The sequence below is a fragment of the Pantherophis guttatus genome, chromosome 5, assembly GCF_059756535.1.
Source record: "Pantherophis guttatus breed Tessera chromosome 5, ASM5975653v1, whole genome shotgun sequence".
Classification (NCBI taxonomy): domain Eukaryota; kingdom Metazoa; phylum Chordata; class Lepidosauria; order Squamata; family Colubridae; genus Pantherophis; species Pantherophis guttatus.
The window spans coordinates 104,059,826-104,130,542 of NC_142067.1; the positions used below are offsets into that span (position 1 = coordinate 104,059,826).

General features: G+C 37.9%; 1 protein-coding gene and 1 long non-coding RNA gene across 2 annotated transcripts; both read left to right on the forward strand.

Annotated features, from left to right (window-relative positions):
- The first annotated feature begins 15,233 nt into the window (after positions 1-15,233).
- LOC148113545 (uncharacterized) lies at positions 15,234-30,867 on the forward strand. Its single transcript, XR_015728318.1, has 3 exons — positions 15,234-15,279; positions 18,591-18,629; positions 30,844-30,867. It is a non-coding gene; the product is annotated as an uncharacterized LOC148113545 (long non-coding RNA).
- Positions 30,868-43,263: 12,396 nt separating this feature from the next.
- On the forward strand, positions 43,264-59,996 carry SLC10A2 (solute carrier family 10 member 2). The gene is made up of 6 exons (XM_034420395.2): positions 43,264-43,777; positions 47,998-48,116; positions 55,987-56,075; positions 56,916-57,091; positions 58,319-58,476; positions 59,585-59,996. The coding sequence occupies exons 1-6, from the start codon at positions 43,338-43,340 to the stop codon at positions 59,755-59,757; spliced, it is 1,155 nt and encodes a 384-aa protein (XP_034276286.1). The 5' UTR covers positions 43,264-43,337; the 3' UTR covers positions 59,758-59,996.
- Positions 59,997-70,717: the final 10,721 nt, after the last annotated feature.

The window sequence follows — 70,717 nt, forward strand, 5'->3', positions numbered from 1 at the left end:
ATTTTTAGAGGCCAGATAAAGCATTCATTTATATCTTTACAGTCTTTAATATTTTATATCAATGTGACTTGCTAGCAAGGATTTTATGAATTTTAACGTTGCTGCTTTTAGTTATACTTCATAATATTCTGCTGTTCTATAGTTGTAATTATATCTCTCTTTTTTTTGATTGAATTGTTTTATTTACCATTTTGGAAATATTCCACCCAGGCACCACTAAAAGAACTCCATTATTGCCTATATTTCTCTAATTGTAGGAAAGAAAACAATTTTATAATGAAAACATACTGGAATAACATGTACATTTTTAAAAGTTGCATGCATAAAAGCACGCTTTTGTTACAAAAAGAACTTTCATCTAGGAAATGTAAATTTAGGAACATCAGTCCCATTCTTTCTTTAACTAATTTTAAAAAATTCTTGAAGATCTTACATGAAGTACTACGTTCATTAGAAAAGTTCCATTAAAAATTATGCTAGGGAATAATACAAATCAATTATTTTAATGATTTTAAAAAACTTCTAAAAATGCCAATGGATCAGATTACTAAAATGGACATTTACAAAAAGAGAAAAAGAGAGCCGTATATTGATCTATAAGTTGTCAGGCAAATACATTTTTTCCTAAAAGTTGTCATAAAATTGCTGAAAGAGAACTTGAAGGAAAATTTCAGGAATTGTACAGAGTCTGGTATTAGGAGAAGAGGTGTTCACAGAACATCGCATTTCAATGTTGCATTTTAATCTATAGTATAACTATCTACCAGCTAAGCTATAGCAATAGCATTTAGACTTATATATTGCTTTACAATGCTTTACAGCCCTCCCTAAATGGTTTACAGAGTCAGCATATTGCCCCCAACAATTTGAGTCCACATTTTACCCACCTTGGAAGGATGGAAGACTGAGTCAACCTTGAGCCTAGTGAGATGTGAACTGCCAAATTGCAGGCAGTCAGCAGAAGTAGCCTGCAGTACTGCACTCTAACCACTGCGCCATCGCAGCTCAACTGAACTAAGTAATCAAAAGGGAAGTGCTGATACCATTTTTTTCGCCGTTGTAGTGTCACTTTATGACATTTTGCTGCTAAAGCACAACCCAAACAAAATGCCTTTTTAATACCACTTTAAAGATTGTTGTATCAAGCAGATGCCAATTTCTCCTCTTTGTTATGCCTTCAACCTCTTTCTCTCCCCAGTGGTTACCAGCAGGAGCAAATCACTTTATCCTGTTGCACTAGTTCTAATCAACCACTTCCTTTTCAAATACACTGTAGGCAAAAGAATACTGTAAACAAGTTCCTTTTAAAGGCACCAATGTTTTTAATTGAACATAATATGAAAGGATCATTTCCACTTGACTCTGTGTAACCCAGGATATTGTTCAATAAAGCTGTCAAATGACTGAGACCTAAGTGAATGCTGTTAATGATGCTTATCAACCCAGGGGATATTAACAACCATACTTTTCTTCCAAAACATAAATAGATCAAAAAGAAACAACATGAGACACCCTGCCCCTAGCCATTCTTACATTTAATCTGACTTCAATCGTTGTGTGCTACCTAATAGATGATTGCAGAATGACAATCAGCACAGAAACACACATGGAAAGAAAGACAGGTGGCAAGTTGACTAAGTAAAAGAGCTGGAAGGTAGAAACAGGATGATCACAAGAGAAGCAAGAGATCAGAGATCTGTGACAAGGTCAATTATATCATTGTGGTGGATGTCCCATTTTTGCACTGAATTCTTCAGCTACGCTATAAGTAACAGCAATATATCAGAGAGCAAAAATAAATGTCAGTAAAACAAATTCATCAGAGTTGCAGATTAAGCAGTAAACAGGTATAGAACATCTGTAAAACAGGAAATAAGAAATCTAGCGATAGCACTTACATTTATATACCGTTTTACAATGCTTTACAGCCCTCTCTAAGTGGTTTACAGAGTCAGCATTTTGCCCAACAATCTGAGCCCTCATTTTACCCACTTCAGAAGGATGGAAGGCTGAGTCAATTTTGAGCCTGGTGAGATTTATTTATTTATTTATTTATTTATTTATTTATTTATTTATTTATTTATTTGTCGCATTTCTATGCCGCCCAACTCCCAAGGGACTCTGGGCGGCTTACAACAGAGAATAAAACAATGCAACAATATCCCATACAAAAGTTAAAAGAAGACATTAAAATATTAAAACATTAAAACGTTGAAACACATACACTCCAATTTGTGGCCGGGTCTCACAAGATCACTATAACGAGATCAATGGCCCCAGGCCTGTCAGAAGAGCCAGGTCTTCACCGCTTTCCAGAAGGCCAATAGGGTGGGGGCGGTCCAGACTTCAGGAGGTAATTGGTTCCAGAGAGCCGGGGCAGCCACAGAGAAGGCCCTCCCCCATGGGCCCGCCAGCCAACATTGTTTAGCTGACGGGACCCAGAGGAGACCGATCCTGTGGGATCTTACCAGTCGCTGGGAGCTATGTAGTAGAAGGCAGTCTCGAAGGTAGCCTGGTCCTGAGCCATGTAGGGTTGTAGAGCCAAATAGCCATACAATTTGAACTGCCAAATTGCAGGCAGCCGGCAGGCAGCAGAAGTAGCCTGCAGTACTGCACGCTAACCACTGCACCACTGTGGCTCATCAATCTGATGGCAATTAAACATGATAAACATATATTGTTTTCATGATATCCAAAAATGTTAAAGTGCAGAATCAACCTGACTGCACTAAAGAAAAAAGTCAATGTAGCATAGTGATTACAGCTGGACTAAGGCAGAGAAGACTGACATGGGATGACTTTTGGTGGGTCACTCTCAACCCAAACTACCTCAAGGGTTACCTTTGTGAGTGGCAATAAGATGAAGGCAGAATTGCATATCTTGAGCTCTTGAAGAAAAATACACGACATAAATCTGATCAAGAAATATAAACCAATAGCAAAGAAGGTACATGGACAGATTTCCACTCTCTGTTCCACTCTACACTCTGATGACAGTGTAGTCATCAAACTTTTAGAAATAATAGCTGATGAAAACTCTTAAGATCAGAATTAGGATGCATGAGAAAAATCTTTGCTGTTTGCTGAGGGGGGGGTTGTTTTAGTAGCTCGCACCTTAACCACTGTATCACATGACTTTCTGCATCAGACCTTCCTCACAGGTATTTCCTCAGCAAAGGAGAAATATACCTCATGGGATATCATGGGATTCAGGGAGTTATTACCATGTTTCTTGTAACAACTCCCCAAATCCCATGATATCCCACGAGGTATATTTCTCCTTTGGGTAGGAAAGCAATCACCTGATCTCTTGTTGAATCTAATCTAATTTCTTCTCCATTCCATCTCCCTGTTGATTCTTACTGGGTAGTTTGTTACACCAATACTCTGTCACAATTCCCAATCCAGCCATGAAATAATGTGACTAATAACCAAACCTGTTACTCAGCTGTACATGCCTCACAGGGTTACTAAGGATATAAATAGGTGGGAGAAATAGTGCATACTGCCTTAGGTTTCTTGGATGAAATGTAGGATATCAATCCATTAAATAAAATATACATAATAGTTTTTAAACTGTGAAGATGTAGAACTCTATTGTTCAATCTATTTTGGTCTTTTGCCTGACTCCAAGATCTGCTGCTCTTAATGTGAAATCATCAGGACCAACAGATGCTACTTAGAGTAATTTTCAAGCTTCTTCAGGAGGGCAACACAGCATTATTCTGAGTGCCTGTCAATGTGATTATTGCTAAAGCAGATGCAACTGGGTATATAGGAAAGGCAACTTTGCCTTATGACTGCCCCCTCTTACAACCACTACTTCCTTCAAAGCATATCTAAAGCATCTACTCACCATGGCCAACTCGTCATGGGACAACTCGCTGCAGGAGAATTCAACAACTCAATTTAATTATTTAAAGTAATTTTTAAAAAATATTTTAATTTTTTTCATTCACATTTCATTTTGTCCATCCTTTGGCATCCTTTCTCTAATGATTCTATTCCACTATTTTTTTGATATTAGTGTAACTCTTGTCCTGTGGTGAGTTGTCCTGTGGTGACTTGGCCATGGCAAGTTGTCCCGCAACAAGTTGGCCGTGGCGAGATTATAGGGGAAAACTGCTTTAGACTTAAAAGACTTGAGTTCACCTATAGTTACCTAGCAGCATCAGTTACTCTTTTCTCTACTGAATAACAGAAAAAAGAAAACATGAGAGAATATCTTTGCTCTTCTGGACCTTCATCTAAATGTTTTCCTATCACCATCTGTGGGGGATACCTAAGATCAACTTCCCATTTAACTATGGAGCTCATCAGTTGTCCTGGGGCTAGTTACTTTTTCTCAGCTTAACTCAATTTTTTTGAGAATTCTTCTGGGTATAAAATGAAAGAGAAAGCCATGATTTCCTCTATAAGCTTGGTTAAGGCACAAATAAATCTGAACTAAATAAATAAAATATACTTTCCAAAAGTCACACTCTTAGGCTATCAGTTATATTAACTTATGAAGTGGATCTTGGAGCTTCAGGATAGAGAAATTTCACAGAAACATATACCTCCAGTTATTAGTGTTACTCTCCATTCCTAAAAATATACATTCATTACAAGGCCTTTTTCTCAAATGCTCTTCAATTACTAAAATCCTGGAAAAATGACTCGAGACAGGCTTTTGACTTCGATAATTTACAGCACACTGGGCTTTCAAACATCTTATCATGAATATGTAGAACCATAATTATGAGAGTTCAGTGGATATTCTAATTACTATTGTTTCAATCATAGGCTCTTCAGTCAGTTTGATGCATTTGTTTATACATTACTTGAACCATATAAGTGAGTGACATTAGCATGTGTTGGCCCTGGCACTAACAATCAGTGTTGTATCCCATTTGGTTTTTTAGGAAAGGGGCTTTTAAAAGTGGTAACAGGTGTTTATTGTAATGCAAATTGTCAATAGATACTGTTGGTCAACACATAAATTAATTCCATTTTTACCCAGCCAGATGGTTAATTGTGGAGTAGCAGCATGAGTAAATTTAATAAGCAGTCTCGCCATAGAATGTAAGATTGTCACGTTTCTCATTCCAGCTCCCTTTTGGTTCTCCTCTGCAGCTGCTAGAGTTCTCCTACAACAACAAATTTACCCCATCTCTTCTTTGCCCAAGGAACTATCCAGAAAACCAGGTAACATCAATTTATAAGCCAGTTTCATAGGCTGAAAGATTCTACAGTTCTTTCTTTTGAATAAATGATATGCATTTTTAAAAAATGTCCTTCTAGGCTACGATCCATCCTTTCTACCATAATTCTATAGAGTTATGGTGGTGGAGTGGTTAGAAAACAGGCTAATTCTGCCGACTGCCAGGAGTTTGATTCTGACCAGCTCAAGGTTGACTCAGCCTTCCATCCTTCCAAGGTCGGTAAAATGAGGGCCCAGATTGTTGGGGGCAATATGGTGACACTGTAAACCACTTAGAAAGGGCTGTAAAGCACTTTGAAGAGGCATATAAGTCTAAGTGCTATTGCTATTCTCCCCACATTTAAGCAAATCATCTTCATTCACTGATGAAACGAGGAAAGTGATCTCATGGAATGCACCTTGTAGAGTAAAAAAATTATAATTTCTGGTGCATAATCATTATGCTATCAAAAAGCTCATTATGTTCCTTCTAGTCCTAGATTGGCTACAGATCCTTGCTTTTGAAAAAAAAATGTGCTGAAAACCTTGAAGTCTGCAAAAGAAAATGTACATAAAGAAGAAATTCATGTGAATGTCAGATTTATGTTCTTATGCTTCTAGAGACAACCTGTTCTGTGATCTTATTTTTTGTTGTCTTTTTTCAAGACAACTGGTGTGTACATGTGAATATCCAATTGACTATAAATAGCTACAAGCAGCTAGTCTTTGTATGAATAAAATATGAATTTTTTCATAGCAAATCCCAAAAGTGTTTGGATTACTAATGATATATACAGTGTATATCCTTAACCATTTATTCTTAATGATTATAAAAGAAGCTATAGTTTCTTTTAAACATACTTGCTTGAGTAAGCATAAGAACCTAGGTCACACATAAGAGAAAGTAATAAAATCAGAAGGGCACAATTTGGTACTGACTTCATTCCAAAAAGTATTGAGTGGTAATAAGAATAAAAACTAAGATAGATTAACTTCATTTGCATAATTAAGCTTCTGCCATTAAATGTTGCTTATGGTACCACTTAAATCACCATACAGATAGTCTTTCCTTAACAATTGGGATGGGATTTCTATCGGTAAGTTTAATTAAAATTTCAGTAATTGTTGTCATTATTTCAGAGTTGTATAACATTTGGAACTGCATGTATGGCTGCTAAAATAAATTAATTTAAAAAATGTAACATGTTTTAAAGGTCTCTGGGGATAATAACCCAGATGCTAAGTTCATAGGCAAAAGTAAGTAAGCCATAGAGGTAGTCTTTATTTAAATCATTCAAATTTAGGACAGGACAGTACGTGTGGTATTTAAAACCAGTCTTAGCATTTATGTTGGTAGCAGTATTCCCACTGTCATGTGACTGAAGTCTGGGTTCTCGGTGCCCAGCTCACAATTACATCACAGAGTCCGTTGGTCACATGACCACCATTTGCAACGCTCACTGCCATCTTCCCACAAGCAAAGTCAATCAGAAAGCTGGCAGGAGGCTCTCAAATGGTGATCACATAATGTAGTATCTCATAATGTGAGATTCACTTTGTAGAGTGATGGTATTGTAGCCAATGAGGTTTATCTGAGGTGAGACTCTTGCTAATTGAAGACAACAATAAAAAATGCTGAAAGTACTATCACTAAGGAGTACAGTCACATGACATAGCAAGCTGTGGTGGCAGAGTGGTTAGAATGCAGTATTGCAGACTAATTCTGCCAAGTGCCAGCAGTTCAATTCTTACCTGCTCAAGATTGACTCAGGTTTCCACCCTTCCAAGGTCAGTAAAATGAGGACCCAGATTGTTGGGGGCAATATGGTGACACTGTAAACCACTTAGACAGGGCTGTGAAGCACTATGAAGTGGTATATAAGTCTAAGTGCTATTACTCCCGCATTGGCCACCACTGCCATCCCTTCTGCCATCTCCCCAGCGCTCCCCTACCTTCTGGCAGGCCATCCAGGAACCCTTCAGGCAAGCAATCCAAACAGGAGGGGAAAAAACTCAAAAGAGCGCTAACTTCCTCTCAAAGGTCCAAGCTCCAGACATAAACAGCAATTAGGACGCTACTCGCTCCAAGTTCCAAATGCTTTATTAAGCCACATTCTCAGCACACAGTGAGTTCCGTGATCAAGAAATAAGGAATAAAGTTAGGGCTGGGAGCCCCCACCTCCCAGCACCTTTTGAAGGCTGGAGACGTGCCCTTCCACCGCCAGAACAACCGTCCACCTGGCAGGCCCAATCAGCTGATTGTCGGGCTGCCGACAGACTCAATCAGCTGCTCATCAGCCGGCTTGCAGGCAACCACAATCAGCTGATCGTCAGCCATCTCGCATTCAGTTGGGATCAGCTGTTTGTCGGCGCCGCATTGCTCACCACTTGTAGCCTCCAACAGAATTTGGGCCAGTCTTCTCACCACCACCTCCTGTGCTGGGGACCCTCTGCCAGGTACAGCAAACCCCTATCCAGGGTTTGACATTGCTATTGCTTTATGAATGCATCACTTATTGATAGAAATTCCAGTCCCAATTGTTAAATAAAGACTACCTGTATGGTGATTTAAGTGGTACTATAAGCAACATTTAATGGCAGAAGCTTAATTATTGAAGAGAGAAGAGCCATACAGGAAAAGCCATGGTTGCAAGGAGGGAGAAGCATATCAGTAATACATGTAGATCAGGAATTTTTAGGATTTAGAGGAAAGCATTTTATTTATTTTTTTCCAACTGTTTTAAGCCTAATAATCCTAGAACTCAAACTACGATGTTTTTAATGCTATAAATGGCAGTCATGCTATAAATCATGCTGTTCATAATTACAAATCTAAGATTTGTAACTGCAGGAGGCATCCATACTATTCTGGAGCTGCAGAATGTATCTTCATATAATGCCTGAAGCCAACTTGTGTAGTTTCTTTTCTTCGTTACAAAAATTACACAATTAACTCCCAGAATAGTTTAACCATAGTCTAAGCCTCAAAAAATCTGGATAACCATAAAGGAAAACCAGGAATCTGATTTTTTTTCCCTGTAACTCTTTATTGCCATGTGGCCATGAATTGTTCAATTCTTCTTTAAATTATACTTTCTGATAACCAGGCTAAGGACTTTTGCTTGACATATAATTTTGAAGAGCTGAATGCCTTTCCTGATCAATCAATCACTTCAGCACAACTTTTCTATAAATCCATTGAAAAGGATGCCCAGTTTAAGCAGTCAGAAATGTTTTATTTATACTTCTAATGAAGATAGATGGGAGGCTTCTTAGAAGTTGAATTCTCCTGTCTTTATCCTTTAAACAAAGCAGCTGCTACTGCTTGTTAAGCAAACTTTACATTCAAATCAAATGTGTCTAGTCTAAGTTTTCATAGGTTATAATGCAGATTGATTTCTCTATAAGAATTAGGTCTATTTCTCCATACTTAAATTTAATTCAGGCAGTCACTATAATATACTTGATAAATATATGGGGGGAGCCTCCTTGATGTATTCTGCCTAGTGTGAGAATAACTATTTGCAAGTGTCTGTTTACATGAATAATGAAAACTGCCGTTTATTTTGTGAAAGTCACCTCAGTTTTTTATTTTATTTTTATGCTAATTTCAGATCTGCAAATGCAGATGTGCCTAAATTAATATGCCAAAAAAAATTCACATTAGGAGTTTTACATTACCCCAATGAAGGCTCCATTACAGCTACTGTATCTGAGCTGCAAAAATGCAGATAATAGCCAATAGAGGACAGCAAAAAGTTTTTGCTCTCTCTTTGCTTCCATCTAGTGGTCAAACTGAGCTTGCAGTCTATCTATTTCTGTACAGATAATCCTTCCTTAATGACCATGATCAGGACCAGCAACTCCATTGCTAAGCAACATGGTCACTAAGTGAAACATCACATTATTACAATGGACTTATGACATCACTTCCCATTCAGCTATTAAGCAAGCCATCATTGGTTGTTAAGCAAGACAACACATGACTGTGGTTTGCAATTTTACCACCAGTTTCTCCATTGACTCTTCTTGTTGCCAGTTGTAAATGGTAATCACATGACCATGGGACACTGTGATGGCCATAAATACCTGCCTTGCAAATACCTACCTTGCAAAGTGCTTGAATGTTGAATTTTACCTCAAGGTAGACTTGAATAAAGGATATCCAGTCTTATTTGCTTTATCTATTTTACCACAATGCTCTACATTAGAGGTGTCCAACTTTGGCAACTTTAAAACTTAGCTCACTGAGGAGTTCTGGTAGTTGAAGTCCACAGGTCCACTGGACTTTTTGGTTTTTCTTTGAAGATGTTTCACTTCTCATCGAAGAAGTTTCTTCAGGTCTGACTGGATGGTGGGGAATGGAAGGATTTATACTCCTTGCAGACAGTTGGTCATTTGCATTCTTTTAATGAATTGTTAAGGTCACCTGGAAGTTTAGCTGTGTCATCAGGGTCACCTGTATGGTGCAAATACATGTGGAGACTTCTTGGAACTGTTGAAAGGACTGTGTTGTAGATTGGAGATAGATGATGTATTCTTCAAAACCAAGAATACACTAAGGCAGAAGCTTGTCCACCCCAAAGATAAAACACCCAGCCAGAAACTGAGCAATGTGGTATATGTAGTAAAATGCAGCAAGCCATGTGCAGATCCGTACACTGGGGAAACAAAACAACCCCTTCATAAGCACATGGCACAATATAGGAAAAAAACCACATCAGGACAGATTCAGCAGTCCATCTGCATTTAAAAAACACAGGCCACTCTTTTGAAGACAGCAAAGTCCAAATTTTGGACAGAGAGGACTGCTGGCTTGAAAGAGGGGTCAAAGAAGCCATCAGTGTCAAAACTGAGCAGCCCTCTCTCAAAAGAGGGGGAGGGATACAACATCATCATTGGGTGCACAAGGGGAACATGCTACATGCGCAGGCCAAGGGCAAGAGCCACAGGGAGAGAAGATGACTGGCAGTGACCTGCTTTCCAACTGCAAGCAAAAACAGACAGTGGAACAGAGTAAGTATGGTCCACATCACGTGCCTCCCCCACCTGCTGCTGATACCACCACTGTGCCTGTTGCTTGGATGGCCAGCCTGGTGGAATGGGCCTTGGAGCCACAGAGTGCGCCAACAGAGGGACTGGTAGGCTGCAGCTGCTGCCAGAAACCATCAGCCCCCGCACACAAAGGTTGGTAAGTGTGCAGTGGCTGACGGTTTCCAGCAGCAGCTGCCCAACCCCCTGCCTCACCTCACCTCATTTCATGGGACGAGCCTCCCACCCATTGCCCCACCCACCGGAGACCCCTGGATTCCCTCCCCAACCCCATCCTTTCTCCACAGGTGCCACCCTCATACAAGAGGTGTTGAGATGACCATGCCCCCTGGGCCAGGGCCAGTCAGCTGCTTCACCCAGTCACTCCAAAGTTCCTTCCAACTCTATCATTTTGTTATACTGTTATCCAGCAGAGGTGCATTTTTCATATACTTGGTTGAAAATTTGAGAGTTGTCTTATCTGTGGAGTATGTACAGTATATGAAACAGAAAACATCAAAAGCTCTAGGCAGTTCATAAAAAGCAAGAGTTGAGATTGGTTAATCGTAGAAAGCCAATTCCAAGATAATAAAACTGTGAATTTATTTATTTATTTATTTATTTATTTATTTATTTATTTATTTATTTATTTGTCATATTTCTATCCCGCCCACTCTCCGAAGACTCTGGGCGGCTTACACCAAAGACAGTATACCAAATAGCATATTGCCTCCTAACAATCTGGGTCCTCATTTTACCCACCTTGGAAGGATGGAAGGCTGAGTCAACCTTGAGCCGGTGAGATTTGATCCGCTGATCTGCTGAACTAGCAGTCAGCTGAAGTAGCTGCAGTACTGCACTCTAATCACTGCGCTACCTCGGCTCAGAATTCTGGTATTAATGTCCTGATTAGAGCACATGATAATCTCTTGTCATTTCCAAAAGTTTGAAGCTGACAAGAAGTTCCTGGTGACTGGATATTAATATACTAATCATTAGGGAAATTCAAAATATTCTGTTCCAAAGTTAGAATACTCTAGGACAGTGATGACTAACCTTTTTGCCATCGCGTGCCAGGAGAGGGTGTGGGGGAGGGTCGCACGTGCATGTGCCCACGCGCATGTGTGCGCAACCCCCTCCCCCTCCCCCCCCTGCTCCTGGCACATGATGGCCTGGTAGGCCCGTTTTTCTTTCTTACCTGGTTCCAGATCCTCTCTGTGTATCTGGGAACGGTGAAAACAGCCTTTCCCACTCCCTTGGAAGCCCTACGGAGGGTGAAAAAGCCCATCTCCCAACTCCCGGTGGGACAGGAAGTGACATTTTTTGCTGTCCCCAGCCTCCAGAACCTCTCTAGGAGTCTCTAGGAGCCTCTCTAGGAGTCTCTGGTGGCTGGGGCAGGAAAAAATGTCACTTCCTATCCCACCGGGAGTGGGGAAATGGGCCCTTTGAGCCTCCATAGGGCCTCCAAGGAAGTGGGAAAGGCTGTTTTTGCCGTTCCCAGATACACAGAGAGGATCTGGAGCCAGGTAAGAAAAAAAAACGGGCCTTCCCCACCCCCCACAGGCCCTCCAGACGCAGGAAACAGCCTGTTTCCCTATTTCTAGTGGGCCCAGAAGGCCCGAAAATCAGCTGGCCGACGCGCGCATGCGCCCCAGAGCTGAGCTGGCGTGCCCACTAATATGGCTCCACGTGCCACCTGTGGCACACGTGCCATAGGTTTGCCATCACGGCTCTAGGGAGTCCATAATAGACTGTTTTTCTTCTGAACTGCAACAACCAAGAGCCTTGGTGGCACAGCAGACTAAAGTGCTGTTAAGTAGCACCAGCTGCCTGCAATTACTGCAAATTCAAATCTCACCAGGCTCAAGGTTGACTCAGCCTTCCATCCTTTCGAAGTAGGTAAAATGAGGACCCGGATTGTGGGGGCAATAAACTGACTTTGTATAAAAAGAACACCGCTTGGGGGGGGGCGAAAGCCCTACTAAGCAGGTATATACAAAAGTATGAAGGCTATTACTTAACACATTGTAAGCCCCCCTGAGTCTCCGGAGAAGGGCGGCATATAAATCGAACCAATAAATAAATAAATAAATAAATAAATAAATAAATAAATAAATAAATAAATAAATAAATAAATCTGCATCTACTAGCTTTCTGGAAATAAATAGTAAGGAAAAATCAAGTAGGCTTGCCTGGCTCTAGATATAGCTTGGCTAACAAGTACTTCTGAATCAATGTATGACTTTACTGACCTTGAGTTGAACAACGATTGAAAATATAAATCATCTTTGGAGATATCATGCTGGGGAACAAGCAACCCATAATAAACCAAGAATTTAACTGCCATATGTCAAGCCAGTTATTATAAAGGAATAATGAAAAGGATACAACATAACCTATGGATTACTTAAAAGTTTTATCCTAGGAAAGCTGGCTCCTATTCTTCAGTTAACTAGGCTATACACAGTCAGATATTTGTAGCTCCTATAAGGCTGTCACTTAAGATAAATGATTCTTGGTTTCTTTGTGTTTGAAATACTTCTTATGGGAAAAAAATCAATAAACAAAACATCAAGCTTATAATATATGCAGGTACAATTTGCAAAGTACCAGGCCATCGCCCATGTAAAACAATTCAACAAACCTTAGAAAGTTCTGTAGGAAGAAACTTGAAAATTGGAGCATGGGGCTGATAAACTACTTCGATTTGGGGGCTTATAAAAAGCACAGTCTTAAAAGCAAAAGACAACTGTGTTCGTATAAAAAGTGTTTGCCTTTTATGGTAGTTACCTTTTAATCTGCTAACCTCCAGTGAAGCTCAGTTTCTGCAACTAATTAACTAATGGTTGTTTGGTTCAGCAAATCAATACAGTCAGACATAAAGCTACAGGTAAGAATGTTGTCATACAATACCCTTTATGTATATGATTAATTGCACAAGACAGTGACATATTAGATCTTGACTTCATTACAACTTAAACAGAGCTGGACGCTGCTATTCATATTCACAATATGATGGATATACTTAATCAGTAGTACTAGTGGTCTAATTAATTTCTCATTAAACTTTATAACCTTGGGAAGTCCATTAAACACTAATGAATACATTCTTTCTTCACAGTATATGCAAATCATATTTAAGCTTTGTGTGCATTTATGTCCACCTGGCAAAAAAAAAAACTTTTGAGGACTTTTGCAGACTTCTTACAAACAAAACAAAACCTCAGAGCTCTAGGAATATTCTCCATGAGAAAACAAATTGGCAATATGTCTTAGGCACTGCTAAATACACTCTACTGTATTACATTTCCAAATGACATGTTTCTGAGCCAATTGTTCCTCAGGTTTCCTTACATTGGAGATTCGAGTTTTTGCCCTCCGTTTAAGAGCAGAGATTATGATAGTAATAGTGAAAACATTTTAGTCAGCTTCAAAAAAGTACTTAATTGAAAAAGCAGTATTTGCCCTTGGTTATACAATGTATATTTAGGAGTAGAGAAAGGCAGATGTATTTTCTTTTGAGTTAAGCCTTTATTTCTGGAAGAAAAAAGAATTTGACCTGTGGACCTTCTATTTCCTTCACAAGTATCATAAATGTTTTCATGAATAACCTAGATGTTAAGGATTGGAATGGGTTTGAACAAAGCTCTCTATAGAACTCAAAAAAAAAAAACTTTAGGTTTTGGATTTTTAGCAGAGGGCACCCAGTGCTATTAAAAGAATATTTGTAATATCTAAAAAATTTAAAAATCTATTATCCTTTTCAACAAATATCAGCAGTAATATATTAACAATCAGGAGCAAGCTGCCTTTCCTTCACAAAATGCCCCTTAAAGCCTCTTTACACTGAAAGAGTGCATGTAACAGATCCAGAACTTCCCCACACACACATGCACCCCATGGAATTTGCCTATATATGGGCTTCTAATCAGTGGTGAAATCTAATTTTTTTTACTACCGGTTCTGTGGGCATGACTTGGTGGGTGTGGTGTGGCTTGGTGGGCGTGACTTGGTGGGCATGGCAGGGGAAGGATACTGCAAAATCCCCATTCCCACCCCACTCTGGGGCCAGCCAGAGATGGTATTTGCCAGTTCTCCGAACTGTTCAAAATTTCCGCTACTGGTTCTCCAGAACCTGTCAGAACCTGCTGGATTTCACCCCTACTTCTAATCCAAAAATAGATTCCTTGACAGAATTCTTATGTTGTCAGTTAGACTATTTCATCTTAAATCATAATAAGCTATTCCTGAAAAAAACAGTTTCCAGTCCAAACTGTTACTAAGGAAAACTGACAGTATCTGCAGTCTTTTGCATTTACTGAAAATTCACTTGCTAGATATGGATCTAAGATGGTTCCATTGACCTATAAATCTCAGCTGCTTGAGATGGATGGATGGATGGATGGACGGATGGATGGACAGACAGACGGACAGAAAGACAGACAGACAAAGACCACTCCTATTTGATGCCATTGCATTGATAAATAAACCATTTTATTGATAGAGGTTGTAAGAAAAGCTATCTCAGTTAATCACATTTGTACAAAATAAGGGAGGTGACTGACATAAATATGTAAGGGCCATTACCTAGGCAAAGGAGTCTGAAATATCCTTGAGTTCATGAGAAACAAACGAAATATTCAAAAGTACCTTTAGCCGACACCTCCCTGAGTCACTGAAATACGCTGAATTACACTGATTTACTACACAGCACCTCTTCCTCCTTACAAGATTTATAAGATTCTCTTTTTATAATGAATCTCAGAAAACCTGACCTGAAGTTGATTTTCTGACTAATGGGATGAACATGCATCAGTTCAAGTATGTGCTACATCTAATGTAAAAGTAGGATAATATCACAACAAATGTTGAACGTCAGCCACAACTTGTGCAGACTTGCATCACAATGTATGTGATCTTGCATTAGAAGAATATGCCAGGAAAGAGCCATTTCATATCTCTCTCTCCTCCTCCTCCCTCCCTCCCTCCCTCCCTCCCTTCCCCCTCTCTCTCTGTAACAGATTATTATGGCGGCCTTCAGAGTTGAACATGACCCTTGGAATAAGGTACTTTAATAATAGCTAAAAGGAAATTAATATGACACAGGGGAAGCATACGTAGGTTAATTTGCACGCAGGACATGATTTTCTCATTGCAGAAACAATGTAGTCCTTGCTCTAGTGAAGCTACTCCAACCATATCAACTGTATGTTCTTCAGTTGACTGGCTAACAGATTAAACATGATAGAGTTGAAACGGTGGGAGTGTGTTTTTTTTAACTAGGCTCGACAAAGTTAATGTTACACATTTTAATCTCTATGAAGCATATAATTAGCTATCACACAGTAAGCAGTTTAAATTAAGCAACAGGTTGCCTGTCAAAACAGACAGCTGGTAATCAGAAATCATCACTGCTTCTCTCATATGGGTACGTTCCTGTCATTTTACTAGTTTATATTCATTACCAACCGCTTGCTTTTAAATTTTTCTTCTTGGCTTTAAACTAGAAACAATGTTTTGGATTGTTCGGTGGCACAGTGGTTAGAGTGCAGTACTGCAGGCTACTTCTGCTGACTGCCAGCTGACTGCAATTTGGCAGTTCAAATCCCACCAGGCTCTCGGTGACTCAGCCTTCCATCCTTCTGAGGTGGGTAAAATGAGGACCCAAATTGTTGGGGGCAATATGCTGACTCTGTAAACCGCTTAGAGTGGGCTGTAAAGCACTGTGAAGTGGAATATAAGTCTAAGTGCTATTGCTATTGTGCTTCTGCATTCAGAAATATAAAAGAATTCTTCCATAAAGAAATTCCATTTTACTAGAAATGAATCCACATCCATTTTCATTGAACTTTACAGGAGTTTGAAAGCTAGTAGCATTAGTCAATTCCATCAAAAATGAGAAGGTGCAAATTAGGTAGCCCATCTCTTTTATGATATATCACATTCTTCTCATTGTTCAACATAACTACACCAAACAAGTGTTTATTGTGTCAGAACAAAAATTACTTTAATCCAGTTCTATTCATAGAAGAGATAGGATATCTAGGGCCTTATTGGTCCTGCAGAATTCTATCCAACAATTGTTACAAATTCAGCCAACCAGGGGCCCCTGAGAAGCCAATTCTGATGGCAAGATTACTATTCTTTTACTTTGTTTTTAAATTAGTTTCCATCGTTCCAGATAAATACCTGGATGGGTATGATTATCGGGATTTTTCATTAGGTTCAACTGGGTGTCACATCCAAAAGTGTCACATCTCAGATTGTTGCCCCCTGCATGTTATTTGCTAAAGACATATAAAGAACACAGGGATGTGGTGGCTCAGTGGCTAAGACGCTGAGCTTGTCGATCGAAAGGTCGGCAGTTCAGTGGTTCAAATCCCTAGTGCCGCGTAACAGGGTGAGCTCCCGTTACTTGTCCCAGCTTCTTCCAACGTAACAGTTCAAAAGCACGTAAAAAATGGAAGTAGAAAAATAGGGACTACCTTTGGTGGGAAGGTAACAGCGTTCCGTGCCCCTTTGGCATTTAGTCGTGCCGGCAACATGACCACGGAGACGTCTTCGGACAGCGCTGGCTCTTCGGCTTTGAAACGGAGATGAGCACTGCCCCTTAGAGTCGGGAACAACTAGCACATATGTGCAAGGGGAACCTTTACCTTTACCTATATAAAGAACGATCTTCAAAGAAGATGTGAAGGATACTTTGTATTCACAGAAGGACACACACCCTCCTATTTTACTTTGATAACTGATATTACCTTAATGCTTCAGGTGATAATGGGCTCCCAATTAAGAAAGTAATATTAATAAAGGCACAAATTATAGCTGGAGTTCTACTGAATATTTTATCGGTGAAGGTTGTATAGAGAGGTATCTATAAGTTCCAGGGCAATAATTCAAGTACCTCCATCCCTTTTGCATATGCAGACAACACATGTGCAAAAGTTGTGGGTGTTATGTCATAATGGCAAGGTGCTTTTTTTAACATTTCACACACTCATACATGCCCGCACACCATGTGTATACACTATGCATATCGAGAAACATTCCCTTGAAAATAAATGCAATTTTCTTGCTAAAATAATTTGACAAGTTCAATAATAAGGAAATGCTTCAACATTGACATAGATTGGATTCAGACTGATCTACACATCCCTAATGAGGACTGAACATCCCCAACATCTCATAACAATCAGAGAATGTAAACATTTCATTCTTCAGACATTCTTAGATAAATGAGGGAAATAAAACCACTGGCAGGAAATGCCATATCCATGGCATTCTCAAAAGCCCATCCGCATACTAGTATCTTGTTTCACAAATGAAGCACCGAGAGATTACAGTGGTGCATCTTCACTTAGAAATGGGAAACGCCAAAACAAATCAAGCAGTGAATCCATATTAGACAATGATAAATTGATTCTGAAATCATGATTTGTTTGTTTGTTTATTTGTTTGTTTGTTTTACAATTGGTTATTGCTACAGTGATTGATAGCTTCAAATTTCCATTTGGATTCCAGATCTTAGATCCACCCTGATAAGAATAGGAAATCCATTTCAATACAGATTCAGGTTTATATACTGCCCCATAGCGCTTTGCAAAACTCTATGGTTTACAATATAAGCATTATTTGCATATTGCCCCTAACAATCTGGGTTTCACTTTACTGACCTCAGAAAGATGGAACGCTGAGTTAACCTAGCACCCAATCAGGATCGAACTCCAGACTATGGGCAAAATTTGCTTGCAATACTGCACTTTAACCACTGCGCCACCAAGAGACAGAGATGAGGAGAGGAAGAGAGAGAGGAAGAAAGAGAGAGAGAGAGAGATGAGAGGGAGAGAGAGAGAGAGATGAGAGAAAGAATGAGAGAGAGAGAGATGAGAGAGAGAGAGAGAGAGAGAGAGATGAAAGAGCAGAGACAAAGAGAGAGAGAGATGAGAGAGAGAAAGAGAAAGAGATGAGAGAGAGAGAAAGAGAGAGAGAGAGAAAGAGAGAGAGATGAGACAGAGATAAGAGGGGGAGAGAAATAGAGATACTAGTTTCCCACAGAAAACACTGGGAGCCACAAAACCTGGTAGGTGTGGCTGGGGGTGTCATGTGACTGGGTGGGAGTGTGTGATGTTCAGTTGGCCACGCCCACCCAGGTTTTGTGGCTCTTGGTGTTTTCTTTTCTGTGGGAAATGGGTCCAAATGGCTCTTTGAGTGTTCAAGGTTGCAGATCCCAGCTTTATACCTTTCCCTTTATGTTTCTAAGGAAAGTTCAACTCACTTTATGCTATTATCTGTGGGTGTGAGTGTGAGAGAGAAAATTTCAAAAGCAAGAATGACATTATGTATTTATATCACTGTATTTTATTTTGATTCTTTAAAGATTGAATGAAAGTTACTACAGACATACCTCAGAGATATTGTGAGTTTGATTCCAAATCACTGCAATAAAATGAATAACGGAATAAAGTGAGCCACATGAATTTTTGGGTTTCCCGGGGGCATATAAAAGTTATATTTATACTATGTTGTGTCCATTAAATGTGCAATAGCATTATGTCTAAAAAAAAAACCAATGTGCCTACCTTAATTAAAAAATACTTTATTGCTAAAAAATATGCTAATCATCCTCTGAGCCTTCAGCAAGTCATAATTTTTTGCTGTTGGAGAGTCTTATAAAAAAATGCAATATGCAAAGCACAATAAAGCAGAAAGCAATAAAACAAGGTATGCCTGTATTGAGAACTTTTGTGAATTACATTCTCCAAATGTTACAGAATTGTTAGCATGAATTTTTTTTCAGATTATTATTGTTTGCTGTATATTGCTTAATAAATGGATTGAAAATACAGCTATTAAACTATGGGGTGTTTTTTTTTACAGAATACAAAAGCAATAAGCTATTTGTCATGCCCATAATTTTATATACAGTATATGTTGGGGGAGCCTGGAAGAAGGCAATCTTTTTTTATGCAGTTTAATAGAATAAAATAAATCCAATAAAAATGAGAGATTCAAGCCAGGCAAACCAGAAAATACTTGTACGTAATGCATAGTATAACTTTGGAATTCACCATCGTGGAATATGTTGCTGACTATCAGCTCGGCTGGCTTCAAAAAAGGGTCAGTCAAATTTATGGAAGTCATGGAAATCAAACGCTATTCATCAGTAGTGGGTTTCACTTACCTTTGCTACCAATTTGGAACTGTGAGTATGCGTGTGCTCACATAAGCGAAGCGAGCATGCGCAGAGCATCTGTGATGATGTCCAGGCGGGTGGGCAGACCAAACCGGGGCAATCCGGTAGAAATCCATCACTGCTATTCATGCAGGAGCCATGAATTGAGCCCTCTTCAATTTAGTTTCCAAAAACAAATACTCGCATTATGACTGTAATTGAGCCCTTCAGTTATGGTTATAAGTCATGACAATCATAAAAGTGGATCACCACGGGACCGGATCCAGTTTTACAACCTTTTTTGCAACAGTTGTAAAGCGAGTGCTGTGGTTGTTAAGCAATCCCATTGTTCACTGTGGGGTGTGTTTTGCCAGAAACCAAAAGTAAACACTGGTTTCCAGTAAAAATGTCTTAAATCATGATCATGTGACTAGGAGGTGCTGCAAATGGTGGTGGATGCGGGCTGGTTGCCAAGCACTCAAAATGTGGTCACATGATCACAGGAGCACCCGGACATCAGAACTTTGAACCAATGATGGGATTCAAAAAATTTTACTACCATTTTTGTGGGTGTGGCTTAGTGGGCATGGCATGGATTGGTGGGTGTGGCTTGGTGGGCATGGCAGGGAAAGGTTACTGCAAAATCCCCATTTCCTCCCAATCAGTTGGGACTCAGGAGGCAGAGAATAGATGGGGGCGGGGCCAGTCAGAGGTGGTATTTACCAATTCTTCAAACTACTCAAAATTTCCGCTACCAGTTCTCCAGAACTGGTCAGTACCTGCTAAATACCACCTCTGCTTTGAACCCAGGTCATAAGTCCATTTTTCAAGGTCCATCCCCAAGCAAGCAGTCATAAATTGAATGCTTTAAAGACATGGCTCTTCAGCCAGACATTTGTAGACGAAAAGCCATTCTAGAAGAGAAGGTCTTTAAATCCACTACTATTTTTCCATACTGTTTTAAAATTTAAATTTAATGTTATAGTTATTGTTTTTAAGAAGTGATGTCTTCATCGTGATTGCTTTATTTCAGATTTTTTTTATGTTCTCTTGCACATTGCTCTAGGCTATTCTGGAAAGAAAGTATAGAAAAAAATACATTTATTGTTAAGAGAAAAAATAATCAAGTTACTTGGACATTTCTAGGTCAAATTATGAATTTTTTAATTGGGTGCACTTGCTTTCAAAAGCCTTAAGTCAGCATTTCTCAACCTTGGAAACTTTAAGATATGTGGACTACAACTCCCAGAATTGCCCAGCCAGCATAGCATTCTGGGAGTTAAAACCTGTATATTTTAAAGTACCTAAAGCTGAAACACATTGCCTTAAGATTTATCTTGAATGTAATATTACCTTTCCAAATTTACATTTTAAAAAATCTATAGTAGAACTTACTTAAAGCATCCTCTTTACTCCAGAGCAAATTTCGCCAGAATGTGTACATTTCATAGATTTAGAACTATAACATATTCATTTGTAAAGAGAATATCTACAGATTGTGCAGGCTAGTGCTTTTACAGTTTGTAATCCAATACGTCTAGAGTATGACAAGTCAAAAATTCTGTTGAGATCTTTCCCAAAATATCTAATGCATTGAACCAACTAAAAAGCAAAACAAGTGCTAAATATTTTGTACAGCCAATCTTGTACTAGGATGATTCATGCAGTCCCAGGATATATCTTGAGCTACTAATAGACAGGAATTTGAAAAATTGCAAATTGTAACTGTAGATGTTTTGTTATGCTGTTCTTGTGCTGATTTTTAAAAATTGTGATAGGTTTTATTTGACTATATCCAAGAGCCCTTATGATTATATTTTTATGCTATCCAGTCAAACTTTCTTTTTTCAGCAAAAGATATATATATATATATCTTTTTAATTGTATTTTAATGTTTGTAGTTTATGTTTTTACTTTGGCTGTACACCGCCCTGAGTCCTCAGGGAGAAGGGCGGTATATAAATTTGATATAAAATAAATAAATAAAATAAATAAAATAAATCTCTCCATCAATCATGTTCCAGTCAGCTGTAAAATATAGCACATTTGATTTTTAGACTGTGAGGAATGTAACAGCAAGTATGTGTTACCTTACCAGTCTTATAGACACAGAGCTATAGCAAGCTAGGAAAGGACCTTTGTTTTGCCAGGAATTAAGGCAGTGTTGAAGATTCCATATTTATCTTCTGAAAAAAAATTTATGAATGCACCAGAGTAATGGCTTTTCGATAGCATATTTTGATTTATATATGTTCATAAACAGTGACTGTGTTCCAAAAGAGAAAAAGGCATGCAATTACAGGTAGTTGTTGACTTACAATCATTTGTGTAGCAATCATTCGAAGTTACAATGGCATTGAAAACAGTGACTTGTGACCAGTCCTCACTCTTACAACTGTTGCAGTAGTCCCAGGGTCATGTGATCAAAATTTGGTTCCTTGGCAACCGGCACGTATTTACGATGATTGCAGGATCCCAGGATCATGCGATCACCACTTGCGACCTTCCCAGTAGTTTCCAACAAGCAAAGTCAATGGGAAAAGCCAAATTTGCTTAAGGACCTCTTGATTCATTTAACAACTGCAGTGATTCACTTTTTAAAAAAAAACATAGCAAAAAAGTCATGAAATTGTGTGTGGCTCACTTAACAACCGCATTGCTTAGCAACAGAAATTCTGCTCTCAATTGTGGACGTAAGTCGAGGACTACCTGTATGACATTCCAGGTTACAACCTTGAAGAGTGAAAAGTGTTTTTGTCAACCAGGATCTCATTTGAAATGTGCCATGTGTGTACACAAAAGAGACAAAGAACAATATTGAGTGGGCCATGCACTTTAGTATTGTGCATCATTTTTACATTATTTATATATTTTAAACATTTCCAACAAGGCCCTTAACAGATTCTACAGCAATGCTCAAGCTCTTATAAAATTTAAATACCATCATTAAGAGCAATAACATTACAAAATAAGAGGTTTCTACAACTACCCATCAAATTAATTTAAAAAGGAAACATCTAACATAACCTGATATAAACCCCCTAAGAAAAAGGCTAGGAAATAACCAACTAGATCTCTAATTTTTTATATTTATTTATCTATCTATCTATCTATCTATATCTATATATCTATATCTATATCTATATCTATATCTATATCTATATCTATATCTATATCTATCTATCTATCTATCTATCTCTCTCTCTATCTATCTATATATATATATATATATGTTTTCTCAGGTTTTCGCGGGTGTTTGTATGTAGGTCTTTGGTTATTCGGGTCTTCTCCCACGTAAAATTGGAAGTGTCTTGGCGACGTTTCAACGAAGTCTCATTCGTCATCTTCAGGCTGGTGTTCTCGGCTTTGTGCTTCCAGGAGCAATGTGAGATCGCAGCTGTCTCTTCCTTTTAACTACTAGTGGGGGTGTGAGCTGATTGGGTGGGAACTTGGCTGTGTTCTGATTGGGTGGAGGTGTGTTCTGATTGGTTAGGGGCTTGGCTGTGCTCTGATTGGCTGGGGGTGTTTTCTGTTTGGGTGGGGGCTTGGTTGTGCTCAGCTTAGTCTGAGTTGCAGGGGGATTTGAGCTGGTGAGCTGCGTTGTTGTTGTTTGGCTTCGTGTTTGTGGCCGTGCGAGCTCTTCATGGTGGGTGTCAGTCTGCTTCATGTATGGATTGGAGGGGTTTAAAGTGGCTAATGATGCAGCTGCGGTCTGGCTTCTGGTCCTTGGTCGTGGCTCATTATCAGTGTGGGTTTGAGTCTGCTTTCTGCGTGGATGTGTGGTGGTGACATCAGGTGTGGCACTCGTGAGTGTGGGTCTGGTGTCATTTGTCGTGTTAGGGACTCGTTTGTCAATGAGGGCGGGTTTCCAAATGGCTGGTAGGCGGGAGGTATCATCTCGTTTGTTCATGCTGACCCAAGCTCTAGAAAAACCCAAGCTCTAGAAAAATCCGATCACAAACCCAAACTCTGGCTCAGATATGTGGACGACACCTTCATAATCTGGCCACATGGGAAAGAAAAACTGGACAACTTCCTCACACACCTCAACAGCCTACACCCCAAAATACAGTTCACCATGGAAACAGAAGTGAACAACCAACTTCCCTTCCTGGATGTCTTAGTCTACAGAAAATCCAATGGCTCCCTAGGACACACTATATACCAGAAGTAAACACACACAAACCGCTATCTGCACGCACTCTCACACCACCACCCTGCCCAGATCAACTCTGTAGCCAAGACACTCATTTCCAGAACAAAACGCTTAGCTGACGAACAACACCTAAAAACCGAACTACACACCCTCACTAACGTACTCACATCCAATGGATTCCAAAGAAATAAGATCACCAACCGAATCCAAAAAGAAACCCACACTAAAATCCAAGACAGAGAACAAGAAAACGGCAAGGCCCTCCTCCCATACATAAAAGGCACCACAGACAGAATAAGCAAAATCCTCCACAAACATAACATCAAGACAGCATTCTGCACAAACCGAAAAATATCCACCATCCTAAGGAACCCCAAAGACAAAATTGAGTTAGAAAATCAAGGAGTATATGAAATCCCATGCACCGCCTGCCCCACCACATACATCGGACAAACCAACAGACGAATAAGTGCACGCATAGAAGAACACAAGAACTCAGTCAGAAAAGAGGAACCAACTTCTTCCCTGGTCCAACACCTTAAAGCCACAGGACATGATATTGACTTTAAAAAGACCAGAACTATCGCCAAAACTGAACGCTTTAACAACAGAATAATCAGAGAAGCCATCGAGATAGAAAAACGCCCACACAGCATGAACAAACGAGACGATACCTCCCGCCTACCAGCCATTTGGAAACCCGCCCTCATTGACAAACGAGTCCCTAACACGACAAATGACACCAGACCCACACTCACGAGTGCCACACCTGATGTCACCACCACACATCCACGCAGAAAGCAGACTCAAACCCACACTGATAATGAGCCACGACCAAGGACCAGAAGCCAGACCGCAGCTGCATCATTAGCCACTTTAAACCCCTCCAATCCATACATGAAGCAGACTGACACCCACCATGAAGAGCTCGCACGGCCACAAACACGAAGCCAAACAACAACAACGCAGCTCACCAGCTCAAATCCCCCTGCAACTCAGACTAAGCTGAGCACAACCAAGCCCCCACCCAAACAGAAAACACCCCCAGCCAATCAGAGCACAGCCAAGCCCCTAACCAATCAGAACACACCTCCACCCAATCAGAACACAGCCAAGTTCCCACCCAATCAGCTCACACCCCCACTAGTAGTTAAAAGGAAGAGACAGCTGCGATCTCACATTGCTCCTGGAAGCACGAAGCCGAGAACACCAGCCTGAAGATGACGAATGAGACTTCGTTGAAACGTCGCCAAGACACTTCCAATTTTACGTGGGAGAAGACCCGAATAACCAAAGACCTACATATATATATATATATTAACACTTCATGTGAAGTGAAGTGTTCTTTTATAATGCCTTGGTAAGGCCACACTTGGAATACTGCATCCAATTTTGGTCACCACGATGTAAAAAAGATGTTGAGACTCTAGAAAGAGTGTAGAGAAGAGCAACAAAGATGATTAGGGGACTGGAGGCTAAAACATATGAAGAACGGTTGCAGTAACTAGGTATGTCTAGTCCTATGAAAAGAAGGACCAGGAGTGACATGATAACAGTGTTCCGATATCTTGTGGCGATTCTTTGCCACAAAGAAGAAGGAGTCAAACTATTCTCCAAAGTACCTGAGGGTAGAACAAGAAGCAATGGGTAGAAACTAATCAAGGAGAGAAGCAACTTAGAACTAAGGAGAAATTTCCTGACAGAACAATTAATCAGTGGAACAACTTGCCTCCAGAAGTTGTAAATGCTCCAATACTGGACGTTTTTAAGAAGAGATTAGACAACCATTTGTCTGAAGTGGTGTAGGGTTTCCTGCCTAAGCAGGGGGTTGGACTAGAAGACCTCCAGGGTCCCTTCCAACTCTGTTATTCTATTCTATTCTATTATAGTCTAGTCTAGTCTAGTCTAGTCTAGTCTAGTCTAGTCTAGTCTAGTCTAATCTATCGATAGGTTTTTCAAAACCTGCTAATTTTCTTTGGCTTTTAACAGAATTGTTTTTAATCATGTATGAAACATTTAATTATTTATGCTGTTTCCGTTCAGTTTTCAACGTTCACTTGCTTTGACTGATTCCTTCATGAGATGTTATAAGCTTGTAACTATAATATATTTTAAATGGTAGTCTTGAAGGCAATTAAGAAATGTATTAAGTCACAAATCAGAAGATCTTTGCACAAATATTCTTTGCACTTAGACATGTTAGTTAAGACTGATGGAAGCCAAGTCCAAAATATCTAATGAATATCAGGTTCACTATCCATGATAAAATAAATAGCCAAAAGCCAAATTTGGATTTCACAGCATAGAGACAGCAAAGACAGTTCCAAAGGAGTGACTGTACCCCATCAGCACTTATACATTTATACATTATGAATCTTCTCCTGGTGACTTTCAGATGTGAAGGACTTCAAACTCAGTAATCCTATGATGGCTGGTAATCATGGGAACTGAAATCCATTAATTATCAAGTCCACGATATGGATACCATAGAAACCACCACTCATTTTTTTCTGGATTGCCAATTATACAGCACTACTGTACACTACATTCACCATTAGTTTATGACCCCTCTTTTTATTTAATTTTTTTCTGAGGCACTCTCATATTGTTTATTTATACTATGTATTAAGCAATCAAGGTCAATTTATTTCTCTAAAACAAGCAAAATTTTGCTACTTTAAATATACTTCTTGTTGTTAGGAGATAATTTTGTGTTGTTTGTTTTCTTGAATGTACTTTTATTAGTCAATGATCAACATTTCTATTTGTCATCTCAAGAGCACCAGACTGTAGGAGAAGGAGGGGGGAGTTAAAAGAGGAAATATCTTACAATCTCTATGTAGTCACAAATGGTCTAAATCCAACACGCCTTGAATTCTATTAACCCTTATCAAGTAGATGCCAACCATTAGTTGAGAAGATTCCTGTGCATAGACTTTTTAGCAATCAGTTTAATTGGATCTTCATGTGTGGAATCTGATCTTTCACACCTGGCACAGACTGGGGAAGGCATAATTACTGTATTTTAAGCAGATCCAATACAATCTAATGTTTACAAGCAGTAAACAGTATCCCAATCAAGGAACTACCAACTCAGACAAACAATCAAATAGTAAACAACAGCCTAATAAAGAAACACTCCCACCAACACTGACAAGGCAAGCCACTTGCATTTAAACAGAGGGCAAACCTCACACCCTTCTAGCACTGATGATGTTACCTAGTTGGGTAATCAAACATCTACAAGCCAAAACCAAATTCAGACAGCACCAAGGACCCCACAGTTCAACCCTGAGCTACAATATTCTCTTTTATTTGTACAGTCTAATAAGCTTGTCACTGGTCACAGATCTCCATCTTCCCACACTCCAATGCCCCATTCTTGGGGTTCTTTTTAACAGTGTAGCATGTGGGAAAGGATCACAATTTGTCCTTTCTTATCAAATGAACATTCATGTTTTCCTTAAAGAACTGTGACCTTATGGGCTTATGAATTTAATCCTGATTTATACTTTTTCATTCTGCTTGCTGAAATGATGACAGGAATTTCTGTCAAGAAACAGAGTCTGTTATTGAATATAATTAAAATGTGGAAGTTTCATCAATATGTTACTATTTACCAGACATGGATAATGTATCTGTCTGTTATTTCAAAAGCTATTACCCTCTGTTTTAATGGCAAGACATTGGTTGAGAAACTGACTGTTGTCAGATAACTATTGATTTCAGAAGTTGCTATTGACAGATAACTATTGATTTCAGAAGTTGCTATCTCTTCAGTTTTCAATTCTGATTTAAATTTAAATAGGCTCAGTCAATAAAAAGTATTTATTACATAACCATCCCTGAAGGAACAAATTAAGTCTGGCGCTTACTATATAATCAGAAGGCATATCAGGGATTTTTAAATTATTCAAAAACAGACAAGAAGATGGAGATTTCCATTAAGAACATTTGGGAACATAATCTAACCTTTTCTTCTTCACCTCAGATCTGCCAAATATCATTTTCAAGCATCAGCATTTTAGGAAAATAATTCTCCCATTTTTTGCAAGCTAATGTTTGCCCCAAACTTGTAAAATACATTTCTAATATGTAACTTGATAATCATTTCCAAACCAGAACAATCATCTGGCAAATATAAAAATGTTCCTCATGTAAACTGACCACAACATATTTAACTGAGCAACTCACCAACAAATGAGAATTTCCTTTCTCTAGATAAAATCAAGGGTAAATGAAACTCCCTACTGCTGCACCAGCCTTGAGGGAGGCCTAGTGGGACTAAAACTGGATTTCAGAAGATAAAAATTCAATTCCAAACATTCTCAGTTAAATACTTGAGCAGGGTTCCCAACCGCCGGTCTGTGGACTGGCACCGGTCCATGGCATGTCAGCATGTTCTCTAGCATATTTTATTTGTTAGGTGATAAATATCCACACAGGATTTTGATCAGCCCTGAAGAGCAAGCTGAGATAAGCAAGAGGTCTGAAAACATGTAGGGAATACACACCTAGCTTTGCCTTCTTTATGTTTATTACAGCCTTTCAGTCAAAAGATGCAATATAGCAATAGCGCTTAGACTTATATACCGCTTTACAATGCTTTACAGCCCTCTCTAACAGTTTACAGAGTCAGCATATCTGGGCCCTCATTTTACCAACTGAGAAGGATGGAAGGCTGAGTCAACCTTGAGTCAGAATCAAATTCCTGGCAATGAGCAGAATTAACCTACAATACTGCATTCTAACCACTGTGCACATCAAATATATATACACTGCTCAAACAACTAAAGGGAACACAAAACTACTCTATGTAGCAAACAAAGTATTTAATAAGGCTATTTCATTCATTCAGATCTCGGATGTCTTCTGCTTGTGTTCCCTTTATTTGTTTGAGCAGTGTATACCAAATAGACGCATCTAAAATCGATAAATATATTAAAAGATAACCATAAATTCAGTAAAATTACATAAAAAATAAAAGATAACAGAATAACAGAGTTGAAAGGGACCTTGGTGGTCTTCTAGTCCTTGGTCTATTTATTATTTATTTTTACTATTTATTTATTTTCATTTTATGAATTATCGCCAGATAATAGTGATCACTAAAATTAGTATAGTTCTTCAATTAGAAGTAAAATGAACAGAACAAAAAGAAATACAATACTGAGAATCCTGGAAAGTTACATCAGAATCTTGGCCAGGAAACAGAAACAATAAAGAAGCCTCATATTTTCTGTCAGGGTATTTCTTCAGAATGGGATATATAAGTATCATCCAAGATTCCCTGTTAAACAAGCAACAGAGGAGCATATGGCTCAGGAATTCCACAGAGCTGCTCCTACTTGGCCATATATACTTGGGTGTCCTCCTGGATGCACAGCTGTCTCTAGAAGATCATGTAACGGCTGTGGCCAGGGGGGCTTTTTATCAGGTTCGCCTGATTCACCAGTTGCGTCCCTTTCTGGATCGGGACTCCTTGCGCACGGTCACTCATGCCCTCGTCATGTCACATCTGGACTACTGTAATGCTCTCTACATGGAGCTTCCCTTGAAGAGCACTCGGAGGCTTCAACTGGTCCAGAATGTGGCCGTGCAGGTGATTATGGGAGCGACACGGCGCACCCATGTAATACCTCTCCTGTGCGAGCTGCACTGCCTCCCAGTGGTCTTTCGGGTGCAATTCAAGGTGTTGGTTGCCATCTTTAAAGCTCTCCATGGCTTAGGATCTGGGTACTTACAAGATCGCCTTCTGCTACCGATAGCCTCCCACCGACCAATACGCTCCCACAGAGAGGGACTCCTCAGGGTGCCATCGGTCAAACAATGTCGACTGGCGACCCCCAGGGGGAGAGCCTTCTCTGTGGGGGCACCTGCCCTCTGGAATGAATTGCCCCCAGAGATTCGGATGATCCCTGACCTACGCGCCTTTCGCCATGCCCTCAAGACTTTATTGTTCCAACAAGCTGGGCTGGCCTAAACATGAATTTTAATGGTTGTCTTAGTTTTTTTAATAATATTGGGGCCAAATTATTTAATATATTTTAAATTGTTTTTAAATTTTATGTATATGTGTGTTTTATTGCTGGCTGTGCACCGCCCTGAGTCCCTCAGGAGAAGGGCGGTATAAAAATTTAAATAAATAAATAAATAAATAAATAAATGCTGATAAAGAGATATATTTTTATAACACCCTGACAGGACTTCAGATGGGAATGTATCGAACCTAGCCAAGATGAAAACCCAGCAAAATTTTCAAATAATCATGGAAGAAAGATAGGGCAATGCCTGTGCCAACTTAAAACAAAATCCACAAAGTGTGGTACCATAGATATTAGTTTTAAGCTACGTTGAAAATTACATCCAAGGTGTGCTGCTGAAGGAGATTCCTAGCATTTTTAAACCCTAATGGACAGAGGCTCTCAAAAGCAAGACCTAAGGACGGGAGTTTGGTATGAGCATTTTTAAGTCAGGTTAATTTTAAATGGTCTCTGAGAACTCATGGGACCAGACACTGGATACATAGGCAGTCCAGAAGTTCTGACTTTTATCCATCCAGGAAGGAACAATTGAATGAAGAGGAAAAACAGAACTACTGTATTTAACGTTGCCTGACTTTTGCCTTGGGCGGGAGATTTCAGCTCCAGACGAACTCTTAAGACTTTAGAAACTGATAATTGGACATCTGAGGCCTATGGTTTTGCCAAGGTCTTTTTAACCTATGGCACGTGTTGAACAGCAGCTCCCAGCATTCCTCGGTACTGACCGTGCCCAATGGATTTGCTGGGAATTACAGTCCAGCAACATCCAATAACATCCAAGCCAGAGGTGGGTTTCAGCAAGTTCTGACCAGTTCTAGAGAACCGGTAGTGAAAATTTTGAGTCGTTCGGAGAACTGGTAGTAAAAATTCTGACTAGCCCCGTCCCCATCTATTCTCTGCCTCCCAAGTCCCAGCTGATCGGGAGGAAATGGAGATTTTACAGTATCCTTCCCCTGCCACGCCCACCAAGCCATGCCACGCCCACCAAGCCACACCCACAGAACCGGTAGTAAAAAAATTTGAAACCCACCACTGATCCAAGCACTAATGAATATGGCATAGGAATTTCCTACATGTTTTACTGTCAAATCTAACACACATGACAAGTTTTCAGGGAAGATGATGGAATGAAAGTCAACACTACTGGTAGTACTTTAACACATAATGTGACGCATTGAGCCGATTTTTGCCTCCAATGCAGTATATCATTAGTATTAGCATTAGCACTACCTAACATCTCTTTATCATTTGTGTCTAGGTGGATACTACTACAAAACGACAGGTAGAACAAATGGGTAAAATAATTAAAACAATAAGTTGTGAATGCTCCAACACTGGAAGTTTTTAAGAAGATGTTGGATAACCATTTGTCTGAAGTGGTGTAGGGTTTCCTGCCTAAAGAGGGGATTGGACTAGAAGACCTCCAAGGTCCCTTCCAACTCTGTTATTCTATTCTATTCTAAAATGCCAGTTGACATCCTGACCATAGAAGTTTTTAAAGACTTTGTAAGGGCCACAAGAAGCTTTTCCCTTCATCTTCCAAAACTGAGGGACACCTTCAGACTAGCCAGCTCTCCGGTCACTGCCAAATAGTCTGGAACTGCCCAACTACACTTAATAAGCAAGATGAGAGCTAGAAAATAAAGCACTCTCAGAAGTAACTTGGTCTGTTTCAGCTTTCAAGATAATCATTGGTGCTTTGTACAGTTAGACCTTGACTTACGACAGTTCATTTAGTGACCATTCAAAGTTACAACAGCAGTGAAAATAGTGCCTTATGACCATTTTTCCACACTTATGACCGTTGCAGCATCCCGAAGATCATGCGATCAAAATTCAGAGGCTTGGCAACTGATTCATAATTATGACGGTTGCAGTGACCTGGGTCATTTGATCCCTTTTTGCGACCTTCTGACAAGTAAAGTCAATGGGGAAGCCAGATTCATTTAACAACCGTGTTTCTAACTTAACAACTGCAGTGATTCATTTAACAACTGCAGCAGGGGTGAGTTTTACTTACCTTTACTACTGGTTTGCATCGCGCCCGCACACACACTTTTCTGCACATGCACAGAAGCTTTTGCGCATGCGCAGATCACCTATGATGATGTCCGGGTCAGTGGGCGGAGCCTCCCACCAGTTTTACTACCAGTTCTTGCGAACCGGTCCAAACCGGGGGCAACCCACCACTGAACTATGGCAAGAAAAGTCATAAAATGGGGCAAAATTCACTTAACAAATGTTTCACTTAGCAACAGAAATTTTAGGCTCAACTGCAGTCATAAGTTGAGGACTACCTGTATTTTGATGAATTTTAAAAAGCAGAGGTTTATACAATAATTAAAACAGAACCATTACATTACAATCACTGATCCAAAAATACAACAATTTTAATATAGATATATTTCTTCATAACCCCAGAGTGTAACCATATGAATTGGTATTAATTATACCTTTAATTTGTTTGAGAACTGACAGTAATTCCATATAGAATGCATCAACCTTGAAAACTAGGAAGAGCCTTGGTGGTGCAGCAGACTAAAGTGCTGTTAAGTAGCACCAGCTGCCTGCAATTACCACAAGTTCAAATCTCACCAGGCTTGACTCAGCCTTCCATCCTTTTGAGGTAGGTAAAATCTGGCTTGATCCCATCCTTTCGGTTTTAATTTGAAATTGGTTTTAACTGGGTTGTTTTAAATTGAGGGCAGAAATTATTTAATGTCTTTTAAACTGTTTTTTAAATTTTATATGTTATGTTTTATCTCAGCTGTTCACCGCCCTGACTCCTATTGGAGAACGGCGGTATAAAAATCAAATCAAATCAAATAAATAAATAAAATGAGGACCCGGATTGTGGGGGCAATAAGCTGACTTTGTATAAAAAAGAACACCGCTTGGGGGGGGGCGAAAGCCCTTCTAAGCAGGTATATACAAAAGTATGAAGGCTATTGCTTAAAAGCATTGTAAGCCGCCCTGAGTCTCCGAAAAAGGGCGGCATATAAATCGAACCAATAAATGAATGAATGAATGAATGAATGAATGAATGAATGAATGAATGAATAAAACAAACTGTACTTATGAAAGATCAAAAAGGGGATATTTAGTTGGACCTTCATTCTATGTTAACTTCTCCAGCTCTCAACCTGTCTTGTCTTCTGCTGTCCACCTGCTTCTCTTTTCTTTCTTGTTTACTTTCCTTTTTTCTTTAAAGTTTCCAGAATTAATTATAGTCTTTCAGGTTAAAGATTTGAATGAAGCAGAATTTGCTCTAATTGAATTGTGGAGAGATTATGTACAATTAGTTTCAAGCTACCTTGCGAAATAACAAAATCAAGGTCTTAACATTAAATTACAGCGTGTTCAGAGAACACAAAAAGCCACTATAGAAGCCAATTTGTCTGGTAAAATACAGTCTATCAATGAGATCTAATTGGAGCTTGTAACTCAGATTAATTGGATGCATCTTGGAACAGGCATGATGGATTTATTTTAATTACTGATGCAGCTAAAGTGGATAAGTGTGTGTGTGTCTGTGTGCATGAGAGTAAGATTGTATTTTCATATTAACTTATTAATTAGAATTTTATGTTCTTCCATTCTAATGTCATCATGAAAGCAAAGCACTAATCCTTTTAGAAATAAATCAATATCTAAACACAAAAAAAATGTAATAGTTTAAAAAATAGTCATGAACGTCTAGGATGCTCACAGAGGCGAGACGTTTCTAGAATTATTTATTTATTTTCATGAATTTTAAGACTTATTTGTGAGCCTCAAGAAAACAGAGATGGGACTGTTCTACTTACATGTATTTCTTAATAGGTTTGTTTATTAAAAATGTACAGCCGTAAGCCATTATATTCATTAACATTAAAATAAATAAATAATGAAATACAGTTAAAACAGGAGATCTTAATTCAGCACCCAACCCCTACTTTCTATCATTGCTGTATTAATTATAGGAATCATTGGTCGAGAGGGTGCAAATAAAATTGTACAACTGTGGCACTACTTCATTAAAGTCAACCAGAAGGAAGTGGGGTTGTTGTTTATTTTCAGCTGAACCAACCTAAGAGATTTTTCAGTGTATTTTGCCCAGACATGTGATAAGCAGGAAAAGAGCAATGTGGTTAAATCCTCAGTTTGGGAATAACCTCAAGGTCAGAGTCTTTATCCAACAGGCATTTCCCGATTTTTACCCTTAGTCATTGCTGTGGATGTGATCTTAAAGCTGTAAATGTTTGCCTTTTAGAAAATTATGTTGACCTAGCTTTTTTATGGGCCAAATTCATACCTGCCATACCAAGTCAAGAACCTAGATGTCATGGTAAGATTCATAAACGTCTTAATTCTAAATTATAAATCAACTCTTCCTCAGATTCTAAAGGAATAATCCTGAGAGTGAATACTTATCCAAATACCTTTAACTCGCATAAAAGAGATTTATTTCTAGATGCTTTGCTGAATTAACAGATCCAAGCATTGCATGACAATCCAAGGACTTTTTTGAGAGAAAGAAGATTGTTTTGTAAGCACTGATCAGTACCTTATTTATACAGGTACCAGCTTTAACTGAAAATAATCTAAATTCTGTTCATAGAATTATTTAACTATTAACATTTATATGTGGTGGCGTGATGGCACAGAGTTAAAAACACTGAGCTTGTCTAGCCTAAGTTTGAATTCTGAATGTTGCACAATGGGGTGAGCTCCCGCTATTTACCCCAGCTCTTGCCCATCTAGCAGTTTGAAAGTATACAAACTTGAGTAGATAAATAGGTACCACTTTGGTGGGAAGGTAGCAGCATTCTATGTGCCTCAGCCTAGAGTCATGCTGGCCACATGACCACAGAAATGTCTTTGGACAATGCTGCTTCTCTTGGCTAAGAAACAGAGATAGGCATCACTCCCTAGAGTTGAACACGACTGGACAGGGCAAACCTTTACCTTTAACATTTATATAGTGACCTATCTTTTAACCAATTATGAGTGACTTCCAAAGATGATCAGGAGCTTTAAGGGAAAACTCCAAAATATTTTCCAGAACTGATTTTGTAAAGTTACTGAAAGTCTTACATAATAGGCATTTTACCTCTTGATATCTGCTCCAACAGCCTTTATGAACTCCAACAATTATTATCCTATGTTTGGGTGTCATCCAGCTGGATTTCTGGGTCTGTAGGTTTGCTTTGGTTTGTTTTAGAGCTAATTGTATGTACTGGCAGCCTAGCAGAGAGATCTTGAGGTATTTCTAAATTTAATATATCTACTCATATCTCCAACAAAGTTCCCTTCATTATTTACTGAATATCAGTCTATTTTTGTGATAAGAGACAGAGAGGTTTTGGTTGCAGGGGTTCAGTCAATGCATATGAATGAACTGTCGGCTTTATCTCTGGGCTCTGCGGAATATTGCTTTGTTTAAACACTGTAACACTGATTCAAGGACCTTCTTGATATCCACAATCTTTAGAATAATTCACCTCTCATTGTCCAATTACCTTTGAATAGCTTTGAGTGGGGAAGAGAGACACTGAATCTCACTTGAGGCTGGTAGTTTAATAGTGATTCATGCTCTACAATCTAAGGAAAACTGAAATCTATGAAATAAGTTAAGGATAAGCTATGAATACTGCAAATAATGATAATATCATTATTACACTAAAAGATTCATTTTGAGCACCACGTGCATAATGGCCCAATTATGCCCAAACTCAATACATGCCATAATAGTTCATAATGATTATTTAGATCTGCTTTAAAGCAGGGTTAGAATAATTTAACTCTCTATAGTAACTAAATGCAGAAGTTGCAAAAAGATGCAGGAAACTCTAATTTTTCTACCATCTAATTATAGATCATACTTTTGCAGTCAAGTTGCAAAAGAGTAGCATTATATTTAACTAGCTGGATACCCGTGCTCTGCTCCAAAACTATGTCATTGGGCTTCATAAATCGACACTTACAGCTTGAAAATTAATGAGTAGTTACAATCAGCCTCTCCTCTCCCCTTCTCTCCCTCAGGCTTGCTCCACAGAAGCCTCTCATATCTTATCCTCTTCTCTCCCTCAGCCTTGCCCCACAGAGGCCTCTCATATCTTATCCTCTTCTGTCCCTTTCAGGTGGGGAGTAGAATGTCTAAACTCCCAGCCCGCAGGCCATATGAGTCATGTGCTGGCCACGCCCATGCCCAAGTGGCAGTTGGAACAGAGTTCTTTTCAGGTGGGGAGGGGGAGTAGAACATCTAACTCCTTAGCATCAGAGGGTGTTAATAATAATATAAGAAATACTAATGATCTGAGGGTCATTTCAAAAAATCCTTTCTTAGTGAGCACCTAGAAGCCAAGAGGAACATACGTGCCAAATTTCAAGTTTGTAGGCTTTACAGTTCTGAAGATTTCGTGATGATGCGTGAGTGGTATTTCTCTTTTATAGAGAGATAAAAGAGCCTATTAAGCATCAGTTTATCAGTTTAGTAAGCATAAGAGAGAGGCTATCAAGAAGACCTTAACTGTTTGTCCCCATTTAATTAACACTTATGTCAGGCAGACAAATAAGTTTCTCTCATGTTCAGTGGTATAGTTTAAGACAGTCTTTCAAGCAGTCTAAACTCAAATTGCTAACTCAACACTGCCTCTGCTAATTTAAATGGGGAGATTATATAACATCTGAATCCCAGGAGCATCTCAATTCCATTTGTGACCCTGTTTCTAACACTTTATTACAATTGGAAACCCCATATCTCACAAACGTCCATGTCACTGAAAGAATTTCCAGCCCAGAAATATTCTGTGTCAGGTCACACATATAATTTAGCGGTTTTTAAATTAAGTTGAGCTCGGCCTTTGGACTGAGAAAAGTATACACTGAAACTTATTTTAGATCACAATTGTATATTTTTATACATTCTAATGGACTCAATTTTTAGCTTAAGATGATCTGCAAAAATTAAGATATAAAATGCTTTTCTAAAAAATAAAGGAAGCAAGAGTACATTTTTTATTTTACTGGCCTGATATCGTGGATTTTAAAAATTGATTCAGCAGTTCTTGATGAAGGTTATAAAGTAAAACTATAACTTTCAAGCAAAGGCTAGGATAGGTTCCACAGTCTCTTAGATGACAAAGTCCAAGGATATTACTAGAGAAAAGGAACATGCTTGCTTTTATTAAAGTACTCTAATCCAATAAAATAACTTTAAATCATTAAAATCTATTTTATGCCCTGAATCATGTTACTCAGTAATCAATCAGTACTATAGCTTTTTGGCTAACAAGGTTTGAGTTCATTTTTTTTTAAAAAAAGTTGCGTTGATATAGAATTTGCCATTATCGTGATCTCCCTTCTTGCAGAAAAAAAGCAGAAGGCTCCTACTGTATGTCTATTAGGGTCTTCGGGCTCTCTTGATGTGCACAAAAAGGGGGAAAGGCTTGCATTGTGTTTGCATTATTCCCACTCCCCTTATCTATGCTGTAGATGATGCTGAAGTGTTAATATTGTTTGACTTTTCCAAGCTTTCCATTCACAAGCTTACATAGTGATCTGAGTTCAGGAAGCCGTCAGATCATGGGTGAAATGCTACCGGTTCGCTTCAGTTCGGGAAAACCGGTAGTGATAAAAACTACCGGTTCGCCCAAACCGGTAGTTAGCTACCAGTTCAGTTGAACCGGTAGTTTAGAAAGCTACCGGTTCCTGCGAACTGGTATTTCTGACTATCAGCTCTGCCGTGCGGTTTAGAAAGCAGGAAATCCTGTTCTACTTACCCTCGCTGTTCTACTTACCTTCCCAAGCCTACTTTTGATGTGTTCTGTGCATGTGTGCATGCAGTGTGCATTTGGTGCACACTGCGCATGTGCACACAGCATGCATTTGGTCCAGTTCAGATTTCGCCACTGTGTCAGATGTGTAAGTACTTTTCCACACATTCTAGAAACTTTTTCCATTGGGATTCTGAAACGTGGGTAAGCCACCATTCATAATATTTTCATGTAAAAGCTTGCTACCTCTCATGACCAGACAAATACTGTGTAAAGAATGTAGGGCCAGAGCGGAGAGAATTGTGGAGGTCAATTCTGCTACTTTCATTAACACTTTTTGTCTCTCCCCTTGAAAAACATCAGTAGTTATGGGTACACATATAATTAGAATCCATCTAACAAACTGTCCCTTGATCTATCAAGATGATTGGCCAGATCTATAAAGGCAAGAGTAAGACAAAAACTAAGTTCAAAGATAAATTGAAACTTAATTTATTGTTATTTGGGGGAAGGAGTGGAGCAATGGAAATCTTTTGTGTAGATGCCATTTTGTCCCATTCTATTTTTTTTTTTAATTTTAAAACAAAACTTTATTCATTCTTTAAAAACATTTAAAACATACAAGTTTCTCTTAATCAAAAACAAATTTACATATACAGTACACAACTTCACCTGCTGACTAATATCTATTATTATATATACATATATACATACACACAGTGACTTATTTCCTTTTCTATCCATCTGACAGTGCTGTTTTTAATTATATTGATTTCTTCTGGATTTCATCTTTACCCATTCCCCCTCCTCTGGTTTATCCACTGGTACCATCGATTCCATATTGTAAAATATTTTGAGTCTTCCTTGTCCTGTAACTCTAAAGTTAATTTGTCCATTTCTGCGCATATATAGATTTTTTGTATTGGCTCCTGGTCGGTTGGCAAACGATCTATTTTCCAGAGTTGTGCTAATGCTAGTCTAGCCGCCGTAATTATGTGAAGTATTAAATATTTTATATTGTTTCTAATATTCTTTTTAATCATGCCTAATAAAAAGACTTCAGGTTCTAATTCAATTTCGTAATCTGTTATTTCTACTATCCATGTTTTTATTTTGTTCCAATATTTCTTAATTTCTGGGCAAAGCCACCAAGCATGGTAAAAAGTTCCCTGTGTTTTTTTACATTTCCAAAAGGCTGGATTTACGTTCGGGTACATTTTTGCTAACCTTGCAGGGGCCAGATACCATTGGTACCACATCTTATAGTGATTTTCTTTATAAGCTACCAATTTTGTCATGCTGTAATTGTTTTCCCATGCTCTTTCCCATTCTTCTAACTGTATACTGTGCCCGATGTTCCTCGCCCACACTATCATCTGCCCTTTAACCAATTCTTCTGCCAAATCATATTCAAGTAAGTATTTATAAATTTTCAAAATTAATTTCCCTTCTTTAGATTCTAGTAATTTGTCCAATCAATTTTGTTTTAAGTCTATTCCTCCCTCCTCTTGATCCTTTCTATATCTTATCTTTATTTGTGAATAGGGCCACCACTCTATTACTATTCCTTGTTCTTTAAGTTCTTCCCTAGTTTTCAATTTTCCCTGTACATCTACTATTTCTCTGTATCTTAACATTTTTTGTTTTGATAATATATTGGGGTGAGTTATTGCTTCTATCGTTGATAACCAACCAGGAATTTTCATGTAGTGTTTGCATTTGATTTGTTGCCATGTGTTGATTAAAGATTTCCTGATAGTGTGGTTGTTTGTCCCATTCTAGTTATGTAGGTATTGCAGGCTTCTCTCTATTTCTAACTAACTGAAGCAGAAAATACTTTGATTTGTCACTGGATGTAGCTCGAATTGTTTCTGCATTGCTTGGCTTCACCTACAATATTTTTCAGATTTTTTCCGACACTTTAAAAATCTTTCTGTTGATATTAGCAACTCATTAACAAAATATGTGAGAAAAAAAGCTACTAGCTATGGAAGGAAGCCAGAAATGGGATTCCAAGTTAGAAAATATTATGGAAACTAACATTTTTATGACTATGCACATCCATATGCAAATACTGTATGTTAAGATAAATCATTTTAATGTGAGATAAAGACTACATTCTACCAAAGAGATCACTCTGAGACATATTTTCCTTAGCAGAAATACATTGAACTCCCAATCCCAAAATTTAAAACACCATAAAATAATATATCTATTAACGTAAGGCAAAAATCTGTGAATCTATTTTCAAAAATATAAAAATTAAAATAGAATAGAATAGAATAGAATAGAATAGAATAGAATAGAATAGAATAGAATAGAATAGAATAGAATAGAATTTTTTATTGGCCAAGTGTGATTGGACACACAAGGAATTTGTCTTGGTGCATACGCTCTCTGAGTACATAAAAGAAAAGATATGCTCATCAAGAATCATAAGGTAAATTACTTAATGATAGGGTACAAATACATCAGCTTCTTATATACTTTCCCAACCATGGGAAAGTATGACATTTCCATTGGTGTTTTGCTTCTCAGGGCCCTAATTTTGTCCACAATACAAGCCCCCCCTCTCCCCCCCCACACACACACACACCAACAGAAAAGACTGATGCTTTAGAAAATGGTTGGGAATGTCAAAATAGCCTGCCCTTGGAATCAAATAGTTTTTCTCCATTGTGCTATAGAGAAAATATTACAATAAAGAAGCTCAGAAAGCCTCAAAAAATATTTTCAGTAGGTAATTCAAGATAGGTTTGAGGTATAATGCTAAGCACAACTCAAACAGGCATCATCAGGCATCATCTCATTATATCACCCAAGATGAAATTTTGGGTCTTTGTTTTCAAAGCAAAGTATTCTAAGACATGCCAATTACGCATTGCAGAGTTTAAAATATATAGTACATTAATTTATTAAGGGTATCATTTAAATAAAAAATAGGTTTATTCTGCTGACATGCTGGGAAAGTCATAAACAACCTTTATGTCAGAATAGTTCAGACTGGGATTATTTTCTTTGGCACTTTTCCACTTGCTTATCTTGCGCTACATTCCCTATAAATTCCACAGAGAGTTGCTCTTCCATCTTCACATTTCAACCATTGTTATAAATATAATCTATTTATGTCCCCATCTGATTAAAAAGAAGGCTTTCAATACCTGTTTTCCACTTTAAAGAACTTTCCTCTTTATAAAACCATGCTTACAATACGGCAACCTGATTTTTTTTAAAAAAAAATTGATACTGCTTATAATGGATTATCATTGAGGGTTTAATCTGCCACTTAATGGAGAGCATTTGCAGCTTCTTTTCCTCTAACATTGTGACACTTTTCAAATTTAACACACAGAAAATGGCATATTACTATGTAAATGTTTAGTAAAATACCATTTCCTATGTCTTAAATGTAAAAAGCATATTTAACAAATATACATATTGACTTTAGATTGTTAAACTAGTAGGTTGATGACAGTAGTGGGATTCAAATCCCATCGCTACCAGTTCACTCATGGGCGCACGCGCATTCACGCAACACTTCTGCGCATGCGTAGAGATGCCCAGGCGGGTGGGCAGAGGCTCCTGCCGTCGTCGCTACCGGTTCACCCAATCCAGGGCGAACCAGTAGCAACCCACCACAGGTTGATGATGAAGATAATACCTGTATTATGGCAACCAGTGCTTAAACTAAAGTCTAAACCAGTGTTTCTCAACCTTGGTAGCTTGAAGATGGGTGGACTTCAACTTCCAGAATCCCCCAGCCAACGGTGCTGGCTGGGGGATTCTGGGAGTTGAAGTCCACCCATCTTCAAGCTTCCAAGGTTGAGAAACACTGGTCTAAACTGAATTTTCAACAAAAAAAAAAATAACAATTATTCAAACAATAACAAATTATTCAAAAGGTAGAAGAATATGGTTGGTGTCAAGTAATTACAGTCTTTGATGGAATGTAAGCGTGATCTGAAAAATGCAGTTTGGGGCCCATCAATACAGCATCTAAAATTATCTCCAGCTTTGTTAATATAAAGACCACCTATTTTGTATTTTGCTTTCATTCTGCCAAAGGACCCACACGCATCACTTAGAATGGAAGCAGATTTTATATTGCAAATGTTTTGGACCAAATTATTTTCTAATACCTACTATCCCGTGAAAAGCCGGTGCAACAGATTCCCAGAACTTTTGCACTCCAGAAGTTAAATCACATTTTAGATCTAAAGATTCTGTGTCAAGAGATACAATTTTGATAGTTGTTTTTAAATGTCGTTCACTGCAATCTCAGAAACAGATATTAGGAGTAATGAGCAAGTGCTAAATTCTACCATATGCTAGTTGCTAAGTGATCTTATTCCTTGTTTCTCACACTGTGAGAAATCTAGGGCACATCTAACCTGAGCAGCAGCAGCACCTAAATTATTCCAGTTCCATTCCCAACATGTCTATGATGGCCACAAACTGAATGTAATCTGAAGGGTAATGCCGATATGTCATGGGTGGACAGTGAATTAAGATGGACTGAAGGGCACTCCTATCCTAATTACTGGCCCCATCCCCAATGGACAGTTACTGCAAATGGACACAATAACATAATGACAATGAAAAGTTGCAGACTTGACTAATCTCATCAACCTCTGCCTCCCAGCTGAGCACCATCAGTGGTAGCATAAAAAATGGCATTTGCTGAATCCCTGGAATGCCAACATTTGTGGGGACTGAAACTGCTTCATTTTGATTTTTTCAAAAAAATAAAATACAGTGTTGTCCAAATGTGGATAGTGAGTTTTGTCTGAACTAAGAGGACATCAGGTAATGAAGATGATTAGCACCGATTTTAATGGATTATCTTTTCTTCATGCAGCACAAGTAATTCTAATTCCAATTTTATCTAATATCTAATTCTAGATAAGGAAACTGCAGTAATAAATCATGTGTTTAAAGACTCACCTTTTTTCTCTTTAAAAAGGGGGGAAATATAGCGTATTTTTTGGAGTATAAGACTCACCGGAGTATAAGACGCACCTTAGTTTTTGGGGAGTAAAATAAGAAAAAAGCTGATTGACAGGTGGATCGGCTTCCCAGAATACGCCCAATCAGCTGTTCCCAGAGGTGAATTGGTTGTGAGTTCTGTGCCTTGCTTTTTTTTTTTTTTTTTTTTTTGCTTTTTTTCATGCCTCTGAAAGCCTCCGAAACAGAGCTTCAGAAAAAAAACCTCTGAAGCTCTGTTTGGGGGCTTCTTTTCTGAAGCTCTGTTTGAGGGCTTCTTTTCTGAAGCTTCGTTTCTGATGCTTTTTTCAGCCTTTGAAACCTCTGTTTGAGAAGCTGGGCGGGCCTCCATTCGGAGTATAAAGCACACCAGATTTTCACCCTCTTTTTGGGGAGAAAAAGGTGTGTTTTATACTCCGAAAAATATGGTAGTATGTGTTTCAGCACAGTGCTTTAATATGAAACCACAGCTATCTGACAACATATTTTTAATCTAATAACACGTCAATATATTGAACGAAATGAAACTGACAGAAAAAATTGATTTGGGTTTTTTTTTTAAATTCAGACTTCCTTTGTATGTCAGAAAGACCCACATGAGATATGGAAAAATTCAGGAAATCCAAAAGTGGGAAAATATTTTTTCACAGTACAGTTGGCTGAAAATTAAGGGGTAGTGAAGTGATAAATATTAAAGAGAGATGCTCATCATTACTCTTTGATCCTCCTGTAATATATTAGTTATTTTTTGCTTGTTACCCATTATGTTTAAATATTAATTTGGTGTGAAACCTCACCTATTCTGAAAATAAATGATTGATTTATAGTGAATAAATGTATTTGTACTAGGGAAATATTATGACTCAGCAACTCAGCTCTAAACCTTAGCCACTGCCAAATTCCAGCATTATCATCTTCTTTATTGCCCCTCGTTGTTTATAATGAGATACTGAAGAAGACTAGTTTCAATATAGTGCATGAGCGCCTGGACAAGCATTTCTTCCTCTTCAAAATGCAGGAGGACCATTTAAGGGAATCTGATATTTTAACCTCTGCATTTCCAATGACACAATCAACTTGGAATTTTTCACATTGTTCGGAAAATGCCACCATCTGCAAAGGGACATCCTGCTTAAAGCCGACAGATAATTACAACGAAGTTTTGAGTGTAACCTTAAGTACTGTCCTAACTGTTATGCTGGCACTGGTGATGTTCTCCATGGGCTGCAATGTGGAACTGAAGAAATTTTTAGGACACATAAAAAGGCCTTGGGGTATCATTGTGGGTATCCTTTGCCAGTTTGGAATCATGCCCCTCTTGGGTTTTACACTAGCATTTGCTTTTGATGTGCTTCCAATTCAAGCTGTTGCAGTGATCATCATGGGATGTTGTCCTGGTGGGACAGCTTCAAACATTTTAGCTTATTGGCTGGATGGTGACATGGACCTAAGGTAAGAGTGATTTGCTTTTTCTTTTCTTTTTTTTAAATTTGATTTATATGCCGCCCTTCTCCGGAGACTCAAGGCGGCTTACAATGCGTTAAGCAATAGCCTTCATACTTTTGTATATTTATACAAAGTCAGCTTATTGACCCCACAAACTGGGTCCTCAATTTACCCACCTTAGAAAGGATGGAAGGCTGAGTCGACCTTGAGCCTGGTGAGAATTGAACTCACAGTAATTGCAGGCAGCTGGATGTTAAATGCTGCCTTAGGAGGCATTAGCCTCCTACGCCACTCAGACTTCTTTTAAAAAAATTGAACCTTAAAACTCCTACTTTGTGCATGTTTATTTGTGAGAGAACCCACTGAAATCAATAGAAGTTATAATTTAACAAACACAATGCAGTGTACCTCTTGATAAAACATTGTACTTGAAAATATTGCTCTCCACCTTCCACCTTATTAGAAAACACTCCTAACAGAATGGCTTGAACACAACTGCTTTGCAGATATGCCCACTTTGAATCTTGGCAGAAGTGCATCTTGACCTGCAATATTCAATCTGGTACCATCGATCTCTTCAAAATAAATAGTTATACTGACAGAGAGAGAAAAAGAGAGAGGAGACCAAATCAAAGTGCTCAAGTGCTTTCATTGGGAATAGCGGGAGTACAGTGAACTCCAACTGGAGAAAATGAATGTCTGTGTCCTCAGTATAAAATACAGAACAATGAATTAGATTAAAGTGAAAGTAAGTGTGAGTAGGTCTAAAATGGAAGAGTAAAAGAGAACTTCTCAAATCAGGTTTTCTGATCGTTGATCAACGATCAGCATAAGAACAGATATGGCAAAAAAAAAGGTGAATGGAAATTGAAGGGTGGAAGAATTCCAAAATTCAGAGAAGAAGGAACCATTTTGGAGGTTCTTTGAAAATGTTAGGCACCATTAAATTTGGGAAGAATAAAACAAAACAAAGCAAAAGCACCACTGAAACAAAAGAGGAGAAAGAAGATCAAGAGAGGGAAAAGATTAGAAGCACATTTATATATTTCAGTTCTATTTTTTACATATTTTGATCAAAGGTTTTGAAAAGTTGGCAGGTACTTTCCTGAACTTGGTGCATGACTCATTCTAGGGTTGTGGCTTTTTTCTGCTTCATTTTTCTTTAGTTATTAAGATAGATAGCTAGAACCTGAAAGGTAACAGAATTAATCTTATTACACAGATAAAAGGAATGCGGTCCAAAGTCAGATCCTGCTTGCTGCTACCAATATATGTGTGTGATCTGATCGAGCACAACAGTAGATATATTCAGAATCTTAAACCAACCCAAAATCTGTACTAGCACAAGTAAAGCTTGGCAGAATGTAACATCTGATTTGGAAGTTGTCACCAATGCCAAACTATTAAATTGCTTTTGAAAGCTGGGCTCAGAAGAGCCAGTTCAGAAATATATATTCGTTCCAGTCAACTATTCACAGGTGACCTGCAATATTTATCAGATTGCATGTGTTTAAGGTCCTTATGGGGATGCATATGGATTGGCGTATGGAAAATGCCTGCAAGAACAGACTGGTGAATAGGGTATTCTAGCCCACGCACAAAAGTTGTATTCTCTGCATTAAATCATAGGAATTTTGCACTACACATGTTGCTATGGACAACAATATTATGTTCCAAAATAAACTGAGAATAGATATTGTGTGGGGTCCTCAATGCTCTCTGAACTCGGTTGTTTTCTTGCATTTCATTACCCAAATTATGTAACATCATCAGTGCTAGTGCTAATAGGTATTGTTTTAAAATTTAAATATTTTTGGATTTTTAAAAGGTTATCATCCATAAATGCTAACAATACTTATACATTAATCATGTCCCACTTTGTTTTTGTTAGAAGCTATTGGGATTTTGTCTAGATACTCTTAAATAGTTTTCCTGTACTAATTAGCTAAATTAAACTGATGCCCACACAAATAGAGTCACTGCTTTCAATGAAATCCTGTCCATGTTTATTTAGCTATAAAGCCTATTGTACTCACTGGGATTTATTTCCAAGTAAGTTTAAGATTGAGTCAAAGGTTACATACATTAAATAAGTAATATTTCCCATAATAACAAATGCCTGGCTTAAGTGTTTAACAGAATCAGATTTTCTGTCTAAATTTTGCTTGCATTCCCTCCCAATTGTAATTAATTATTGTTTGTGATCCCTATTGGGACAAATCAAAGAATAATAGAATTTGTTTATTTTAGTCCCTCTTCTCCATTAATATTATAAATACTTTATTATTGGGATATTATACTTCAATGAGCAAAATGAGCTTTATTAATGCAATTCTTATATTTACTATAAAAATAAGTAGGGTTCAGCAAGGCTTATTCACATACAAATTCAACTTGTCAATACTATCTTAGGTATGTACTGTATATTCAGACATAATTCCCATTATTTTCCAATAAATAGGTAATCTTTAAGGTTCAGACCCCTCACATCCTGGACATAAATTGTTTCAACTTCTAGCCTCAAAACGATGCTATAGGGCACTTCACACCAGAACAACAAGACACAAGCACAGTTTTTCCCCCATGCCATCACTCTGCTAAACAACTAGTTCTCACAACACTGTCAAACTATTTACTAAAACTGTATTACTATTCTTCTTCTCATCCTTCCTATTACCTATTTTCTTTTCTACTTATGACTATAACGTTGTTGCTTGTATCTTTACGATTTATATTGTTTATTAGTTCCTAGTATGATTTATGTTGATTGCTTATTTAGTATCCTATGACTATCATTAAGTGTTGTATCTTATGATTCATGATTAAGGTATTTATGATGACTATTATCATGATTTATCACTTATATCTTTTATGTACACTGAGAGTTTACGCACCAAAGACAAATTCCTTGTGTGTCCAATCACACTTGGCCAATGAAAAATCCTATTCTATTCTATTCTGTTCTATTCTGTTCTATTCTATTCTATTCTATTCTACTCTACTCTACTCTACTCTACTCTACTCTACTCTACTTTACTCTACTCTATTCTATTTTTCAGCTCATGATTTCTCAATTTTTAATTTATTTCCATTTTCATTATCCTTGGAATTTCTGTTTCTATATTTAAATTCCTATATTTAAGAATCCTTCCAGGCTATCAATTCCTAACCCTACTACTTAAAATTGCCTTTGTGCATTTTCTCTCTCTCCCCTGCCCCCCACCCTGTGTGTGTGTGTGTGTGTGTGTTATGCCTTGAAAACAGAAGCAAAACTGGAAAAATACTGAAACATTATATATAAAATGACATCGGGATGCCTCTTCCTACAATTCTTTTAAAAAGGCAGAGTGAATGCATGATAAAGATTTCTTATTTATTTATTTGAAGAGCTAACATAGCCACCAGTTTAAACAATGTGATCCCAGGTGACTTCAACAGCAAATAACCATAATCAAATACAACAGTCAGCAATAAATAATAATAGCTGACCCACATTCATAAAATCTGATATCCTCCCTCATCCTGGTCCCCATACCTGGTACAACAGGCAAGGTTTCAAATGCTTTTTAAAGACCAGCAGGGACCAACTGAACATCACGGGAGAAAAATCACTTGAGGATTTCCTTATGATATGCCTGTTACTTTACAAAACTGCTATTTATAGGCATTATACCATTACAGGTATTCCTCGAGTTATGTCTGTAATGGAGCCTGCCCATTATGGCTGTAAATTGTCATGGTTGTAAAACTACTAAATTTTACATTTTTTTTCAGCAGTCAATGCTACATTTACATCCCCTATGAACACTGCAGTCACCACAGTTGTTAAGCAATTTCCATGGCTGTTAAGCCAATCTATTCTTCATTAAGTGCCACTTTTCAGCAAACCGTCATTAAAACATGATCAGTGACTATGAGATGCTTCAAATGGCTGTAATGTGTTGCCAACTTTCCAAAGTGTGGTCATCTGACTTGGGGGGAGGGCACAGCTAACTGTTGGGACTTCAGAACCAGATCATTATTCCCCTTTTTCAAGTAGGTCATAACTTTGAACCATTGCAAAGTGACTAGTAGTAAGTCAAGGACTACCTGTATTGCAAACATCATCCTCACAGTTATATCTGAAACCTGGCAATAAGTACATGTTTGTGAGAAACCACAATTTAGCATCCATAAAATATTAGAAGCTAACATGGTAACAACAGTAACAACTGGCTCTTTTTCAGCATCAGTATGACAACGTGTTCAACCCTGCTGGCCATGGGCATGATGCCGCTTTGTATCTTTGTCTACACCAGGATTTGGACAGATTTCAACTCCGTTTACATCCCCTATGACAGCATTGGTAAGCTAAATGTGCCTTTTTTTTCTCCCACAATCATTCCAAGATCCATTTTTTACAGCTAAAGTCTGCAATAGAAAATCACTCATAACCTCCATGGTTGTATACTTGGGGATAATTAGTCTGAAGCTTTAGGACTTCTCTCATAACAGATGCTTGGCATCTTTTAACACAACTGACAGAATCAGGAATGGCATAAAGCTGAGATTAACTCCCCACAGTAAACACTTGGTTGCCAGAGAGACAGATGATGCATTTTCAACAGTGACATATAAGCCCGGTTGGGAGTTGAAATGACCAATATTGTTCATGCCTCCTTGTCAGTGGAAAATCTATGATATTGTAATTATACTTACAATTGTTGACAAGAATTAACAACATAAAATTAAGGCATATTTAAAAATATGGATGTTGGGAAAGACGGAAGGCGAAAGGAGAAGGGGACAGCAGAGAATGAGATGGTTAGACAGTGTCATCAATGCAATGAGCATGAGTTTGGGCAAATTCCGGGAGAGGAGGGAAGGCAAGGAGGCCTGGTGTGCTGTGATCCATGGGGTTGCGAAGAATCAGACACGACTTAGTGACTGAACAACAAAAAGAACATGGCTCTTTACCAGAGGTGGGTTTCAGCAGGTTCTGACCAGTTCTGGAGAACCGGTAGTGGAAATTTTTAGTAGTTCAGAGAACCGGTAGTAAAAATTCTGACTGGCCCCGCCCCCATCTATTCTCTGCCTCCCAAGTCCCAGCTGATTGGGAGGGAATGGGGATTTTGCAATAACCTTCCCCTGGATTGGGGAGGGAATGGAGATTTTACAGTATCCTTCCCCTGGAAGTGGGGTGGGAATGGAGATTTTACAGTATCTTTCCCCTACCACACCCACCAAGACATGCCACGCCCACCAAGCCACACCCACAGAACCAGTAGTAAAAAAATTTGAAACCCACCACTGACCTATACCCTCTGAAAGTGATGGCACATACATCTCTGTAAAATGTGTCTTACTTTCAAACAAAATATAAGGCTTATGGTGTTCTTCCTTTAAAAGAATGTTAAGATTTGACTGCACCAAGATAAGTTCAGACAACAAATTCTGCAGTTTAAACTGCTCTATTATTTTGTGTTAACTGGAGAAACATGGAAATACCTGTGCTCCAAGTACCTTCTCTAAGACCATGCAAACCCAATCAATTAAAAAAAAATAGGAAAACCAAAAAATGTACAATGGTGATAATTTAATGCATACATTTCCACTATTATAATGGACATAAGTATATTGCATTGTATGAGTACATCATGAAAATGCCTTATGAGATGGTCCAATTGGTAACCAAAGGAATTATGCGGTAATGACTGCAACATCAAGATCCTCAGACCATCTCAAAAGCTTTGAAATCCAAATAAGCTAGCAACATATTCACAACTATTAATAGGAATCCCTAATCCCATCCATAAAATAACAAGTTTGGAAGACATAATCAGTTATAAAATAAACATTTTTCAGAATGCTACTTGCAATCTTCTTTATCCCTATTCCCACAAAATACATACATATATACAGTATATTTGTGCCACTTATAGCTTTTGTATCGATTGTGAGGTTAGTGTCCATGTTTCACCAGCATATGTTAGAGCAGGTAGCACACACTGATCGAAAACTTTTCTCTTCAAGCATAGGGGGAGGTTGCTCTTGAAAATCACACTTAGCTTGCCGAATGCCTGCCAACCACATTTAATTTCCATTCAATTTCCTTTATTGTATCATCTTCCATTGAGATCCATTGGCCAAGGTATATGTAGTGGTCTATTACATCTAGTTCTTCTTCACATATAAAAAATGGAATGGAAATGGGCTACTCACATAACAAGACGAACTGATGGCAGGTGGATCAAGGCAGTCATGGATCCCACTTGTTAAAAAGTGTCCACAAAAGAGACCTAAAACAAGATAGATTGACGACATCAGCAAGTATTGCGGGCACACAAAGCTCAGGACTTTATAGGTTGGAAACATGCAGAGGAGGCCTTTGTCCTGCAGCGGATAGACAATGGCTAAAATGATGAATGATGATATATACATACATACATACATACATACATACATACATACATACATTGGTGAAATCCATTTTTTTTTACTACTGTTTCTTTGGGCGTGGCTTGTTGGGCGTGGTGTGGCTTGGTGGGCATAGCTTGGTGGGCATGGCAGGGGAAGGATACTGCAAAATCCCCATTCCCACCCCACTCTGGGGCCAGCCAGAGGTAGTATTTGCCTGTTCTCTGAACTACTCAAAATGTCCACTACCGGTTCTCCAGAACCTGTCAGAACCTGCTGGATTTCACACATACATACATACATTTGTTCATTTGTTTGTTTGCCATTTTTCAAGGTTGGTGGCTAAACAAAGCCTTGGTCTGCAGGTATTCATCATTAGTAGACAACAGAGATTCTTGAATCTCTTTTCTTGAAAACTCAGATAAGCAATATTACACTGTGCATATAGTATAACATTTCTGACATTGACTGGCATAATCTCCACTCATTCTAGTTTTGGAGATGGATATAGTTTTATCTTTTTGTCTGCAGTTGTTACCTAATTCTACCCAAGTAGCAAAATAAGCTCAATTATAAGGTTAAATCACTACTTAGTTTTAAAATTCATCTTCCTATTGTCTGGAAATTGGCCAGGATTTATGCCTCCTGCTAAACATAAAAGCTACAGCATTTGTGAATTTTCTATGTTTGTCCGCAGGAGACATGAAACTTCATTTCTCAAATCTCACTTTGGATTCAAGCCACAACCCAAATCAAACAGCCTCTGATACTGTTTAAATTTAATTAAGTGCTGTTTCTAAATCACTAATGTGGGCACAAACTAATTTTTGGAGTCTATGTGCAATCCTAATAAAAGCCAAGAAAAGGGGAAATAAATGGAAAAGGCTGAGAACAAAGAAGTTCAAAGAAAATCTGACAGATAAGAATGTATATAAAATGGCTTTGTGGGAGAGGAATGTTAAGACTGGCCAGGAGAAAGGTAGAACAAAGGAGGATGAAAATAGTTAATGAACTAAAAAGCTGGAAACTAAGAAAACTATTGAGATAAAGCTATGGAAATGCGGTAAAGAAGAAACAATGAGAAAATTAGAAGTGTGTAACCTTTTTTAAAGAATATCTTGCTATGAGCTTAGAATAAACAACCCATTAGAGGTTTCAAGTGTATTATATTTTGATGGTACAAAATCCCAAATATTTTCCAAATAATTCCCCCAAGTGAGCAATGGGAGCCTGAAACAAGTCCATTACTGCTGCATTTTTAACTACGTCCATATAAGTCCACATTAAGTGCTACCTACATTCAATCTCCATTTTAAAAGGATGATATTAAAAACATCTCCATGGCAAATAACTTTTAAGCACACATTTTTCAAGCAAATAAATTTAATACATAATAAATAAATAAACCAGCCCTGCAAAAAGCTATAGAACTCAGCAAAGAAGCAGCTAACCAGCAAAGAAGAAACAATAGATTCATTTCAACATACTTCATGAACGACATAACAAAAATACACTTGCATGGCTGCTGCCATGAAACATTACTTCTAATGCACATTCACTGTTCAATTTTTTTCTATTTATTAAGATAGATTTGTCTCAATAAACAAAGAAAGCAAAATAATTTCTCATTTGGTCCCCTGAAAGCTCAACAGAATAGTAAATCTATTTGTGATGGATGTGCACAGTATTCTTTTTAGTTTAGAACCTGCCTAAGAAAGAATAAAACAAAGATAACAGCATTATTTTACAACCCATAAACTTTCAATAACGATGAATAAAAACAGTACTACTTAGGCAGTAAGCAAGCAGCAGTCAACTTGTGTCTCTCTCCCCAAAGTAGCAGTTCAAAATGGTTCTTAGGCTCTAAACATGTCCTTATAGCTGCCATTCCTCAATTCCATCCACCTCTTCTCTTCAACTAGCTGTAGCTAATGGCTGAAGAACTGGACTTTATGCCTACTATTGTATTGATTAATACACTCTAATTCCACAGAACTTGGAGGAATAGAAATAAGCACCTTCCGAACAACATGAAATAAAAGAAATTATTTTATCACAAGCATGGAATACAAATCCAGGACAAATTCTAGAGTATTTTGTTTCGCACTGAGGATACTCAAAATAGTCATTTTAAGCTCAGAACCTTTGAAGCTCAAATTCTTTTCCCTTTCCCAATCAAACCGCAGGAAAGTTGGTTGGTTGGTGGGTGGTGGGTGGGTGGGTGGGTGGTTAGTTGGTTGGTTGGTTGGTTGGTTGGTTGGTTGGTTGATTGGCTGGTTGGTTGGTTGGTTGGTTGATTATGTGCTGTTAGGTTGGTATTGACTCTTAGCAACCATATAGATTGAATTTCTCACTCTGGTTGATACATCCCCAACCTGACTCTTCAGGTCTTCCAACAGGGATAATACTAGAGTTCAGTTGACTTGCTACTATCATGTTTCCCCGAAATTAAGACCCTGTCTTATATTTTTTTGAACCCTGAAATAAGCACTTGGGCTGTCTTATTGTGGAACAAGATGGGGTTCCTTTTGCTGTCTTACCTGATTTCCAGTTCTGCATTTAAATATTTTTGGGGAGGGCTTATTTTTGGGGGGAGGCTTATTTTAGCACATGCGCTCAAAAATCCGATTGGGCTTATTATCAGGGGATATCTTATTTTCGGGGAAACAGTGTAGTTATTGTTTTCTCTATACTATTGTTTTTCCCAACCTGATGGACATCATTCTAAAGGGTGTTAGGTTTTTGTCTCAAGTTATCAAATTATAGCAGTAAATACAATTATTTGCAACTACAGCTTTTACCAAAATTTATATAAAATTGCAATAATTTATATCAGTTTTATTCATCCCCTCCAATATTAATAGCACTTTCAGTCAATAGCATTCCATAATTAATAGTGGTAAGGACAGGGGAAGGAAGGAAGGTGGGTTCTTCTCATATGATGCAGAAAATACAGGCCCCGCTATGGCCCACTTCGCCAGTGTCTCACTGTTGAGTGACCAAGCTAACCTGCTTATTAGTTGCACACCCAGAAACGTGATACTACTAACCACCTCCTCAGTTGAATTATTAATAGACAGAGGTGTATGGCTGTCCCTGCCTTTTCTGAAATCGATAATGATCTCTCTTGTTTTACCTACATTTAAAACCAGATTATTTTTTACTACACCAGCTCACCAAACCTTCTACCTCCTCCTGGTAAGCACCCTCATTATCATTCTGAATAAGACCCACTACTATTGCATACAGAGATATACCGTTATGAAAGAAGCTTTAAGCAAGGAAGGAAAACATCCATGCTCCCGTAGTTTTCTTGGCAAGATCTGGAGAAGTGGATTGCCAATGTCTCCTTTCTAGGCCGAAAGAAAATGACTAGCCTAAAGTCACCCAGCTGGCATTGTACCTAAAGTGGGGTTACAATTCACAGCCTCCCAGTTTCTATCTTGATATGTTAAACACCAAAGCAAACAGATTCCTATCTCTTTTTTATGATGGTTTATTTTAATCAGTCATTAATAACATATTTATTTCTTTGTCGTCTATTATTCTAAACTCTGGTAGTTTTCTGTAGTATGACTCCTGGTAGAGATATACTTTCATAAACAGATACAAGTCAGATCTATATGTGCATTTTATTGGGAGGAGAAAATATCCGAGATAGTGTTTAGCAGGCAAACCAATTTTTTTTTAAAAAATGACAATTGTGTTGAGAATTTAAAACTTGAGCAGATATAAGAAACTGTTGACTTAAATTAGAGCTACCTTACTTTTAGGTGAAAATTGGGCACTCCTGTACTGGAAAAGGATATATAGCAGGTTTGCCTTCTCTAAATTCATGGCTTGATTAATGTAAGTAAAGAATATCAAGTAATCCTATTTACAAACAATGTGTGGTAGTTATTGATAAACCTAACTCTTCCTTACAAAAATTAAAGAGTAGATGCCTTTGGGGATTATTAAATTGTCAAAGTCAGGGATTTTTTGGAAACTTTTGATGGTGCCCAGAGGCAATAAGTAATACCTTGGACTGAAAATGCATATATCAGGTGATGAGCATTTGAGGAAAAATTATTACCTTAAAAATGAAACCGGAGATAGTGTATACCATATCTGGCATACTTAAAATGTATTTTCTGGAAGTCAATGGTCGGTTTTGGATGTTTACTTGGTGAAAAATCTCCTTGTTTTTGACCCAGTTGTCAGAACAGATGGCTTTAATTTACAGATGACGTTTGCACTGCAACATCTATATTCCATTTTGGGGGGTAATGAATGGCAAACTTTGCCCACTGGAAACTTTCTTTAAAGTATCTTCTTGAGATCTGTGTATTTGATACCACTTATAATTGGAGGATTTTAGGCTTAACTACTTGGAAGGATGGAATTCTCTTTCTGCAATGTCAGCTATTAGGGAATTCTGATATATAATAACTTGGCCAAAAACACCTAATTAAACCATGGAGTACATTGCCTTAGACCCACAATAAAATTACATTATCCAAGAAGTCAAACTGTAAAGATAATTTGCCAAAAATATAGAGTGGCACTATCTAGACATAGTCTGGCATGCTTACTGTTATGTTACCTAGAAGATTTACTGTTTTGTACTAAAGCAGGAGTGTCAAACTCAAGGCCCAGGAGCCGGCTCCAGCCCATGGGGTGCTTAGATCTGGGCCGTGGGGCCACCCTGGAAACAGCAAAGGACTGGCCCGCAGTGCCTTTCCCAGTGAAAATAGAGCTTAGGAGGCGCTGTTTTCACTGGCAGCGGGTTGCAGTAGGCCGTTGCAGCTGAAAATGGAGCTTGGGAGCCCATTTTTGCTGGCAGAGCACTCAGGTCCCCACAGGCACCCCCAACACGAGTGACGTCGAGCTGGCCATGCCCACCCTGGCCCCCCGAGATCAAATACAACCCTGATGCGGCCCTTAATGAAATCAAGTTTGATATCCCTGTACTAAAGGATACTCCTACAAATAATTATTAGTAAATACACTGTTAAGTGTTTGAAAGTATAAGTAGAGACGGATAAATAATTAGAGTGCTGCGTTTGGGAATGCCAATGGAAGTTCATTTTGCCATCTTCATGCAAACCACAGTTAATTAAATCATTAATTGATATTATTAATTAATTTCATCAATTAGTAACTTAATTAATATAGTTAATTAACATAGTTAATTAAGTTATTGAGTGGTGCATATTGGACATATACATGTATTTTAAAGAAGAAATTGATGGATTTGTAGATTGGAGTCTTCTACTCCAATCTCCTGCCCAAGCCAGGAGTTCTTATACCATCAGGTACTTTATGGAGAAATGATGCTCAAAAATGTAACTTTGTACCATATAGTGCTTCCTTTTAGACAGGAGTTATTTTTTCATATTAACTTTATTTTATAATTTTATTTTTAAATTACTTAGTGAACATATGCAAGATTCATTGGTTTTTGAATAATATACCAAAGATTGGAAATTTGTGTAAGACCATCATCAAGAATATTTCCCCCTTTATTTTTGAAAGAATAATTGACACTACAAATACAAAAGTCTGAAAAACTTGCAATTTTTTTTATAATTTGGACATGCATTTTACTGCTATGAGTCCTGATTTGGAGAATCACTTAGAAATAACTTACTAATTTATATAATTAATTTCTACTTAGTTAAGTAAACTGACTTGTATAACATAGCATACATAACCCTGATTTTGATTAGTGGATAAGAGCTTTGAGATTTTTTTTTCATCCTTTTCTTTTTAAAAAAGTCCATTTCTTTCAGCCTACGTGCCTTTTCCACAATTTAACCTGTTGTTGTTTTTTGCAGGCATTTCATTGGTTGCGCTTGTCATTCCTGTTTCCTTTGGGATATTTTTTAAGCATCAATGGCCCAGGCTAGCTAAAATTATTCTTAAGGTAAGGCTGAACAATTATGAATACTTATTCAGAGAACATTCAAGATATAATTGAGGGCTGATTGTGATCTGAATGTATTATATGGTGGTTTTTTTCTTACCTTGGCTGCCTTCATACATTTTTAATGTTGTTTTTGTCTGTTGTGACTATGTTTTTATGTGTTGTTGGGTGCCTAGAGCGGCTATAGCAAGGTGGGCAGCCCTATAAATCTAACAAACAAATACATTCTTACACAAACATACTGGAACTATCACTTTTGTTACCTTAACTAAATTTGAATGCTGGAGAAATAAACGAAATATGTCAACTTAATTATTTAAGAGATTTGTTTCTCACTCATTCCCCTTAAGCAGTAGTGGGTTCCACTTACCTTCACTACCAGTTTGGAACTGTGAGCGTGCGCATTGCAGAACCTTCTGTGCATGCGCAGAGTGTCCGTGATGACGTCTGGGCAGGTAGGTGGAGCCTCCCACCGCTGCCACTTCCAGTTTGCCCAAACTGGGCTGAACCGGTAGAAACACACCATTGCCCTTAAGAACTTTCAGAGATCATATCAAACCCAAAAGAAGGAACTGCAAATTTACTTATTTCCTTTTTTTAACAGTCCAAGCTATTCTAATATATGAGGCAGAAAATATCACTATGTTACAGAAAATATAGTCATAATTTTAATAAACTGACCTACTGATCAATTATTTTTAATAATATTGCCATACTTGGGCAGCTTGAGTTTACCCCATAATAGAATTGATCCTGATTCTACTGTATAGGGTGAAAGATTTCAAGACTACAGTTTGTGCTGGTGATATATTAAATATGTATTCTCTCTCTTTCCCTCAGATTGGTTCCATAAGTGGTGGCATTCTCATAGTGATTATAGCTGTGGTTGGAGGAATATTATACCAAAGTTCCTGGACAATTACTCCTGCACTCTGGATTATTGGGACTATCTTTCCAGCTGCTGGTTATTCTCTAGGCTTTTTCTTGGCTCGCATAGCTGGCCAATCCTGGCACAGGTAGGATTTGTTCCACAACTAATAGTATAATCCTATCTAGCATAAATCATATTGTCTCCCTTTTTTAAAAAAATTATTTAAAATTTGAAATTAATTAACCATAGAGTTATAGACTGCCTTTACTTATTCTGTTTACAGCCCCTAGTCATTCTCTGTTTCCTTTTTTTATAAAATTGATATTCCCAAACTATACAATAACCATGTTTTAGAAATCTTTCTGGTTTGAAAAAAAATAACCATCCTTCCTTTACAAAAGCATCATGACAACTCTACTTGGTTCACAACATTCAATTGTTCAGTCTTCTCCAACCTCATCTCAGATCCAGAAACAATTTAAATGAGCTTATACTGAAACTTTTGATGCATCATAAATTCATAACTGTCAGTAAGAAAGAGCGGTGGCAGCTAATCTAAGATCTACTGTATCTACAATTTATCATTAATCCTTGTGTAGTTCAATAAATGCATAAAATGTTCATGATGTAGCCTTAGATCTGCCTAGAGAAGGAAGTTCCCTCACAACATCTCAATAAAGGAGAATATTTGTAGCTCAGGCTTGAAATGAAGGATCCAAGTCTCTGAACTTGGCTGTTTTCTTCCAGATGTTTCATTACCCAAACTAGGTAACACCATCAGTGCTAATTCCTTGTTGAGACCTGTATTCTTTTAGGGAAAGCAATTAGGGGCTTCATACTGGCAGTGAGTTGTCCTAAAATCCAAAGTAGACGTTATGCAAGTATAGACAGACATGCAGTATATACATATACATTCTCCATATCCTGACCCAGGAATCATACAATAGGGCAGAATGGATCATCAGTTCAAGCTCAAGCACAATAAAATAATTATGCCCCCGGCCAGACTTTTAGTCAATCAAGTTCAAGGCTAGTAGATAGGTCAGAGATTTTGTATGCAAGATATTATCAGATCCTGATAAAAGATCTGTGAATAAGAATTTTTGTCCTTGGGAATGAGCAAGGCTTTGTTTTGTAACAGAAATCAAGCTGTTAGGGAAATTGTTCCAGCCTTTGGCTACTTTCTGCCAGAAGCTTTGTCCCTGGAAGCATCTGGCCTTCAACCAAACAGAACTGACTTATCAGAACTGATTGCAGAAGTCAAACTACTCAGGAATTGATCATTATTCCCAAACAGACCAATTCCTACTAAGGCTCTTTCTCAAGCAATCTGGTGATTATTTCTTTTTCCACCCTTCCTTACTTCTTTTAGATGCCGTACGGTTGCTCTAGAAACAGGAATGCAGAATGCTCAGCTGTGTACTACCATTGTTCAACTCTCCTTCAGTCAGGAACAACTGGCACTAATGTTTACTTTTCCGCTCATCTATTCCCTTTTCCAGCTTGCTTTTGCAGCAATAATTCTGGGAGGTAAGCTACCATTTGGATCTTTCATTTTTAAAATCAGGAAGTCATTTCAGAGGCTTTGGTATTTATTCATGCAGCACAGATGATTCTATTTCCTGCAATTATCTCCCAAACAAAAACACATAACTTTTAAGATAAGGATGAACATGACTACATAAATTCTCTGGCTTGGTCAATATTAACCACAAAAGTAGAAATCAATCTGAAAAAATGCCCTAATTGTTGCCTTGAGGAGTATGGCCGGTCACAAAATTTCTATTTACGAGAAACCAAACAAAACCATGGGCTGCAACCACCCTCAATGTTATGTTGTAAATCAATGTTTGTCAACCTCAATAAAATTAAAATGCATGGGCTTCAACTCCCAGAACTGCCCAACCAGCATGCTGGCTGGAGACTTCTGGGAGTTGAAGTCCACGCCTCTTAAAGTTGTTGTTGAGAAACAATGTTGAAAATGTGGAGCTCAGAGGCCTTTTTGGAAATACTAATTATGCATGAAGATGCTTTGAAGGATGCAAGCTTCTCATTCTTTTCTAATTAAGAGAAACCACAAAATTAAATTTGGTAAGACATAGTGGATGTGAACTTGACAAGTGTCACAGAATATGTGGGAGAAACACAAGGGCATTTCAAAGTACCACATACAAGCTAACAGTTAAAAATGCAAAGTAAAAAAACTAAACAAAGGATATAAAGCATTCAGAAGTATCCACAAAATATAGGCAATCAAGATTGTAGCTGTGATGTTATGGTGAAATTTTCATCTGTTTTTCATGTGTGTTGCACGTTTAGAACAAATGATTTTAATGGTTCAACAAATTGTTGAACAGTCCTAATTCCCATCTTGACTTTTTTTACCATAATATGCGGACAAGTACACCCATACCATTTCCAAATAATAACTTCTCTTTTTCTAGAACTCTTGTCAGAGATGGAGGAGCTCAATCCTCTTTGACTTTTGGCCACAAATAGTAATCAAGAGTACAGATCTATACTCAGAGGTTAAGTGTGTTTTTATGTAACTATTAAATATTATCCAAGCTCCAAAGCAAATGTGATTTTGTTGGTGGTTGTTACTTCACTTCCTAACATGTCAGGCCATTGTCCTTAGTTTACCAGGTCTACAAAAGACATTTTGCTGATCGAAAGAACATTTTGCTAGAGAAAGAAAACGAAACTGAATCCGGGTCAGTGTCAACTTATTCAACAACAAATGGAGGATTTAAAATGGAAGAAGGAAAAAAAGAAAACCACATGACAGTGATGGCAAACGGGAAAGTATAAGAAGCATGGATTTTCTGGAACTGTTGCTTTTAAAAATTCTGCTCCTTAAAGAGAAATATTTTCAAATATTTGGAGTATACTTTTGTACAGATATCCTTCCCTTTAAATTATTCATTTACAATTGTACCCTTTGATCTTTCCGCTCACTTCTCTCTTCTTGGGGAAATAGAAGGAAAGTTGTTTTAATTTTCTGAGGTAGCAAAAAATGTATATGACAATAAAACATTAGAAATCTTTAAGTTTGTGATGTGTTTTGTGCTGAAGTACCATATTTTTGGGAGTATAAAATGCACCTTTTTCCCCCAAAAAAGAGGGTGAAAATCTGGGTGCGTCTTATACTCTGAATGTAGCCCTGCCCAGCCTTGCAAACGGAGATTTCAGAGGCTGAAAGAAGCCTCTGAAAGACGCTTTAGAAAAAAAGTCTCTAAAAGGCTTTTATCTAAAATAATATGGCTAGGGTCTGCTTCCAAAAAATAGCGGACAAGCGGGGGGGGGGGTGTTAAGTAGTAAAAAAATAAAAAAACTTTACAATTAAATTATATATTTTCTTACAAACATTTTAACACGTATTAAAATAATCACTTCAAAACTTTACTTAAAATTCAAAACATCAAATATATTATAATAATATGTAAAATATTAAATTACATTTTACTTTGCTGTCGTGTGTATTTTTTATTTGACTGCGCAGCTTTGATCAATTCTTTGTGTTTAAGGAATAATTCTTTAATTTCAGTACAACATTGAGAAATATTAAAAAATATACAAAGTTCACTTCGAACTGATGGTACAAGCAGTCGGTTACGTTCGTCAGTCCACAAATTTCCCATAATGCTGAAAATTCATTCAACGTTTGCATTTGATACCAGAATTGATGCACAATACTGGAACAGTTTCAGTGAACTCGGAGCTGGCTCTTTCTTGAAAAAGTACGTCCACTTATCAAGGGATGAATCGCCCTGCAGATGAACATAAACTTCTTCTAAGGCAGAAATTTCATCAAAGAGAGTGTTGGGTGGAAGTTCTTCTTGCCATGGTGATAATAACCAGATGTTCGTCATTTCTTCTAAAGTTGGAGGATTATTGCAATCAATTAGATTGAAACAACTTAGCATCTCATATACTGAATCAGTGAAATTATACCACTTTTCTAGGTATGCAATGGCTCTTTGATACACATTGAGGGCTTCTTTCTTGAACTTTTGCACGGCATTCTCAGGCAAATGTTTTTTACATAAGGCAAATAAAACTTTCATTCCAAAAAACTGCTCATCATATTTTTTTTGCAAAGAATCACACAGCTTACACATGATAATGTGAAGATCACATGCAAGAATTTTCTTGCTTTCCAGCTTCAGTAGGGTGTCTTGCATTATTGACATGAAGAAGTGCGTGAAATATAAATACAATTCTGAAATTGTTGGTTCATCATCCTTTGCAAGTTCATTTTCCTGATCTGAAATAAGGTTCCAGATAACCTTATGGCACTCATCAGATCCAAGAGAAATAAAATACGATTTTAAAGGTATCCAGGTTAAGGGGAAGTCTTTCGACCGCTTTAAACAAACTTAACCAATGTGTTGGAACATGGCGCAAAACTTCATGGAATTCTGATTCGCAAAACTCAAAAAATGATTTCAACACTTCTCGTTTCTTTGCAGAATTCGAAAATTCGGCAAAAACCTTCAGCACTACATTTTCAATATCAAAAGATAACTGCTTTAATGCATTTTTTGCGCTGTTGTGTAAAATGTGATTATTGCAATGAGCATTCGATCTTTGTCTCATTCGATCTTTGTGTCATTCTAACTTATGAAAAAAAGACAAAACGCGATTCTCCTATCCTTATTCTCTTAGACTGTACAGCTTTAGATTACGTACCATTTCATCATAAAGCTTTTGAATAAAAAAAAGTCCACTATTTTGTGAAAAAAAATAGTGAACATAATGTGAAAAAAATGGACTGTCCGCTCAAATAGTGGACACCTGGCAACCCTAAATATGGCAAGCAAGAAAAGAAGACTCAGTAAAGGTTCTAACCAAACTATGCTAACAAATCTGGAGAATGACACAATAACCAACAGATCAGAAGAGGATAATCTATATAACAATACCAAAGAAAGGAGATTGAACAGAATACAGGTAATCCTTCAGAATAAAAGCCTCTTAAAGAAGCTTCAAAAAAAAACCCCTCCAAACAGAGCTTCAGAAACAAACCTTTTTTTTCTGAAGCTCTGTTTCGGAGGCTTTCAGAGACAGAAAAAAAAGTTTTTTCTGAAACAGAGTTTCAGCAGTTTCAGAGGCAGGGGGGAAAAAAGCAGGGCGCAGAGCTCACAACCAACGAACCTGTTGCTAAAATTCATCTCTGGGAACAACTGATTGGGGGTATTCCGGGAGGCTGATCAACCCACCAATCAGCATTTTTCTTATTTTCTTCCCCAAAAACTAAGGTGTGTCTTATACTCTGGTGCGTCTTATACTCCAAAAAATATGGTATATTAATCACAATACAAGTTGCTCAGAAACCAGAGCAAGCAGCTATAAATATTTCTTTCAACTGAAAAAATTGAAAAACATAATTTTATTATTTTGCTGTCCACTGATTGCTTGCAGTGGACACTTCTAATGATGTCTTAGTAGAATGCAAGAAATAATAAAGTCAGCAGTCATTATTGCAAGAATGGAAGACCCAGGAACATGTGGTTGAGTGGCACTTCCTAGCTGATGCATGGAAAAGATCAATTTTCCTAACACTAGATGCTGTGACTTAATGTAATGTTATTCTCTCTGTATTCTACTGCAAACACCTGGACAATATTGCTTAAATGCAGGATTCTAAGCTCTTGGTATACTTTTATCCATGGCAAATTGAAAAAAAATGACAATGACAAAGGCAGAACAAAGTACATATTGCCAGTGCATTCTAGACCAGTGATGGCTAACCTTTTCTGGACCGAGTGCCCAAAGTGCATATACCCCCAAAATGAAATGAATGCACGCGCCAACCCCCGCACACACCCCACCATTGTGCATGCTTATGCAGGGCCCACACACACCCCTGCGCATCCATGGCAGAGACCTGAAGACCAGCTGGCCGGTGAGAGGCACGCACACATGCGCAGCAGAGTTGAACTGGGGTGACGGCTCACGTGCCCACAGAAAAAGCACTGCATGCCATAGGTTCACCATCACAGTTCTAGACCTTAAAAATAAATGTTGCATCATAGGCTCGTAATTGGGAAATTTATTTATAAACACTCTTGGATAAGTATTCAACACTGAGAAGAATTTGTCCTCTTAAATTGTACTGCTTAGATGTCTCAGAGCAGCCAGTATGATAAACCAGGAGCTGGGGTATACATATTAATAGGCACATCCTTGAAAAGTTAGCCAAGCTGTAGTTTTATGAGCATTTACTTGGACGTAATTTATCTGAACCCATCAAAACTTACTGATACAGTATGTAGAAAGCTGAGACGATATATAGCCCAGAAAAGTATGTATATAAATTTGAAAATAAATCCCAGTGCATACATCGATCTGAGTTTCCTAATGTTTCCTAATGGTGCCTAATGTATTTAATGCCTTTTGATAGTGACATGTTTTTCCTGGATGTAAGATAGCAACCTCCAAAGTTAATTTAATGCTGGGACATTTTTTTATGATCACACCCACAAAGGCAAAGTTAGGATCTAGGTTGCATGTCCATGGCTAGATGTAGACAATCATTTTAGCAACATTAAAAATGTGACGACACAATTGTTGTTGATGTGTTTCTTATACTTCTTTGGTTCACAAGAAATTCCACTAAGAAAAAAACTTGGCAGGCATGCCTTTTTTAATAAAAGAAAAGAAAGTTAACCAAGTTCAAATTTGCTTTACTCCTTTCCTAACTGTTTGCCCTTCTTAATAGCTGTTCACCTGCTGTGACATTCTGGTGCTTTAAAAAAAATATTCAATAGCATGTTCCAGAATAGTTTAATTTGTTATAGCTCGTTATTTTCCCATGTAAAGTCGAAATTGTATTGGTGAGGATCTCAGTATTTCCAGGTGATGAAACACCCAGTAAGGGGAGTTGAGAAACATGTAGTCTTCAAAGAATTATTGATCCTAATTGTCTAAAGCCCCCTTCAGCATGGTGAAGGAGGAAGAATGTGGGGACTGTCAGTCATCAACTTCTTGAGGGCCATTTACCAGCTATGTTGTAGGACAAAACAAGCTCTCTTCCAGTCAAATCTGTTCACCTTTACTGATACTTCATTGAGGAAAACCTAATAAATTCCCAAGGTATCCTTCAGAGAGTGTTTCCTTCAAATGATCTTGGTAAACCACTTCATGGGTTCTCCCCTTTTTACCTTAGATCCCACAAATTGCTCCATCAAATGAGCCAAAATTTCACCAGGATTGAAACAAGGGGGGGAAAATACATGTTTACATTTTTAAAGGAATGTTGTTATTGCTCTATTTATCACTTGCGGTAATTTTTTAAAACTTAATTAAAAAATTAAATTTATCCTAGGTGCCAATTAGATTATTTCTGAGCCCCAACTGAAATACGTTTAACATCTGTTGAGAACCTCTGAAATACTTCACTAAAACATCAAATAAGATATTTATAAACTCAAATAGGTTAGCATCATATTATCCAAGATAACATCCATAACAGATGAAAGTGTAATTTCTTTTTCAGGAATATAAAAGTTGTGAGTCAGAACATCATTTATTTTAATGTAATCTGTGCTGGAGGAGCTTATCATGAACAGCTTCATTTCACAAGTCCACTATGCTAGTTCAGGTGTCTGACCAGACTGATATCCCTCCTCTGACAGTTTGCTGGGCAAGTCAATTGGTTGGGAAAAATGAAGAAAACAAGTTTCCCCTCTTACTTTTGACCCTACCATTGTCGACTATTCCCTTTGGCCCCACCTACCAGCACTTGGATCTTCATGGAAATTTTTTATCATTGTGGTTCATTGCCTAGTTAGCCAGATATTTAAACTGGATCTGGGTTTTTGTTAACCTTCCCGAGGACCTGGGTTAGGCAGGTGTTATTTGATGGTATTAAAGTTATCATTGTAGGATGTAAGCTATTCCAAGTAAAGCTACCTTTTGCAATTGACTGGAGGTGATTTTGTCAATATTGATGGTGTTCAAATAGTGTTCTAGTTGTTTGGGGATTGTACTCAAGACACCTACAGTATCTCTAATGATACTATCTTTACTTTCATTGACCATGGTTGTTCTCCTTCTATTTGCACATCTTTATATAGGGAAGGGAAGGGAAGGGAAGGGAAGGGAAGGGAAGGGAAGGGAAGGGAAGGGACTCAGTCAGGTTGAAGCTATCAGGCAAATTAATAGAGTTCCTCCCTACTTCACTCAGAACCTCCCGCTGAATTATCAGCACAACCCATTGTGGGTTTCTGCAAGGGTATATTAATTTCTTGATTTCATTCATTTAGACAGCACCAATCTTCTGACAATATTCCTGTATCAGAAATAAAAGGATAAAATGTTTCAGTAGATCTGTGGATCAAAACAGCTTCAAGATGAAGAAGCCTTGACTCGAGATATAAAATAAATTAACCAAATTTGGTGGGAAATATAGCAAAATGGATTTTGCTTGGTCAGGCAGCAGTGAATTGTGGCTGAGTATCCATCATTGTCCATTGAAATATTCTCACAAAGAAATGCATATTTGGCAAAGACGTATTCAAAAAGAAATATATGCAGAAATGATCAACATTAAGAAATAGGTTGGGAAACACCCTGGAAGAGTATATTTGGAAATAATTAAATAATAGATAAATATACTGAAAAGGAAACACTCAAAATAAGATATGCTGGGTATCAGCCAAACAAGAGGTGGAGATGTGGAGAAAAATATGCTGGAAATCAGCCAAAATAAAATATGCTGGAAATCAGCCAAACAATAGTTGGAGGTAGGGAGGAAAATATGCTGGAAATCAGCCAAAATAAAAAAAATGCTGGAAATCAGCCAAATAATAGCTGGAAATATAGAGGATAATATATTGGAAAATAGTCAAATTAATATGGGGTGAAAAAGAATATGTTGGAAGACAATTAAAATGAAGTGAAATGATTTTGAGATTATTCTGTGTAAAATGAAATGTGTAATAGATGATAAGCTCAAGAAAATTAAGTGTAAATTGACAAAGTTTAAGATCTAAAGATTGGATGAAATGGGTCCAGACATTAAGAAATACAGATAGAATTTTGATTTATAAATTGAAATAAAAATAGAGTTGTATATATTGGAAATTAAGATTTGTGGTGATAAAATAATAAGGTAAATACTTAGATCAAGAGGTTATAGTATTTCTTAAATTTGTGTTTTGATACTGATGTTAAAAGAAGTAATGAAGAAAATTTAGGAAAGAGTTAGAATGAACTTTGATTTATATTTGGATATAAAAATGAATGGAGTTTATTTGGGAATTAAGATTTGAGGTGATATAATAGTATGGCCTAAATTAAGATGTTAGAATTTATGTTAAAAAAATTTGTTTTGATTTGTAATTTTAAAAGATGCAATGAGGAAATTTTGAATGGAGTTTGTTAAAAAATGTAAGGGATTGTACCTGCTTATGACCGGATCAAGACTTCATTCTTAAAAGATATATTTTATGTTTATGTTTGAAAAAAAATAAAAAAAATATTTAATAAAAAAAAAGAAATATATGCTTCACTCTTCAATGTGCATTAGAGATAAAAAGGTCTTCAGATTCATATTTTTCACTTTGCAATATTCTCTTCAGTTGTATTTTGCTGAATTAAGATACCACAACAGTTGGGTTTATGTAACATGTACTTCAAAACCAAAGAGAACGTATTAGAGCATAAGGTAGTGGAATCCTCCCAAATATCAAGGTCTCCTCAGAAAATTCTTGGAATACCCTAATAGGTCAAGGGAGTTCCATGAGAAAGGCTGGAACAGGAATACCTCCCAAGATGCAGGTGGAACTTGAGGGTTAAATGTAACAGCATTTCTTTATCTGGTTGTGCAATAAATGCCTACTGTACCCTTTGATAAGGCAAAGGGAATATTGCTATCTACATACCTTATCTGATAAGATGTAAGGATAAATTATCCTTTAAATTGTGTGCTGGTCTAATTTCTCTTTGATTTCAATATAAATGTCTTATCTTTCATTTTCAACCTCTGTAACACTGATTTTGAACATCTGAGAAGAACCCTGAAGCAATTAGTATAAAGCAATTACAAATTTTACAGGGTATGTAATTTAAAAACTGTGGACTTGCAAAGGCAAATGTTGCAATTACATTTATGGAGGATATGCCTGAATTATGTCATTGGAACCCACAGTCAGGAGGCCTTGACTGCCCTGCCTTGTGTTTTAACTTCCAACACTGCATTAAAAATTAGTCTCCTTTTTTATATACATCATTCTCATTAAAATGATGGAAAGGAAATTGATTGTTTTTTTTTAGTTTTTTCCCAGAGGAGGAAGTTAAGCTTTATGAGATGCTAATGTCTAATCTCCAGGTCAGCTAACTCTTAAAGGCACAGTTGGAAAGCCTATCACAGGACTAGCTTGTAAATAGCCCTTAGTCTCACAACCATTTTCAAGAATCAGTGGAAGTAACAATCTTTCCAGCTGTGTTTCTTATTTACATGTGCCTGTCACTGAAGTAAACCAGCAGATTCATGTCTTCACTTTTGAAAATATTCTTTTGGAGGAGCCTTAACAAAACCGATAGTTCTTTTTTACTTTTAACCCCTTGACTTAAGCCATCTCTTTCTCTGTGTGTTGAATTTTGTCACAAATACAGAAATCCATCACGCCAGTAGGTGTACTGGTTCTTAGCATCTTTTAGCTCTATAAATCTGAATAAAAAATGATGGAGGCATCTCTGCCTGAACAAACAGTAATTAAATCTAAGGCTATAATGCTGGGGCTATATCTTTTGTAAAAAGACAACACGTAAGGCAAGTTAACAGCACATATAGAAATGCAATGCAATGGGATGGAACATTCTACGATGGTAAAAAGTCATATATCTGGGAAAGAAATTATGTTCAGTTATGTCTAATTCTCAGAGACTGGATGGACAACTGGTGCTCTTATACTGTATTATATTGCCTAATGTTCTCTAAAGACATCTCCGTGGTCATGTGGCTGGCATAACTATGCACCAAGGCACACAGAATGTTGTTATCTTCCCACTGAAGTGGTACCTATTTATCTACTCACATTTGCATGCGTTTGAACTGCTTGATTGGCAGGAGATTATATTAGAGTACTATTTCAGAATTAAATAAAAAGGTTTCAACTCCTCTTCAAGTCAGTCTGTGTGGGTGGTAAAAATAACACCTACTTTCTATAACTGTCTATCATGTTTATTCAAAAGTGTTGGACCCCTTCATCTTCTACCCTTCATCTTCTACCAAAACCTTCTCTCTGTTGGCATAGAACTTCCACCATCACATACTAGAAAAACTGTGGACTAACATTTGTCTAGCCTTCTTCCTTGGTAGCATGTAAAAAGCAAGATATAAACTGGAAACAAAACATTCTATTTCCATCGAAGTAGAAAACCAGAAGCAGCGAGAGTGGTGAAATGTGGGTCTAGGAGCAAAGAAACCCAGGCTCCACTGTACCTTCAGCCAGAGAAACTCCCAAGTGATTTTGGGCCAATCACAAGCCAGATCTTGTGTGAAAAAAGAGAGGAGATGGCACTATGTGTTTCCTCTTGAATTCCTAAGTGAAAGGTTGAATGGAAACCTAGTAAATAATTAAAATATATGCTCCGTGGAGGAACAATTAAAGAAATATTTTTAAAGGGTAGAAACAGGGGTGGGTTCTAAATTTTTTTTACTACCGGTTCTGTGGGCGTGGCTTATTTTGTGGGTGTGGTTTGATGGTCATGTGACAATTCTTTAGGATTTAGCAGAGGTACTGGTCTACCAGGCTTTTAACTGCTTGCAGAGCTGTACCGGTCTACTCATTTGTTTTTGGAGGCACCGGTCTACTCATTTGTTTTTGGAGGCACCGGTCTACTTATTTGTTTTTGGAGGCACCAGTCTACTCATTTGTTTTTGGAGGCACCGGTCTACTTATTTGTTTTTGGAGGCACCGATCTACCACCACACTGCCTTTTAACACTGATCAGCTGTAGGGCGGCCCTTTGAAGCCCCGCGGCAAGAGTTTAAACAGCTTTTTTCCTTCTAGCCGATCAGCTGGGACTCGGGAGGCAGTGAATAGATTGGAGGTGGGGCCAAATAAAAGGTAAGAATAACGCTGGGGAGGAGCGAGAGGGCCCAGCTCCAAACAAACAGAACCAGTTCTGTGACATCATATCGTCACCGCTACTGGCTCGGCCGAACCGGGCTGAACCAGGAGGAACCCACCACTGGATAGAATGTGTTTATTGCAAGAATAAACCCAGTTAGTAACAAATGCGATGTAGTTAAATTCAATGGTTCATTCAAAGAAAAAGGACTGGAGAAAGTGGGTACAGAATATGTGTGGCTGAAGAAGTTAGTTTTGACACCACACTTTTCAGCTTAGGTTTACTTGTGTGTTAGACTGATTGTGTTTTCATATGAGGATCCTCCAGTAACTCAAAGGTTGATCCCTATGGGGCAGTGGGGCAGTGGAATTATTTCTAGCTCATCTGCAGTACAATCCAAGTCAGAGGGGTGAAGCTTTGCAGAGCTTCTGGACAGTTTGGTTCCCCATTGGATGAATGCTTTCCTCACCCATCCTCCTGACTTCTAAGCTTCAGTAAACCAAGTACTGTATTTTCCGGCGTATAAGACGACTGGGCGTATAAGACGACCCCCGACTTTTCCTGTTAAAATATAGGGTTTGGGCTATACTCACCGTATAAGACTACCCCTCTTCCAACGCACACCAAATAAAAATTAAAAAACATCAACTGGCTCACCCACAATGTAAAAGCAGCTGTGCTAGACCCAAAATGGCCCCTGCAACAAGCAGGAACCTCACACAGCCACAAAAAGCCCAAAAAAACAACTTTCATACTTTACACACACAAAATTCCACATACAGCTTTGTGAGATTTTGTGTGTTTGTGTAGTTAGAGTGAAACACTACAGAAACACACTAAATCTCAGAAAGCTGCACAAATATTATTTTATTTTTATTTTTATATGAAAACTAAATTTAAAACTTCCTAAATTTTAAATGGCTAGGTCTAAAAAAGAACAACTAAAAAAAAACCCAATTAACTATTTTTTTTAAAGCTCCCAAAGGGGAAAAAAACTTACGCAATAGAACAGGGGTCTCCAACCTTGGCAACTTTAAGACTTGTAGACTTCAACTCCCAGAATTCCTCAGCCAGCTTTGTTTTGCTGGCTGAGGAATTCTGGGAGTTGAAGTCCACAACTCCTTGCCTGCTTGATTGCAGGCAGGGAATGGCTTGCTGATGGAATGGATTCAGGCAAGCGAAGCAAGGCAAGCGTTGCAATTAGCAGCTAAGGTAAGCAAGCTGGAGGGGGAAAACTTTTTTCCTTTTACAGGGCTCTGGCGATCGTCAGAGCTTGCAGAGCCACATAAAAGGAAAAAAGTTTTTTCCTTTTACGTGGCTCTGGCATCCCAGCTGAGTTGCCTGGTTAGCAGGCAAAGCTGGGATCGTCAGAGCTTGGATTGCCAGAGCCATTTAAGGCTCGTCAGAGTCTTTCGGGCTGGTCTGCCTGGCTACAGGAGAACGACACCCGGTGTATAAGACGATCCCTGAAGATTTTCATGTGTTAAAAAGTCATCTTATACGCCAGAAAATACGGTAGGTCCTTTGGGAAATGTTGGTTCAACTTAGCAATGGAAAAATTGACAAGAGGCCAGGCAGTTTTCCCCCTTCCCAGCTGTATGAACAGCTCATATGGAAACAGCCAGAATACGTGGATAAAATATGAAACTACTAGACTCAAGCAGCAAAAATCCAGACAACCAACAGA

Coding starts and splice junctions, on each gene's coding strand:
- SLC10A2 (XM_034420395.2), top strand. CDS start 43,338: ATGCAGGAGGACCATTTAAGGGAATCTGATATTTTAACCTCTGCATTT. Junction 43,778..47,997: donor GATGGTGACATGGACCTAAG/GTAAGAGTGATT, acceptor GCTCTTTTTCAG/CATCAGTATGACAACGTGTT. Junction 56,076..56,915: donor TAGCTAAAATTATTCTTAAG/GTAAGGCTGAAC, acceptor TCTTTCCCTCAG/ATTGGTTCCATAAGTGGTGG.